Source organism: Gorilla gorilla, chromosome 13 (genome assembly GCF_029281585.2).
Source record: "Gorilla gorilla gorilla isolate KB3781 chromosome 13, NHGRI_mGorGor1-v2.1_pri, whole genome shotgun sequence".
NCBI classification, from domain to species: Eukaryota; Metazoa; Chordata; class Mammalia; order Primates; family Hominidae; genus Gorilla; species Gorilla gorilla.
The window spans coordinates 98514636-98586724 of NC_073237.2; the positions used below are offsets into that span (position 1 = coordinate 98514636).

Genomic DNA, 72089 nt, shown 5'->3' on the forward strand with positions numbered 1-72089 from the left:
GGTATATTTTTCAAAAGGCTTATAATGAACTTTTAAAATGTTTAGAATAGATTTAGATATAGAGATTAGTGGCAAAGCTAGTACGGAGTTTCTCTATATCCGTTACTCTTTCACTTGTTAAATCTTACCTTACTATGGTCTGTTTGTCACAATAAACGAAACAATAGTGATACATTCTTCTGAACTTAAAGTTCATACTGTTTTCATATTTTCTTACCTTTTAACTATGCCCACCTTCTATTTCATGATAACACATTCAATATTCATGTTTACTCAGGCTCCTGTTGACTGTTACAGTTTCTCAGATTTCCGTTGTGTCTGGTGACCTTGACATTTTTGAAGAGTACTACTCTGGCATTTTTACAGTACCCTGTAATTGGAATGTGTCTGATTTTTGTCTCATGTTTAGGCTGAAATTATCCTTTTTCATGAAGAAGACCACAGAGGAAAAGTGGCATTCTTGATACGTCATATCTAGTAAGGTGCACCCTGTCAACATGAATTCTCACTATTGATGTTAACATTAATCACTTGGCTGTGATAGTGCTTGTCATATTTTTCCACTGTAACAGAAACTCCTTTTCCCCCTCTTTCCATACTCCTTGGAAATATTTCACTATGTGCAGCACACACTTAAGGAGCGGAAAGTTAGACTCCACTTCTTTGAGGGCCAAAACATCCTAATAAACCATTTGGCATTTTCTCTGTGTGAAATATTTGTCTACTCTTTCCAGCTATTTATTTATTAAATCATTTGTTTATATTAACATAGACTGATGAACATTTATTTATACTTCGGATTAGGAACCAATACTATATTTATGTGTTGCATAAAATGTTACAGATTTGATCACTGGGAGCTCTTTCATTTGGCTCCTATGTTGCATTCAGATACCCCCATAATTGTGATTTTTGTTTTTTGTTTAAAGCACTTTACCTTCAGGCACTACAAGATGCTCCAGGACCATGTTGTACATTTCCTGCCCCAGTTCTGGAATCAGTCATTCCTCCAAGAATCCCTTTTTCTTTGATTAGAAAATGATATTAGAAAATAAGATCTAAGCGTTAGAAGCTCCCTTTACTACCAGAGCGTCATTGCCTAAGCCCTCTCAGCTGACTGAGCAAGAAAATAGCTGTGTGTATACAAATGCATCTATATGTGAATATCTGTATATTTTTTATAATACATCCATCTGTATCTATATTAAACTAAACATGAGGTTATGTTGATGCCTCCAACTCTAAGCCATTAGCATATGGATAATTCTAATATTCTCCCCTTGCTTATCTGTAACCTCCTACTCCAATAGTTTGAAATCTAGCTTCCACTATCTGCCATCTATTTAATTATTTGATATTAGCATATACATGTATTGTGGTTTTAGAATTGTTCACCTTTACTTTCGTTGAAAGCAATGTTATCAATTAGAAATGAAGTTTTATTATGTGCAGTCCCTTTTGCCTTTAGTCATATAGTCCCCATTCTTTTCCAAAGATACTTAAGGTCACTGTATTTCCCTACCCCCTACCATCCTCTTCAGTGAGGTTGTTTCATAATCTGTAATACAAGTGAACTATTTTCTCACAGTCCCCATTCCATGCTGGGATTCCTGGAAATCCCAAATTCTTTAATTTCTATATGCTAAGGTTCACTCTTTATGTGGAGAAGTTCTACAGTTTTGATAAATGCACAATAGCATGTTATTCTGCATTACAAAATCAAATAGTATAGTCTAACCACTATTAAAAAAAAATCCCCTCTGGATATTCAGGCAACTCTCCTACCACCCTCCCAAATCTCTGGTAAGCATTGACGGACTTACTGTCTCTGTAACTTTGCCTTTACAAAATTGTATATAAATAGAATGATACTATATGTAGCATTGTTTGACTTCTTTCTCTTAGCAAAATATACTTAAGATTCATCTATCTTTTCACAAGACTTGATAGTTCATAGTGTTTTATCACTGAAGGATAGTGTTTCACTTTATAGATGTTCTTCAGCTTGCTTATCCATTCATTTATTGAAGGACATTTGGTTGCTTCCAATGTTTAGTGATTTTGAATAGAACTGCTATAAATCTTTGTGTGCGTATGTTAGTATGAACATAAATTCTCAAATTGATGGGAAATACTTAGGAATGCTATTTCTGCACCACATAGCAAGGCTTTGTTTGGCTTTATAAGAGGCTACCATACTGTATTCCAAAGTGGCTATCTCATTTGACATTTTGACCACTAACAATTGAGATTTTCTTATTGCTTTACATCTCCACCAATAATTTGTATTGTCAATTCCTAGATTTTTAAGCATTAGACTGGGTCAGCACTGGTATCTCATTTTTCAAATTTTCATTTCCTTAACGGATAATGAAGTAGAGTATGTTTTCAGATTTATTTTCCATTTGCATATTTTCTTGGTAAAATGTCTGCTCAGATTTTTTGCTCATTTTTATTTGGGTTCTCTGTTTCTCTTGCTGGGTTTTACGACTTACTTGTGTATGTTGACTAAATTCTTTATCAAATATATGCTTTGAAAACTTTTTCTCCTAGTCTGAGACTTATTTTTGATTATTTTAACAGTGTTTTTGACAAAACAGAACTTTGGCATTTTTTCTCTGCTTTTCTTTTTTTTAATACTTTTTTAATTATACTTTAAGTTTTAGGGTACATGTGCACAACGTGCAGGTTTGTTACCTATGTATACATGTGCCATGTTTGTCTGCTTTTCACATGTGGATGTCCAATTCCTCCAGCATCAATTATTAAAAAGCTTATTCCTTCTCAACTCTATCGCCTTGGTGGTTTTCTTAAAAATCAATTGACAATATTTGTGTAGGTCCACTTTCTGTGATCCATATTTTATTCTAGTTTTCTATATGTCTATTATTTCATCAACATCATACTTAATTATTAACTATAGCTTTATACTAAGTTTTCAAATGAAACAGTGTAAGTCCTCCAACTTTGTTCTCCTTTAGTTTGTGTTGGCTATTCTTATTCTTTTATCTTTCCATATAAACTTTTGAATTAGTTTGTTAATATTTACAAAATTGCTTCCTATGATTTTGATTTACTCGGATTGAATCTATAGATCTACATTTTTCTTGCTTAAGAAAACAATAAGAGTGACAATTTCCAAAGCCTACATTTTGAAGCTGAAACCGAAAGTCAGTATCCTTTGATTAAAGATGATGTGTTATTGGTGTCTACTAGTGAGGGAATAGGACGAGCATGGTATTCCTTTGTCATGGTGGATAGTATTTCAATAATTTGTTTTCAAGTAAGATTCAAAATTAGAATATATTTTGTATGAGCATGATATACATGGCTGTCTTAGTGAAAATAGTAATTATTACCTCAATTTTTCTGTCACAGAACAACTCCCCTCCTTGACAAATTTCAGAGTTACATTTGATATCAGATACCGTAATCCAAATGAGTTTTCTTTGATTTCATCTGATTTACTAGTATTTAAAAGTTACTGACAAAGTTGTCAAAAGCCAAAATTGTAATGTTCCTTTGTTATGTCAATGATTTGGTGATGTAAGTTAGTAGAAAATCAGAGATGGCCAAAACAACCTCCAGCTGTTAAAGGATCCCAGCATAAGTTATCAGAGTAAATGCCACATTCCCCCATAGGTTTGTCTGATGTAATGATATATTCAGTGTTAATTAACAATAGAGAACCCATTTGGGAAAATATAGGCAAGGTTGCATAGGAGTGACACAACAGTTAAGAACCAAAAATTATAAATCTGGAAATCCTAATGCCCAATGAAATCTTAGCTAGACAGTCATTAAAATTATGTAGATATTTTTAAATGTTAACAGCAGTTAGCACAAATAGCATTTTTATTACATGCAGAATTAAATTGTATTATCTTAAATGCTTGAACTGGAAAATATGTATATTTAGTTACTTGGTCAGAAAATTGGAAGAAATTTAGTTATATCCAATATCTTCTCATCATGCATAAAATCAAGACCTAAGCAATCATACGATTCTGGGAAACATTTACTATTTCAAAAGGATTCTCACTGTTATAAATAATTAAGTAGGTGTCATAACTGCTTTTAAATAACTCTCTCTCTCTCACACACACACACACACACACACACACACACACACAAATTCTGAAACTGTGTCTAAGTTACAAAGGCCTGGGCTAACAGTAACCACAAAAATATTTAATAGCATGTTGTATTATGTCATGGTAGATAATTTATTTATGGGCAATGGAGCAAGATATTCTTAAAGATAGTTCTCAACATATGACAGCATTCCAGCAAGGAAGTCCATAAACCATATCTCCTCTACATTTTTCCCACATAGAAGGGAGACACAACTTTCTGCAATAAGGTGCAATAAGAATATTTGCAGAATAGATATCTTTAACTATCCCAAACTGCCTAAAGCCTAACATTTGCATGGATATGTGATTATAAAATATTAGCAAAGCAAAGGACAAGGGCAAATAAATATTGATGATGAAATTTACACAAACTCTGAGTAAATTGCACAGAGAAATGAACTATCTAAACTAAAATTCGTCCTCAATTAGTGTAGCAGTCCTAAATGGAAATGGTGATTATATTCGTGAGTATTAACACACAACACAGACCAGAGTGTTAGCACAATACCGACCAGAGTATTAGCTCACAATACAGACCAGAGTGGATTATGGTAAGGGATCAGAGGATAATATGGAACCAGCAACAGGCCAGAAAGAATGATGAAAAAATATTTTTTCTCTAGAATATTATGACTAAATTAGAAGTTAATATTAGTTTAAAAGTTATGTATGTGAATTCCAGTTTTTCATGTGTGGTTATGAAGGCAGTTCAATGTGGACAAATTGCTCATATTTGATTTCTGTTCCTAATGCTTAACAATGGTATAATATTGGAGAAACATTCATTTTCCTCATCATCTGAGATAATAAATTTAGCAGTACCTCAAAACCATAGGATCATTATGAGGATTAGATAATACAATAAATGCAATGTGCTTAAAAGAGTGTCTTGCATTTAATAATTTCTCAATAAATGTTAGTTTCTTCATTATATGTTATATAAACAGCATATAAAATGCTGATATGTAAAATACATATGTGTATTATAAATTATGTATATAATAGACCAGTAAAATTTTGAATATTATGGAAATATGTTAAGCACATGTATAAACTAAGTTTTGTATATTTTTATTTAACATTTTTGTTAAAATATTTGAGAGTGGGGCATTTTATAAAGTTGATTCTATACAGTAAATTAAATTATTTTCAATTTGTATTTTTATCCTTCTATCCATAAAATCAAAAAGAAAAAACATTCTATATGAAGTAACCTGACATTAGAGTATCACATTAAGGAGAAAAATCTTTATTATTTTTTGAATGAGCAATCTTCAGTAGGCCTCATATTAGTGAATGTAATATGCTCTTGATTGGCATATGAATGTTAATCTACCTTTTGTGAAAGAATATTTATAAATTCCATTAAGGGCATCTTTTATAGTCAAATGACTAAATTTTTCTTGTAATTCAATTATACTTGCAATCTAGATTCACCATAGAATTACATACCTTCTATTTTATGTTTTATTAATTAGATTTCTTGAAAATGAGGAATACAACATCAAATCTGTAAATGACTTGTCATGTTACAATCCCTTACCTGAACTTAGCAGACTACACACTCACAGGCACACATACACAAATGCAGCACACACACACACACACACATATACACATCTACATACTGTTTCAAACTTTGAAGTAGAAATAGCTTGATTCCAGCAATATGGAGTATAATTAAATGACCACATAATTTATCATCTAAAGCAGAACATCTTGAAAGTGAAAGGTGGCTCTATTTATAATTACTCAGGAATGACAGATGTGAAAGAGATTGTCATAGGCAAACCAAAATGCATGGTGACCCTAACTGGAATATGGGAAAGAGAGCATATACAGTGTTCATCAGCTTGCAAGATGGTAAACACTCTTGAATTGATTTGAATCCAGGTGCTCACCTTTTATAGCTGGATAAGTTAATTTATAATCTCCTTAGTTATGAGTTTTCTCATCTCAACAGATGGATTAATATTACCTTTCATAGAATTGCTATGATAATCTGATGTGAAAGTGTATAAAGGAATAGTTCTGTTATGTAAACACAAGATAGGTTAACTGCTGTGTTACTACCTCAGTAGTTTTAATGATAAAACTATTTGTTTCCTGGTGATAAACAACACACATTAGTCTGTTTGTTCTGTTGATAAATATGGTGAATTAAAAATAATTGCATTTAGGATGTGCTTTGAAATGAAACGAGTTAGATCATATATATTTGTGAGCCTTCTGCTTTCATTCTTACCTATATTGATCTCTACATATACTTTCTTCTTAGTTTATAATTTTCCTGAATATAGGGACCATGTCAGTAATTTACTTTAAAATATTTAGAGTTTCTCTAAATATTTCTTATATTTTGGAACAAAAATAGTTCTACCTAACTTTAAGTTCCATTTCTGTAATAAATTAGGTAACTCTTGAAGCTGCTTTAAAACTTTAACATGTAGTATTTTCCTGTGTTCTAATGTAAAATATAATCCATAAATACAAAAAAAATTGGGGATTTTTTTTTTCAGATTCCATGTAACTTTTAATCTGTTCTGGATATATCACTCAATACTGAAATGCATAAAGTGTGTTCCAAAATATGCACAAACTTTTATACACAGAACACAAAACTCTATACTTAATATGGTTAAATGCTAAATTTTATGTTATATCTTTTACCACAATGAAAATTTTTGAAAAAATGAAATACCAGCTAATGCATACTCTTTGGATAGTTAACAAAATTTGTGAAGATACAGGCATCTCAAACATTATATTCGCAATCTTCAATGTGTCAGCAAAAACGAATCCATTTATTAATGAAATGCAATGAGGCTTAGTAAATTTAAATATATTACTGTATGCATACACAGATTTTGCATATAGTAGAATCTCAAATATAAGTGTCTACCACAAAAGCCTAGAGTTATAAGGGATTGCCCTGCAAATAATCTTCCTCCAATTACAGATATCCTTTTAAATGACATTTGCAGCAAAAAAACACCATCCCCATTGTACACTCTCATTCACAAAGAATTTATTATTTTACAAAAAATCTCACTCTGTGGCTAAACAACGTGTAAGAAAATTCAGTGTTGCCATGACAGTAACTTGTACTTATTAGTTCAGCTTCTAGATTTTCCACCCTAATAGGTGAGTCTAATCTCTTTGATATTTCTTCGAATCTGTGGAAAGAGCTACTAAATCCTCCGTTTAGTTGTTACCTTGTTTTGTTTCATTTTAGGATGAAAGAAACTTATCCCACTTCTTTTAATTATCCTGGTAATCAAAAATTTTATTCACAGAAGTGATTATGGTAGATGTAGTCTAATTTACGCAAATTACAATGAGTTTGCTATACCATTTTTTCTGTATATTATATGCCAATTAATACATCCTGAAGGTAATGCTACTTTGTACAGTTAGTTTTAGACTGCAACTGCATTTATTTAAAAGTGTGTGTAAGTATATTTGTATTTGATGTAAAGTGTATTTGTGGAGTGTGTGTTCCAAAGACTGGGATTCGGCATACTTATTTACCAAAATTGTACTGCTTATTTTTGGAAAATAAATGTTTTACTCATTACTTTGTCAGTCTGCCCTGTCCCCATTCATTATACCACTTGTGCTCATGTTCCATTATAGTTAAATTATCAAGCAAAACTCTCAGAGACAAAATACATGGTGATCAGGACATATATAACAACATGAGAAGCTTTTTAGCATCAGTAGCACAAAAAATACACAAATAACCAAAATGCTCATAAAACTCTCAAGTTGAAAACACTGAAAATGATAAAGGAGGGGCTGATTTTTTGTTGCATAGAAGTATAAGGCAATGAGAAAGGGACATGGGAGTACATATTGAAGAGAAGGCGTTGATATAAGAGTAGTCTTAGTCCAGAAGTCATACTTGCTACTTGATTGTCATATTTGTATTTTATTTAAACACACATATATTATGTTAATTAATAGACTAATTTATGTTATACTTTGATATCTATAAAATAAAATATTTGATACATCAAAATCAGATTTCATAACAGAAACATCTCAGTAACTAAAAGGACACATTATTCAAAAGAATGTAAAGAGATCTGTGACTTTGGCTGTCTTTTAACTTCTCTTGGCTGTTTCCTCACTTTAAATTGGGCAATACAAACTAATCTTCAACTTACCTTCAAATTAGAATAATCTATGGTTGAATAATCTGTAAGAGATCTTAAAGAGGAGTTACAAATTCTACCAAACGCCAAGATGTATAAAGTTCTGAGGCTATTACCATTCTGCCAAATTTTCTGAAAATGCAGCCTCTTTAGTTCAGAGAACATTTGTATGGGAATCTCTTTTCAAATGGAACTCTTTAGACTAAGGTCTGTGATTCATATTTATATATCCTTCCTTAAATCTTCTCATTCACAAATTCACATGTAACTCTGATACCCCACAGAAATAATCAGTATCCATATCTCACTCTATTCCCACATCCCATCCCAAATGAAAAGCAAATTCTACAGTTACCTTATAACTACTGTTGCTGCCAGAGTTCTGAGAACAGTTCCAACTTCTGTCTAAACCACTGTACTGCATGACCAAGAGATGGCAGAGGTCTCTTCTGCAAATTTCCAATCTAACCCAAGTAGGTTTGTTAGAGATATTCATTACCAAGTTTAAAATGTTGTCCTCTCTTCCTAGTTTACTGAGCAGCTTTGTCACAAGTTGGTTTTGGATTTTGTCAAATGCTTTTTCTGCATATATTAGTAAGATATTAAAATTTTTCTATTTTAGCTTGTTAATGTGATAGATTAATTGTTCTTTTCTTCAATCAACAAATATTTATTAATATTTTAAAAAATTTTATGTTAACTGACATAATAGATACAGTTATTAGATGCAATATAATGTTTTGGTATATATTTACAATGTAGAGCGATTAAATAAGACTAAAAGAGATAAACTAAAACATATAAAAATATGGAGAGATGCATCTCTATTCTGGGAGTGGCTGGGTCTTTCCTCATTCCTTAGATACCTGGGAATACTCCCACTTCTTTGGGAGATGAAACCCAACATAACACTATAGTTGATTTTTCACATAAGGCCCATATCAGTGTTATGGAAAAAAATACTGATGTTTTGTTTTCATTTCATTTCATTTTCATTCATTGTTTTATTTATGTAAACTTTCTTTTTTAGAACAATATGATTTTTACAAAATTATTGCAAATTAGTACAAAATTTTACCATTCTTTCCTATTATTAACTTTTTACTTAGTACGCTATATTTCTCACAATTAATGAACCAATACTGATACATTATTAGGGAGAACAGTTCTACTATTTTCTTTGTAAGTCAGCTATCAAAGTTATTCTGCCTACCCATCATATTTAAGATTTTTCACGCCATAGTTACATACCAGTTTACTGTGTCTCCCCACAAAATACAAGAGATTGTAAAAACTCTATGACTTGTCCTGTCAGAATCTTTTGCCCAAGTTTGACATGATGTTAGTGTGAGGGGTTAATAATCCCTCTACGGAGAGCTAAGAGCTCTCCAAAAATATTCTCTCATAATACCCACACTCCCTTCCCACTTACTTGTTGATATTGTTGAGGGTGTTAAGTCTCCCATAATCTGTTTTACCCTTCCTCTGAAATTTCCCCATCTTACCCAAGAATATAGCATCTATTATTTGTTTTCTGTAGCTGAGATTCTGCAACACCTTCGTCGTTATATCAGAACAATACAAATCAAAACCACAAAATGATATACTGCACGCTTATCACAATTGTTAAAATAGAAAAGAGAATTGTTATCTAAGCTGCAAATGAACAGATTGTCATACCCTGGTGGTGAGAGAGTATGTACTAGTAGGACAATTTTGTAAACTATTTGACAGAATCTACAAAATAGGCCTCACACCTGTAATCCCAGCACTTGTGAGGCCAAAGTGGGCAGATCACGAGGTCAGGAGTTCTAGACCAGCCTGACCAACATGGTGAAACCCTGTCTCTAATAAAAATACAAAAATTAGCTGGGTGTGGTGGCGCCCACCTGTAATCCCAGCTACTTAGGAGGCTGAGGCAGGAGAATTGCTTGAACCCATGAGGCGGAGGTTGCAGTGAGCCGAGATTGGCTACTGCCCTCCAGCCTGGGTGACAGAGTAAGACTCTGTCTCAAAAAAAAAAAAAAAAAAGAAATCAGTGAACTTCAAAAACAAAATATCTGTTGGAGAATTGCTTAATGGCTGAGCATGTCATGTGGTTGATCTTAGAGTATGTACTGGTGTGCAGGTGAGAAAAATGTATTTTGTGTTGTGTTGGGTGGAGTATTTTGTAGGTATCTGTTAGGTCTAGAGACCATTATCCTAAACAACACAGTAGCAGAAAACCAAATACTGCATATTCTCACTTATAAGTGGGAGGTAAACATTGAGAACACATTAGACACAAACCTGGGAACAATACTGAGGCCTGCTTGGGGGAGTAGAGTGAGAATCGAAAAACTACCTACCAGGTACTATGTTCACTATCTGGGTGATGAAATCATTTACACACCAAACCTCAGTGACTCGGAATTTACTCATGTAACAGACCTGCACAGGTAGCCCTGAATCTAAAATAAAAGTTGAAAAAACAATAAAAATAAAAACATAATGTCGAGTTAGTAAAGTGTGACACAAAATAATACACGTTGTATTATCTCATTTACCTAAAGTGTGTGTTGGGGGAGAAAACAAATCAAAATTGTTGTAAATCAGGCTAGTGGGCCTCTTCTGGGGGAGATAAGGACTAGAAAGGAGTGTGATAGGGTTTCTGTGGCGGTTGTCCTTTTTCTGAATTTGAATGCTGGTTTCACAGATAGGTTTAGTTTGTAGAAATAAGTCCAGCTATTTATTTATGTTATGCCATTTTACTGCATGCCCATTAGGATCTTAAATTAAATTCAATCCTTTGACCTAGAGCTGCAAGGTAGGTAAAACAAGATTTAAAAATTTAAAAACTAAGGAAAAATTATACCATTAAATTAATATGGTATAATCACTCTTTCTTCAGGTTGCTCTTAGGTTAGGCTTTTTCCATGCAAGTGACAGAAACTCCCTTGTTATTAGATTCTTTCTGACGGTAGCAATTTTTATTCTAATGAAAGGTAGCACTACCTCTCATTGACTTCCTATTGAGTCCTTCAAAAAGCAAAAGTTTTGAACCTTAATTCCCTGGTTCCATTATACCTAACTTCTATAATTACACAGGAATAGTCAAAAAGGTATGTGCTAAGACATCTTATCACTTAGACTTTCCATTTTCTCACAACACCAACAATTAACAACTCCATCATTCTTGTGACTACACTTTAAAACTTATCATCTCAGTATATTTCCACATCATGAATTTTATTTTCTCATAATTCATGCCCTTAACTTGATATTATATCCTCACAATAATCTCATTTCTTTATTCTCTACATCTGTTCACGCCAAGAACTCTGGTGTCTTAAAAAGTTCTGGTGGTAGTGGGCCAGGCGCGGTGGCTCACGCCTGTAATCCCAGCACTTTGGGAGGCCAAGGTGGGCGGATCCCGAGGTCAGGAGATCGAGACCATCCTGGCTAACACGGTGAAACCCTGTCTCTACTAAAAATACAAAAAAATTAGCTGGGCGTGTTGGCGGGCGCCTGTAGTCCCAGCTACTCGGGAGGCTGAGGCAGGAGAATGGCGTGAACCCAGGAGTCAGAGCTTGTAGTGAGCCGAGATCGCGCCACTGCACTCCAGCCTGGGCGACAGAGCGAGACTCGGTCTCAAAAAAAAAAAAAAAAAAAAAAAAAAAAGGTTCTGGTGGCAGTGGTGCCGTCAGGACTCTCTTGGATTTATTCCCTTCATATCAATCTTAATTTTGTTCATATGTCACTTCAGTTTCTGCCATTATCTGCAATTGCTTTATCTTTTTATAATTGGACATTTTTGTCAATTCAATAATGCTGAGTTCTGTATCTCTACCTAGAATCTCAAACTCTATTGGAGAAAATGGTATAACTTATATGTTGTCGCTATTAAACCTGTGTGTTCTATAAATGTGACTAGATCTTTGACACATGCATCAGGTCATACTGCTTCAGTAATGTTGTGTAAGAAACCACCTCAAAATTTGGTGACTTTAAACAACAATTTATTCTCACAGATATTTGCTTCAGGTGGGGTGACTCCACTTTATGTTTGATATCTATGGGTCTAGGTTGGTTCCACAAGTTCTCTCATTCTTGGTCAAGTAGGCCAGCTGGAGAATTCCTCTCACAGCTATGGCAGAAGATCAAAGAATGATGTCTAATAATGCAAATGATTTCTACATACCTGCTTGCAGCACATCTAAAATCCTTTGACCAAAGCAACTCACATTGCTGAGCTCAAAGTCAAAAGTGGAGAGTTGTGTGGAAATTTAAATGGCAAAAAGCAGTGCACAATGTAGGTTAACAAACCAATACTACTGTGTGTTTCTGTTTGGCTCCAAATATAATTCCCTCATTGTAACAGACCCTTTGTCTCGTACTTCACAGGGAAAAAGTCTGTTCAGCATGAATTTCTACAATTTTCTATCTTCTCATTGCCATCTTTGGATTTACCTGCATTTCTTTTTATGCTTTCCTATATCTTGCCATTCTCAAAGTGAAAGAAAAATTTGTTCATTTTTAATGTAGTCTCAAGCTACTTCTTAAAAATGTAGATTCCTGTTTCTCAATTGAGCACATTCTTTCTGTCTTTCTATTATCTGTGTGTGTGTGCATGTGTGTGTGTGTGTGTGTGTGTGCAGGTACACATCCTCTAACTTCTCCTGCCTTGTTTATATAAGGTGCTGTAAAAAAGTCTATGTCCTGGAGGCATTTTGTTTAAAACATAATATTCAAAATCAATTATTTGGGGAAGGCAAATGTAAAACAATATATATTTCATCTTTTAAAGCCAATTGCTTTAAGATCCTTCAGGGAGATTACAGGAAAGAAAAAAGTTTGCCTGAATTCTAAGAACCCCTTATAATTAAAGCTGTTACAACAGCAGTGGCAAATTAGCAAGGTCAATGCAAACTTCTCAGGACGTACCTTCTTTGACTCCTCTGGAAGTGGTTCCTTTTGCAGCCATGTTCTTATCCTTTGGGATGAACCTTGTATTCTCTGTCACCTGGGAGAATGGTCTTCTCCAGTATCATATTTCTCTGCTTGCTCCTTGTATGTCCTTTTTAAGGTGATTTTGAATACCTGTGATGTAATCCATTTTGTCAAGGTTTATAATGTAACTACCCAGGAGAAACTATATTTTTTCTCAATTTGATTTCCTTGAGGACACCCATATTGTCAACCCAAGGCATCCTGTTCTTCTCTTTTACCCACTTTTCTTAGTTCCCATCTTGCTTTTTTGAATTATTTCCTTCCTCATGAATGCCTCTGATATTTTACCTGGATAGAATTGTTCCTATGGTGAGGTGAGTAATGCTACAAAATGTGATTTATTTGGCTCCTATGTTCTCCAGGGGATTGTCCTACTACTGTGTTTTGGATTATTTTGAATTCCACTGTGAGTTATAATAACAATTTATCTATGAAATAAGCCATCTCTCACCACAAAAGATTGACAGAATTGAAAAATGTTTGCCTACAAAAGAAGAAAAAACATACAGAACTGTTGAAAAATGCATGACGAATTCCTACTGACTTATTTAGAAATTCTAGCTACTGTGGGGACAGACAACTCAAATTTCAGTTACTTTTTTTTTTAAAGTAAACCTTTCCCCCAAGTGGATTGATTTGGATCATGATTTCAGGATGCTTATAAATTCACATGTATCCTCTTGAGAAACTTCAAACTCTTAAAATAGTTTTAAGAATGTCTGTTTGTTGACAATGCTAAGAACTTTGTATTTTTAATAATAAATTCAGTACTATAAAATCCAGGTGAAGGAAAAAAAAAGAAAAAGGACTGAGATGATTCAATAGATAGCTAAAAAAGCATGTCTTCAGGGGATAGATGTTTCTGGTTTGGCTAACTCTCCTCCCACTTTTCTTGTAAAAAATGGTCATTTATTTAAAAGACAACACAACAGGAAAGTAAAATAGTATAAAACAAAACTAAACTAAAATGACAAATATAAAAATATTGAAAAGAAAGAACTTGGGGCTATCATCAGAGAAGGAAGGACTGGGTCTATGAGTTAGCCCTGTTCTTGGTCTGGCCTGAACCTACTCATAAGAACCCAGAGTCCTCAGATTTTGATTCTTCCTCTTTCCAGTGGCTTTTCTCATGGTCAAGCAAGGCTTGATTTTTCTCTTTTTCTACAAACCTGTGACTCTCATAATGCATGCATAAGCAAAGTATTCAGTAAGCAGTTTAGCAGTGATATTCTCAACAAGTGGAGTGTTAACCTGTACTCTTTTTCTTTGCTTCTGTTTAAAATTCTGTCTTAGACAAAAAGAGCCCAGGAACATGAAGACATGATGTGAGTAGAAAAGGCTCACCTGTGAGTTTGAAAGCATGAGTGTCAGAATAACCTGAAAGCAATGTTGAATCCAAATGAGCTCTGAACCCAACTGTGAGCCATGCTTCCTGCAGTTTTCACATTAATCTTAATCACTTTTAAAATCATTTTCTTTTTATCAGTGTTTTATCAGTTCATTCCCTTTATCTTCCTAAAGGGGGTTTTCACTCATAGAAAAATAAAGAAACCTTAGACATGATTCTTTCTACCTGAATTTTCCAGGGGACTTCCTGGATCATGGATGCCAGTAATCACCAAGGATGTTGTATTATCCACCAAAAGTTGTCTGCTCTCTTATCCAGTTTCTTTGCAAGGCCCTGAAGGGAAAATAGGATAGAACACACCTGTCCATCCGTTTACTACTCTGAACTCAATTCTCCATTACATGGAGACAATCTGTTTCTCTACATAGATAACCCGACAGGTTGGACATGTACAGAAGAATAAAGATTGGCATTTTAGTGAATTTATGCATCTCCGTCTTTGCCTCCCCTTACTCCATAGAGCCAGAGGATGTAAATAACTCCAACAGGGGAACTATCTAACAATTGGATAGTGTGTTTCTCTTAAAAAAAATCAGCATGCTGTTATCAGAGAAGTGGGAATAGAGGCTGGGAAAACAAATACATAAAATCTCAAAGGAAAGAACTTCCAGACTCAGCTGTAACAAATAGGATCCTCTGTACAGACTCTTTCTACTTCTGATCTGAGTTTTCTTCCTTGAGTGCCCGTCTCCTTTTCCATTATACCACTTTCTCAGGTATCAACCCAATTCCCTCTCTTAGAAAAAAAAAACACTATATCTTCTATGGGAATAGGCTTCTTTTTGTTTGTTTGTGTCCTCCTATTTTCTGGAAAGGAAATATGTTCTTTGGGTTTCATTTGGGTGAAGATTGACATTCCCTTCTTTCACTATTCACAGTTCCTGAAAACAGATGACTCTAATCTTCCTGGATCCTACAATTCTAGATCAATAGTGCTGCCACTTAGTTACCTACAGGGAGACATATTTTCATATTATATCAAATATGTGGTAAGCATATCATATGGAAACTACTGACAATTATCATTGGAAACCATACAGTTTAATTGTACATTTGGGAAAGAATATTTCCCCTACTAATTCCTATCCCCCAGCCCTCAATTACTGACTTTAAGAGCATCTGGTTGTTTCTTTTCACACTTAAGAACTCGGCATCACTGAAACTGTCACTAAGCTGCTCCTCAGCAGCTGCTCCTCTCTTTTCATTCTGGTCCTACTGTTCTAGAACGAGAAGGAGTTAGCTAATCCATCTTAACAATTAACTATTTCTGTCCTCTGCTTGTCTGTTGCTATGAACTGAATTATGTCACTCCCCACCCCAAAAATCATATGCTGGTGCCCTAATCCCCAGTGAGGTAGTATTTAGAGACGGGGCCTTTGGGAGACCATTAGGTTTAGATGATGTCATAAGGGTAAGGTCCTCATGATGAGATTAGTGCACTTAAAAGAAGAGATAAAAGAGTCTTTATTTGTTCTCTCATCTTCTCTCCACCATCAGCAAATCAGAAACAGAGCATTCATCAAAAATCAGCCATGCTGGCACCCTCATCTCGAACTTCCAACCTACAGAAATATGAGAAAATAAATTTCTGTTGTTTAAACTACTCAGTCTACAGTATATTGTTATGACTGTCCAAGCCAACTAAGACATCCGTGAACTTAATGAAGTCAGGGATTGTGTATGTTTTCTTTATAAGCACTCACAAGTACTTTACATGTACTTTATAACTACAGATGTTCTTCTACTTATGTTCCAATAAATCCATGGTAAGTTAAAAATATTATAAGTCAAAAATTCATTTAATACGTCTAACCTATCAAACATCATAGCTTAGCCTAACCTATGTTAAACTTGCTCGGAACACTTACATTAGCCTGCAGTTGGGTAAAATCGCCCAACACAAAGCCTATTTTATACTAAAGTGTTGAATATCTGATGTAATTCATTGAGTACTGAAGTATGGCTTCTACTGAACACATAGATTTTATACCATCATAAAGTTGAAAAATAATAAGTTGAACCATCATAAGTAGGGTACTTTCTGTACCTTATAAATACTTTATAAGTACTCGATAAATATTTGTTGACTTAATAAACATAGGTCATAGGCCAGAGAGACAAAATCTGTTTCATAACTCAAATAGTCCAATCCAACTTATCATGGTTAGAAAATCTACACAAGGGATGGTACCTAATACCTGTAGTAATAAACTTTATTGATTTGGGAGGAGAATATTCTTGCATTATGGGTGAGCCTTGCAGTGGCAGCAGAAAGCTGACTCAGGAGTAGGACTCTGACCGTCTCTCAATCTCTCTTTATATCAGAAAGAACACTTACATAATTGAAAGCCTGACATATCTGAGCCATCTTCAAGAATTCAAAATGTAAAAGAAAGGAAGCAATTAAGTTGGTTACTTTCAAGTAAATCAAACAATCTCTATTTTCCTGTAAGAGTGAAGTCATAAGACCCCATTAAAAATCACCTGTGCTTAGGTCCAGCACCACAGAAAATATCACCAGGCTCCTTCCATTGCCTTATTTCCAGCACCTTTTAACATTGGCTTCATGCGTGTGATTTTCTCACTGTTTCTTTACTGCTAATTTCTGCCTCACTGCACAGAACTTTCAAATTCTTCAGCAGCAATTTATTTTCTTTAATCCAGTTTTTTCCACTAGATGATAGTGGGTTCTACGCTATATTGCCCATGGACCAATCTCATTCCTTTTCCACATATCAGTTCCCTAATCACCCTGGAGGGTGTTCAGAATTCATTACTATTGTTCAGAATCCATTACTTGAATTTATAGTTTTTAGGGATACTCACTTGTATCCCTACCCCATGCCTTGGGGCCGTAAGTTCAAACAAGGGTGGAATAAAAACCAAAACCAAAACAAAACAAAACCTCTTTAGATCTGAGCCTGTTTTACACATGTGGCACTTGTCATACTGGAGTTGAGGCTTTCATCTCTGCAGTTCTGGTATAAAATCTTGGGAGGTCATGTACATTTTCAGGAAATGCTAAGATCTCTGTTACAGAGAAAAGGGAGTTATAGGTAGGGAAAGGATGATAGGGCCTCTTGACACTATGTTTCCTTCTGGTTTGTTTTGTTTTGTAGTGGCAGCACAATGGTGAATTATTTCTCGCCTCCCACAGGACTTCACAGGACAACCCAACTCTTCTAGCAGTAGCATATTCTAAGTATGAATGTCCAAATCCAGAAAGACATGCTGCCATTGGTATTCACAGGCCTGGAAAAAGTAATGAAATGAGGGAAAATATTCAAAGATACGGTGCTGCAAATAGTTTTGTTGGCAAGAAAATAGGACATTGCACAGAATGTACTCAAATATTAGTTTAACAAGCAGCCAGGACATTCTGAGCATGTAAGGAACTAGAGAAGCAGTTTGAAGAAAGTATGGGAAGTTTGACGATACCACTGAGGAAAATGGTGGTTGGAAATTACTAGGTGCAGTCAAGAAAAAAGGAAAATTTTCAAGAAGTATCAAAGGATTTAGCTGAAGTGTCATGGATTTAATACCATAAATGTAAAGAAACACCTATCCAAACAATTGTGTGAATTTCTATGACAGTGACCAGAATTGTAAAGTCAAGTCGAAGAGTGGCTGAGGTGTTCATTGGTTATGTATACAGGGTATGTGACAAGAGAGTTAAGGGTGCTGACAAGACTGCTTTGAAGTGATATCTCATGGGATATGGGATGGATGAAGAGGAAAGGAAAACTGATAGTTTATAATCTCTTCCATTTTCTGACTGTAACTTTTATTCCCAAACTTAATGTTTATTTTGGTTTTTATTTCTGATTATTTTCTGAAATGTATTATTAATGGTCCCAGAACATTTAAAGTTTATGCACTCACCAACACATATTTGGTGAGCATTAAAATAATTTTCCCAAAGTATAACTTTTTTACTTTTTATTAGTGTTGCAGATACATTGTAAACTATGCATCTAGTCTTTATGCACAATAAGCAAACAAAGTATAAGAATGACAATCTGTGAAAGAAGCAAATGGCAGAAGGAAAATTCACTTTAAAAAATTCTAAATTCTGCTACTGGAGAGAAATAATCAATAGCCATCTCTATATGATTTTGTCAAAGGAAATGTTTACATTAGGCTCTGTGACAAGAAAAATGTATTTCTACCGCCTGGTTTCATTGGTTCAGTATGAGTTGGTGGGGTTTAGTTTTTTTTTTAATCTCCCAGGTATGTATCATCTTCCTATTCTTAGGACCTTCTATACATTTTTATGGTTTTAAAACCTTAATTTTTTTTATTGTTGTGAGAAGTATTGAATCTGTATCAAAAAGAATAAGCTATGTTGAGGAAGCAACTTTCTTATGTTTATTAATACAAAAGAACTATTTTGATTCTAAAAGCAAGTCAGAATAAGCAATTAATCCATCTCTTCATTGAAGGCATTCTTTAATTTGTAATTAAAATTGCTTTGAATAAAAAAATTATGGAACGTTAATTGTATATAGATAAATCTCTGTAGATACTTCATCATGTAAAGCAATGTGACCAAAGGCAATCATGTTCCAGGGAAACAAACAGTAGCTGTAAGAATTTCTTTATTTTCCTTTGCTGGAATTAGTGTCAACTCACTGAGAACTAACAAATGGAAATACCAATGTAGGCACCATAAAAATTAACCTGTGGAATTTTGATCACTTCAGGTTATCAAGTCAAACACTCTGTCCTGATAATTTTACGTTTGTTAATAACAGCCCACAGTTAGGCATACCATGACAAATCTAATAAATTTTCATGTTGCAGAGTAAAAATTGATTTGTTAAGGGGGAAAAAGAAATTATTTCCCATGAAAAAAATTCACTGCTAGCTTTTTATTTTTCCCAACTTAGTAAATCACTTTATTTTAGAAAACCTGAAATAGGTCACCACAGAAATAAAGTGAGCTGATCCCAAGTTTTTCCTTATCTTAGCCTCTGAAAACAGAGACTTGAGTTGAAATCATAGCTCTAACTCTTAGCTAAGATACTTTGGAGAGCTATCCAGACCTTCTAAGTCTCAGATTTTTTCCCTTTAAAACATAGACAGTGATAGTGTCTATCTTACATGGTTATTGTGAGAATGAGATGAGATGAGAAATACATGCTTAGTATTAGGCCTAGCAACAGGAACCATTTAATAAACGTTAGCAATAATTAGTAGTATTTTTATGATTATTGAAGGATGTCATACATATTGTTCTTTTTGTTAGGGAATAGCTACAAATCTCAGATAATCAGCATAATTATAATAATATATTCAAATATAACTTGCTTGAAGGATTTTATTGATGATTTGGCTCATGGAAATTCAATTGCTTTTATTAGCATTTTCCCATTTGTAGTACATAAAATTATTATTGTTTTCCATCTGGAATGGTTTGATAACATGTCTTGCAATGTTAAATATTTTTAAATGTTGCCATCATTTTGATGAATAAATTTAAGATATTGAACTGCATAACATAGATTAATTTAAAAACTAAACATTAGATTTGTCAAATTATAGAGATATTTTAGAATTTGTCCTATTTGAATATGATTGAACTGAGATTATCCCAATTGTTTCATTTAATCATGTTATGAAGAAGGTATTTTTATTATAGAATGTAATACTATTGAATATAATTTTAAATATATGTATAATGGTAAAGAATCTATAAAGTTTAAAGGTTTAATATTAATGGCATACAGGATTTTTCATGGTTCACTTTCCTGCCTCTGTTTCCAGTTTTATAGCATGTCACTCTATAGGTGTACTTATGCTCCAGTGCTTACAGGCTACATCCTGGCCCCAGCCTTCAGTTTTTTCAAATGTTAATTCTGACTAAGAAATTCACTACCCGCTGCTTTCCCACTTTCCATGTTTGACACTTGTTATGTCATCCTTCAGAATTCAATTAATCCTTTATTTTCAAAGTGAATTCTTCCATGAACAGCATCTGTTCTCCATCATGTCTTTCTAGGCCAACTAGAGATATCATCTGCGTGTTAATAATATATGAAGCAAATCTCTACTAAAGTTTGTGTTTGTTTCTCTTTGTAAGTCTGCCTGTTCCAGTATTCTATGATCTTGAGGGGAGGGAATATGTTTTACTCATTCCGATACACATCTCAGTACTTGGCACAAACTAAAAACATAGTGAGTGGTTGTTCCATAAGCAAATAGATGAATAAAGAGATAAATAACGAATGCTATTTTTGGTTCTTGGATTACTTCAGGTTGCATTTGGCAGGTCTCTACAGCAATACTGAATTCTTCAAATAAAGTAGATATCATCAGTTTTGAAAATGAAGTTTCTGCTACGACTATAATTCTCAGTTAAATTCGAGGTTTGAATATAACAGTCTAGAGCTTAATAGATTTTATTTCGCTAAAATGGTTTTATTTTTAAACAAAAACCAAAAGTAGGTTAAAATAGATGTTTTGATTATACAATCAACGTTATAATATTTATAGAACCCTAAAAAAGGGACACAATTTTAGCCACAGTCTGTATTCCCAACAAATAAAAAAAATTATTTCAATTTTTCTTCCAGGTTGTATTCATCTTGAGACTTAAATTTACATATTTGTAACCATTCTGTAGAAGCAAGTTTACATCCTGCTTTTTCAGCTTTTTGTTGCATATTTTATACAAATTGTTCATGTGTCTTTATATTCATATTACCTTTTTGAAAATGTTGGTATAATATTATTTTGCATGAGTATATCTATTTAGATATTTAGCTTGGATTCTTTCTTTTACAGTATAAAGATACAGTGGGTATTTTTGTCATTTATTTTTTTCACTTTCTTGTACCTTATCACAACATTATTTTACATACATTTTATATGTATTTACTAAATAACCCAATGTATCTCATTCTAAAAAATGTAATTCGTGTATCAGAAGGTTGTAAATGCTTTTCTCCTAACTTTCCTCTTCCCTACAAGCTGTTTTGTTAACTTTAAATGAAAGCAATCCAGTCTACCTGAAGATAGAACATACTTTTTATGTTATACTTCACAATTCAATTAATCTTTTATTTTCAAAGCGAACTCTCCCATGAACAGTATCTGTTGTCCATCACTTCTATCAGAAGTTTGAACATACACTTCTCCTAACCATCCTCTTCCCTTAAAAGCTACTTTTGTTAACTTTAAATAAAAGTGATCTAAATTATTTTATTTAATAAACAATAGTAAAATCAGAAATATATCCAAATTCTCCTATTAGCCATGCATTCAAATTTTTTTAAAGTAGGTAATTTACTTCTTATCTAGTATGCCAACATTTTTAATATTTTAACAATAAAATTTATGGCAATAATTTTGGCAAAGCAATCAAAAGAGCTTAATAGGAAGAAAAAAAGTCCTCATAATGAATAAAAGAGTAAGAAATCTCAGCAAAGTGATGGAATATATAAATATATAAAAATAAAACATACACATTTCAAAACTGAAAAATTCAATATGTGTGATAAAAAAAAAATTGTTGGGCAGTCTTAACAGCAGAATGGCAATAATGGCAATAAGTCAGCAAACTTAAAAAATAAACCAGCAGACATTCTCCAATCTGAGAGAGAGGAAAAATACACTATAGACATTGAATAAAGCCTCATAACCTCTGAGACAATTTCTGGGGTGCTAATTCGTGCTTATTAGAGTTATTAGTCTATTAAAATGTAAACACTGGGTTTTTAACGGTGTGATATGGCTCATAACTGTGATAGTATAATTATAGTATTTGTTATACATTTAATTTTTTACAATTTTGCATTGTACTTGAGATGACTGGTTGCTATCATCCATTTTCTTTTTCCTTCATGATCTACTCAGTCCTCTGCCTTGGAAGAATAGGTTTGTAGTGACTACATCAACTTTTGCTTTAGCTTCTAGTTGGGTCTGGCTAGCAAGGAGAGTGGGAGGTTGAAGGGAAAAAGGAATGTGAAGTCTGGGTATTTTTTTCCTGATCTTGTCTCTGTTAGTCTTAGGCTGTTGGTCTTGCCTCCCTCTGCAGTCCTTTCTCTGAGACTATTCTAAGAGCCTCCTTTCCGTATCTCTTAGACCTAGGAGTGGTAACAACCACACTGTCCCTAATTGCATTAGAGGCTTCAGTATACCTTGAGCTTACCCTTCATCTTCCTTACAGCTTTTTAATTAATCCCTTTATTAAATCCTCCTGAATTATCATGATTTAAGTATGTACCAATTGTTTTCTGATTACACTGATACAATGACAAATTGAACAAGTTCTCTGCTCTGTTTTTGAATCTTATCCATATTGAACTTAATGTGGTTTGCATACATTATCAACCAAATACTTGGTTACATTGTCACACTTCAACTATCTATCTATTAATAGTATTTTGTGAACATTTGTTTTAAGCTAACTTGAGCCTTGCCTTTTTTTCCTTAAATACATTTCTACGTTTAGATATAGAGTTTTAGAATAATAAGATTCTTTTTCTCAGAAATTTTCCTTCCAAATCCTACTAGTGTTTAGAATACATTAGGAACACTGTAAATATTTGTTGAGTGTGTGCAGAAATAAATGTGAATGAGTGAGCATGTAAATAAATAAATAGCATGAATAAAAGCTTCAATTAGTTTTAAGTAGTTATTTGTTGCCTTATATGTTTACGATATGTATTTATCTCCAGCTCTCTCATTTGCTATTGGCAATAAATAAGAAGGAAGAAACTTTAAATGAAAGAATCCAAAAACACTATTGCCTTGTCTGTGGAAGTATGCTAAGGTAATTAATCCTTTGTGTAGAAGCTTGGGGGCCATTAAACGGAGAGTCAATTAGACTGACGATCACTGAGATACAAATTACTCACTAGAGACCTGAATTGGGAACATTTGAGTGAAAAGTGGTTGAATCTCATTGTTCTATTCTAACTGCTTTATTAGGCAAATTTTTGGGAAGAAATTACTAGAACAAAGCCTTTGGTAAACCTCCTCATAGAAGAAAGGGGTAAGAGGGATATGACTTATCCTCTCTTTGACCCTCTTATGTAATTATCATATTAGAGATTTTATAAATTGTAAATCACATTTTTGAATTAGACGCTAATCATTGTACATTATTATTTTAAGTTTCTTTGGAGTCTAATTTGCTAGTATAAATTTAGACTTTTTCAGGTAACTCTACGTTAAATTTATAGCCTAAGTTTTTTTTTTTTTTTCCATTTTGGTCTTTCTTAAATTTTGTTATCAGCATTATAATATCTTTGTAAAATATGTTTGGCCCTGGTTACTGTAAACGGCGTAGGTATGGTATATTCCTTAATGCTTTCGAAGACATATGTAGTTGCATCTTCTCCTGGCACATTTTCTGTGGGAATTGTGGAAAGCATTTCATTTCATAGTGAAATGGGAAAGTGAATTATATTTCCTGGACCCTGTGTTTTCTTGGGTTAATGTTGATCATAGTTGGTGAAGTAATAATTTAGGAGTCATCTTTGAATTAACCCTTTCCTTGATCCTCCATGTCTAATGCATCAACAAGTCATGTTGATTTTACCACCAAAACATTTCGCAAAATGCATTAAATTCTCTCCACCTCCAACTGCCCTACAGAAGGTAAGGTCATATCTTGCACTGACTTCTGAAATAATTTCCTAACTAATTTCTATTCTTGTCTTTCTGCAATCCATTCCCTGATATAAATAAGATGATGCCATTCTCCTCTTTAAAGTACTATGTCTATATCATCGTTCTCCAATATTTGTTGCTTGTCCTTGGTGAAAGTGTATTTTATGCAACAAATTAAGGCTACACGTGTGACTTGCTCTGGTCAATAAAATATAGGTAAATAAAATATAAGTGTGAGGAATGTGTGCCTTTCTGTACAAAAGCTTTAAGAATCACCTCAGGGACACTTCTCAGTGATCCCTTACCCCTACATAATATCACATATGGTCCTTCATTTGGTAGAAGCTGGCTGCATGTGGAACATGAGCCATAGGAAAGAGTAGAAAAGGTAGATTTAGTTTCTATCTTCTAATATGCAGAAGGGAACATGGCAAGAGGGTTGGAAATGAGATGGATAAGCCATCCTTGAGTGTCTTCCACAGTCACTCAAGAAAAGAGGAAAGATACAGCAGAATGATTTGTGGAGCTGTACAAGATTAGGCTGAGGTGAAGTAAAATGAGGAAAATAATGTTTTTTCACACCTTAAATTCTACCTAAGTATTTCCAGAATAATTTGTTCATCTTATTTTCTCAAACTCATCAGTTATCTCCCAGTATAAGAAAAAAGACAAACTTCACTTAAAGCACCTTTTTCATTCTCATTATTTCTAAATGACATGATTGATATATTTCTTCTTGGCTTTACTTATGTCTTCTTTAAGAATCAGATAAACACTTGAGATTGAAAATTCATTAAAAATTACTTGCCAGAGGAGAGTAATTGCCAATGCTAGGCAGAATAGGACAAATAAGACACTCTATATAATTTGTGTGGTCCGAACTGTTTTTGATTGTGCTTTAAGCTGGAAGAAAATTCATAAAGAAGAAACTATGCTACTCTAAGTAACTGAGTGGAAATGGTATTTGATTTTGTTTTATTTTCAGTGCTGCAATAAAACAGTAAAATTGTATTTGATAATACTTTACTTTTTCCACTGAAACATTACTATACAAAACTGTATTATAGTGGCATTTTATTTTTCTTTTAGTTTTTATTTTAAATTATTAAGTGTAATAGTTGTACATATTTATGGGGTACATATAAATAATAAATGCTTGATGTGATGGAGTTACCCTTATTTGTTCAGTACACACTGTATACCTGTATAGTATAGTGACTTTTAAATACAAGAAACCTATGCTGATATTCTTTTTTAGAACCAGAAAAGAAATAAATATGGTCAGGCCTATATGACAAATAAGATCACAGGGGGAAAAACAAACCACAAAAATCAAGATGTTACTAACATTTCCCAGTTTAAAGGAATCCTGCCCCTAGAGAAAATTTTACATATATTATAAGTAGAAGATATGGTACAACTGCAAAATCTCATCTGCAATTGCCTCTATGATATGTACAATATATTTTGTACATGGTTTTGTGACACTCAGCTGAGTTGTGGAATGAATGCTAAAGATGGCTATAGCTTTGGATATCCCAAGAAATAACATTTTAAGTGATAAAAGATGTATACCAGTTGGAAGTTTTATGTTAGTGAAAGTGACAGTGATTTCAGAGATTATTTAAGCCATCTAAAGTCGACCTGAGTCTTATATGTAAAACCTAGGCTCTACTTTTCCTTCAATTTATGTTATTTAAATCATGCATGGGTGATGCATTTTTAATTTTTGTTATCAATATAAAGTAATAGTTTTACATTTCTTCTTTTGTGGTTTCTATTTGGAGCAGTGGTATCCAAATATTAATTGTTTCTGACTCTTAGGGTTAGAAAATTTGAAAGAAGATGAAAGGTGGCATCCAGAGTTGCTCTTCCAAAGCTGGATAATTGGATGAGGTTTCCTGCAGTTGCTGGCCCATCACTTTGATACACATATATACACATTTACACATGCATACTTGGCTTGAGGTCAGAGGATAGAGTTTGTGCCTAAAAGAGGAGACAAAAAGCTCAGAGAGAAATTCTGGAAGGATGAAGTCACAGAAATGACAGGCCCCCAAATCAACATTTGAAATGTACTCAACTATGTGGTTATCTGTCAATGTATAAATGCTTGGGAGAACACAGGAGATTTAGGTAAATGTAGCAACTAGAAACTGAAATAAAAAATGGAGTATGTTTCAGCTGCTGCCTAACAAAAAGGAGGTATAGATTGGAGTTTGGGTTCAGCCAAGTTAATTGTCTGATAGAACAAAATTCACTTTTCATAGGAACATAATAGAATGCAGAGTCTTCACAAATATCATTTGTAATATTCACTATCTTTAAACATTTTGTACTTTCTACATTTTCTGGGATGAAAACAAAAATAACATATTTGTTGTGAAATCATTATTTGTGAAATTAATATATTTATACTATTTGTGTAAAATAGTATGTATGTGAATTACATTGTTTAATTTTATAGTGTTCATCATGTTTTTTATTCTGTTCTGTGTCTGAAACACTTTCTAAAGGTTGATAGTCACAGACATATTAATTTAAATAATACTGGTTTTAAAATGTCAGTATTGTTCAATTGCATTAATCATTAATTTAAGATAAACATATTATTGGAATTATGGTGCTTGGTAAAATCCTGAAATCTACTTTCAAAGCATCAAAACAATTCAATTTTGTGAAATATATCTTTTTGGCTCTCATAACTTTGTTTCAGTATGAAGGAATTGACCTCTAGCAAACAAATGCGATCCATTTATAATTCAGCAAATTAAAGCTTAATTACTAGCTTTAACGAAAGAACTATACAAAGCTTAATCATTAGCTTTACTGAGAGATCTATATTGTCATAGCTATATAAAATTAATAAAAAGTATTTTGCCTGAAAAGTGGCTGTGGCAATTCTAAGATCTGTTCTAGGAAAAGGACTGTACGACTGACCAGAATGTGTACATTTTACTATATGTGAATGGTGCCCTATGGAGTCGTGCACATATTCAGTGGTTTTGGTTCTATGCTAAAGTCAGTGAATCTTTAACACAAAACAGAATCAAATTTAATGACTATTATTGGCTAAATTTTGCCCCCCACCATTTCATTTGTTGAAGTCCTAACCCCTGCTACCTCAGAAGGTGACTTAATTTGAAGATAATCTTTATTTTATTTTATTTTTTTTTGAGACAGAGTCTCAGTGCATTGCCCAGGCTGGAGTGCAGTGCATGATCTCTGCTCACCACAACCTCTGCCTCCTGGGTTAAAGCGATTCTCGTGCCTCAGCCTCCTGAGTAACTGGGATTACAGGTGAGCACCATCATGCCCAGCTAACTTTTGTATTTTTAGTACAGATGGGGTTTCACCATGTTGGCCAGGCTGGTCTTGAACTCCTCTGGCCTCAAGTGATCTGCCCATCTTGGTCTCCCAAAGTGCTGGGACTGTAGGCATGAGCCACCTCACTTGGCCAGAAGATAGAGTCTTTAAGGAGGTGATTAAGGTTAAATATAGTCATTGGGTTTGGTCCTAGTCCAATACGGCTGGTGTCCTTAAAAGAAGGGATTAAGACACAGACATTCACAGAAAACACATGAATAAGAGGAAAGATGGCAGCCACCTACACACCAAGGAAAGAAGCCTCATAAGAAATCAACTCTGCTGGCACCTTGGTGTTGGACTTCTAGCCTCCAGAATTGTGAGATAATGAACTTCCCGTATTCAGTTTGTAACCTCCCAATGGGTTACCCATTGCCTAGACAGAGCCGATTTAACAAGAAAGGGAAATTGCAGTAGAGAAATAATAATTCACACAGAGCGGACTGTGCAGGAGACTGAGGTTTTATTATTACTCAAATCAGTCTCTCCAAGTATTTGGGGATCAGACCTTTTAAGGACAACTTCGTGGGTGGGAGGAAGCCAGTGAGCCAGGTGTTCTCATTGGTGAGGTAGCAGATGAAGTCATAAGGAATTGAAGCTGTCCTCTTACACTGAGTCAGTTCCTGGGTGGGGGCTACAAGATCAGATGAGCCAGTTAATACATGTGGGTGGTGCTAGCTGATCCATCAAGTGCAGGGTCTGCAAAATATCTCAGGTACTGATTTTAGAAGCAGTTTAGGGAGGGTGAGAATCTTGTAGCCTCCAGCTGCATGACTCCTAAATCTTAATTTCTAATCTTGTGGCTGATGTTAGTCCTACAAAGGCAGTCTAGTCTCTGGGCAAGAAGGAGGGTTGCTTTGGGAAAGGGTTGTTATCGTCTTTGTTTTAAACTATAAACTAAGTTCCTCCCAAAGTTAGTTCAGTCTATGCCCAGGAATGAACAAGGACAGCTTAAAGGTTAGAAGCAAGATGGAGTTGGTTAGATTAGATCTCTTTCACTGTTTCAGTCATAAATTTGCAAAGGTGGTTTTAAGGCTACCCAGTTTGTGGTATTTTGTTACAGCAGCTCTCACAAACTAATGCAGTGAGTGACTGTTTAAGTAAAGATGCTATTGTGTTTCTGTATTCTCATACTTGTACCTACTAAGAAGCTAGAGATTAGAAAAATTAAAAAATTTGGCCAGGTGCAGTGGCTCATGCCTGTAATCCCAGTACATTGGGAGGCCAAGGCAGGTGGATCACCTGAGGTCAGGAATTCGAGACCAGCCTGGGCAACATGAAGAAACCTCATCTGTACTAAATATACAAAAATTAGCTGAATTTGCTGGGCGTGGTGGTGGGTGCCTGTAATCCCAGGTACTCTGGAGGCTGAGGCAGGAGAATTGATTGAACCCGGAAGGCGGAGGTTGAAGTGAGCCGAGATTCTGCCATTGCAATCCAGCCTGGGTGAGAAGCAAAACTTCGTCTCAAAAAAAAAAAAGAAAAAGAAGAATTAAAAAATTGAAAGTCCTTGCAAACTAGACATCTATCAAAAGCATAAAAATGAAATTTTAATATACAACATGAAAAATAACAGTATATAAATGTTTACTTAGGGATAAAGTTAAGAGTTAGCATAACCTATATAATATATTTTTTTCTTTTTTTTTATTATTATACTTTAAGTTTTAGGGTACATGTGCACATTGTGCAGGTTAGTTACATATGTATACGTGTGCCATGCTGGTGCGCTGCACCCACTAACTCGTCATTTAGCATTAGGGATATCTCCCAATGCTATCCCTCCCGCCTCCCCCCACCCCACAACAGTCCCCAGAGTGTGATGTTCCCCTTCCTGTGTCCATGTGTTCTCATTGCTCAATTCCCACCTATGAGTGAGAATATGCAGTATTTGGTTTTTTGTTCTTGCGATAGTTTACTGAGAATGATGATTTCCAATTTCATCCATGTCCCTACAAAGGACATGAACTCATCATTTTTTATGGCTGCATAGTATTCCATGGTGTATATGTGCCACATTTTCTTAATCCAGTCTATCATTGTTGGACATTTGGGTTGGTTCCAAGTCTTTGCTATTGTGAATAATGCCGCAATAAACATACATGTGCATGTGTCTTTATAGCAGCATGATTTATAGTCCTTTGGGTATATACCCAGTAATGGGATGGCTGGGTCAAATGATATTTCCAGTTCTAGATCCCTGAGGAATCGCCACACTGACTTCCACAATGGTTGAACTAGTTTACAGTCCCACCAACAGTGTAAAAGTGTTCCTATTTCTCCACATCCTCTCCAGCACCTGTTGTTTCCTGACTTTTTAATGATTGCCATTCTAACTGGTGTGAGATGGTATCTCATTGTGGTTTTGATTTGCATTTCTCTGATGGCCAATGATGATGAGCATTTTTTCATGTTTTTTGGCTGCATAAATGTCTTCTTTTGAGAAGTGTCTGTTCATGTCCTTCGCCCACTTTTTGATGGGGTTGTTTGTTTTTTTCTTGTAAATTTGTTTGAGTTCATTGTAGATTCTGGATATTAGCCCTTTGTCAGATGAGTAGATTGCAAAAATTTTCTCCCATTCTGTAGGTTGCCTGTTCACTCTGATGGTAGTTTCTTTTGCTGTGCAGAAGCTCTTTAGTTTAATTAGATCCCATTTGTCAATTTTGGCTTTTGTTGCCATTGCTTTTGGTGTTTTAGACATGAAGTCCTTGCCCACGCCTATGTCCTGAATGGTAATGCCTAGGTTTTCTTCTAGGGTTTTTATGGTTTTAGGTCTAACGTTTAAGTCTTTAATCCATCTTGAATTGATTTTTGTATAAGGTGTAAGGAAGGGATCCAGTTTCAGCTTTCTACATATGGCTAGCCAGTTTTGCCAGCACCATTGATTAAATAGGGAATCCTTTCCCCATTGCTTGTTTTTCTCAGGTTTGTCAAAGATCAGATAGTTGTAGATATACGGCGTTATTTCTGAGGGCTCTGTTCTGTTCCGTCGATTTATATCTCTGTTTTGGTACCAGTACCATGCTGTTTTGGTTACTGTAGCCTTGTAGTATAGTTTGAAGTCAGGTAGTGTGATGCCTCCAGCTTTGTTCTTTTGGCTTAGGATTGACTTGGCAATGCGGGCTCTTTTTTGGTTCCATATGAACTTTAAAGTAGTTTTTTCCAATTCTGTGAAGAAAGGCATTGGTAGCTTGATGGGGATGGCATTGAATCTGTAAATTACCTTGGGCAGTATGGCCATTTTCACTATATTGATTCTTCCTACCAATGAGCATGGAATGTTCTTCCATTTGTTTGTATCCTCTTTTATTTCCTTGAGCAGTGGTTTGTAGCTCTCCTTGAAGAGGTCCTTCACATCCCTTGTAAGTTGGATTCCTAGGTATTTTATTCTCTTTGAAGCAATTGTGAATGGGAGTTCACTCATGATTTGGCTCTCTGTTTGTCTGTTGTTGGTGTATAAGAATGCTTGTGATTTTTGTATATTGATTTTGTATCCTGAGACGTTGCTGAAGTTGCTTATCAGCTTAAGGAGATTTTGGGCTGAGACAATGGGGTTTTCTAGATATACAATCATGTCGTCTGCAAACAGGGACAATTTGACTTCCTCTTTTCCTAACTGAATACCCTTTATTTCCTTCTCCTGCCTAATTGCCCTGGCCAGAAGTTCCAACATTATGTTGAATAGGAGTGGTGAGAAAGGGCATCCCTGTCTTGTGCCAGTTTTCAAAGGGAATGCTTCCAGTTTTTGCCCATTCAGTATGATATTGGCTGCGGGTTTGTCATAGATAGCTCTTATTATTTTGAAATATGTCCCATCAATACCTAATTTATTGAGAGTTTTTAGCATGAAGGGTTTTTGAATTTTGTCAAAGGCTTTTTCTGCATCTATTGAGATAATCATGTGGTTTTTGTCTTTGGCTCTGTTTATATGCTGGATTACATTTATTGATTTGCGTATATTGAACCAGCCTTGCATCCCAGGGATGAAGCCCACTTGATCATGGTGGATAAGCTTTTTGATATGCTGCTGGATTCGTTTTGCCAGTATTTTATTGAGGATTTTTGCATCAATGTTCATCAAGGATATTGGTCTAAAATTCTCTTTTTTGGTTGTGTCTCTGCCCGGCTTTGGTATCAGAATGATGCTGGCCTCATAAAATGAGTTAGGGAGGATTCCCTCTTTTTCTATTGATTGGAATAGTTTCAGAAGGAATGGTAGCAGTTCCTCCTTGTACCTCTGGTAGAATTCGGCTGTGAATCCATCTGGTCCTGGACTCTTTTTGGTTGGTAAGCTATTGATTATTGCCACAATTTCAGCTCCTGTTATTGGTCTATTCAGAGATTCAACTTCTTCCTGGTTTAGTCTTGGGAGAGTGTATGTGTCCAGGAATTTATCCATTTCTTCTAGATTTTCTAGTTTATTTGCGTAGAGGTATTTGTAGTATTCTGTGATGGTAGTTTGTATTTCTGTGGGATCGGTGGTGATATCCCCTTTATCATTTTTTATTGCATCTATTTGATTCATCTCTCTTTTTTTCTTTATTAGTCTTGCTAGTAGTCTATCAATTTTCTTGATCCTTTCAAAAAACCAGTTCCTGGATTCATTAATTTTTGAAGGGTTTTTTGTGTCTCTATTTCCTTCAGTTCTGCTCTGATGTTAGTTATTTCTTGCCTTCTGCTAGGTTTTGAATGTGTTTGCTCTTGCTTTTCTAGTTCTTTTAATTGTGATGTTAGGGTGTCAATTTTGGATCTTTCCTGCTTTCTCTTGTGGGCATTTAGTGCTATAAATTTCCCTCTACACACTGCTTTGAATGCGTCCCAGAGATTCTGGTATGTTGTGTCTTTGTTCTCGTTGGTTTCAAAGAACATCTTTATTTCTGCTTTCATTTCGTTATGTACCCAGTAGTCATTCAGGAGCAGGTTGTTCAGTTTCCATGTAGTTGAGCGGTTTTGAGTGAGATTCTTAATCCTGAGTTCTAGTTTGATTGCACTGTGGTCTGAGAAATAGTTTGTTATAATTTCTGTTCTTTTACATTTGCTGAGGAGAGCTTTACTTGCAAGTATGTGGTCAATTTTGGAATAGGTGTGGTGTGGTGCTGAGAAAATGTATATTCTGTTGATTTGGGGTGGAGAGTTCTGTAGATGTCTATTAGGTCCGCTTGGTGCAGAGCTGAGTTCAATTCCTGGGTATCCTTGTTGACTTTCTGTCTCGTTGATCTGTCTATTGTTGACAGTGGGGTGTTAAAGTCTCCCATTATTAATGTGTTGGAGTCTAAGTCTCTTTGTAGGTCACTCAGGACTTGCTTTATGAATCTGGGTGCTCCTGTATTGGGTGCATATATATTTAGTATAGTTAGCTCTTCTTGTTGAATTGATCCCTTTACCATTATATAATGTCCTTCTTTGTCTCTTTTGATCTTTGTTAGTTTAAAGTCTGTTTTATCAGAGACTAGGATTGCAACCCCTGCCTTTTTTTGTTTTCCATTTGCTTGGTAGATCTTCCTTTATCCTTTTATTTTGAGCCTATGTGTGTCTCTGCATGTGAGATGGGTTTCCTGAATACAGCACACTGATGGGTCTTGACTCTTTATCCAATTTGCCACTCTGTGTCTTTTAATTGGAGCATTTAGTCCATTTACATTTAAAGTTAATAGTGTTATGTGTGAATTTGATCCTGTCATTATGATGTTAGCTGGTTATTTTGCTCGTTAGTTGATGCAGTTTCTTCCTAGTCTCGATCGTCTTTACAATTTGGCATGATTGTGCAGCGGCTGGTACCGGTTGTTCCTTTCCATGTTTAGCACTTCCTTCAGGAGCTCTTTTAGGGCAGGCCTGGTGGTGACAAAATCTCTCAGCATTTGCTTGTCTGTAAAGTATTTTATTTCTCCTTCACTTATGAAGCTTAGTTTGGCTGGATATGAAATTCTGGGTTGAAAATTCTTTAAGAATGTTGAATATTGGCCCCCACTCTCTTCTGGCTTGTAGGGTTTCTGCTGACAGATCAGCTGTTAGTCTGATGGGCTTCCCTTTGAGGGTAACCTGACCTTTCTCTCTGGCTGCCCTTAATATTTTTTCCTTCATTTCAACTTTGGTGAATCTGACAATTATGTGTCTTGAAGTTGCTCTTCTTGAGGAGTATCTTTGTGGTGTTCTCTGTATTTCCTGAATCTGAATGTTGGCCTGCCTTGCTAGATTGGAGAAGTTCTCCTGGATAATATCCTGCAGAGTGTTTTCCAACTTGGTTCCATTCTCCCCATCACTTTCAGGTACACCAATCAGACGTAGATTTGGTCTTTTCACATAGTCCCATATTTCTTGGAGGCTTTGCTCATTTCTTTTTATTCTTTTTTCTCTAAACTTGCCTTCTCGCTTCATTTCATTCATTTCATCTTCCATTGCTGATACCCTTTCTTCCAGTTGATTGCATCGGCTCCTGAGGCTTCTGCATTCTTCACGTAGTTCTTGAGCCTTGGTTTTCAGCTCCATCAGCTCCTTTAAGCATTTCTCTGTATTGGTTATTCTAGTTATACATTCTTCTAAATTTTTTTCAAAGTTTTCAACTTCTTTGCCTTTGGTTTGAATGTCCTCCCATAGCTCAGAGTAATTTGATCATCTGAAGCCTTCTTCTCTCAGCTAGTCAAAGTCATTCTCCATCCAGCTTTGTTCCGTTGCTGGTGAGGAACTGCGATCCTTTGGAGGAGGAGAGGCCCTCTGCTTTTTAGAGTTTCCAGTTTTTCTGTTCTGTTATTTCCCCATCTTTGTGGTTTTATCTACTTTTGGTCTTTGATGATGGTGATGTACAGTTGGGTTTTTGGTGTGGATGTCCTTTCTGTTTGTTAGTTTTCCTTCTAACAGACAGGACCCTCAGCTGCAGGTCTGTTGGAATACCCTGCCTTGTGAGCTGTCAGTGTGCTCCTGCTGGGGGGTGCCTCCCAGTTAGGCTGCTCGGGGGTCAGGGGTCAGGGACCCACTTGAGGAGGCAGTCTGCCCGTTCTCAGATCTCCAGCTGCGTGCTGGGAGAACCACTGCTCTCTTCAAAGCTGTCAGACAGGGACATTTAAGTCTGCAGAGGTTACTGCTGTCTTTTTGGTTGTCTGTGCCCTGCCCCCAGAGGTGGAGCCTACAGAGGCAGGCAGGCCTCCTTGAGCTGTGGTGGGCTCCACCCAGTTCGAGCTTCCCGGCTGCTTTGTTTACCTAATCAAGCCTGGGCAATGGCAGGCGCCCCTCCCCCAGCCTCGCTGCTGCCTTGCAGTTTGATCTCAGACTGCTGTGCTAGCAATCAGCGAGACTCCCTGGGCGTAGGACCCTCCAAGCCAGGTGCGGGATATACTCTCGTGGCGCGCCGTTTTTTAAGCCGGTCTGAAAAGCGCAATATTCGGGTGGGAGTGACCCGATTTTCCAGGTGCTGTCCGTCACCCCTTTCTTTGACTCGGAAAGGGAACTCCCTGACCCCTTGCGCTTCCCAAGTGAGGCAATGCCTCGCCCTGCTTTGGCTCATGCACGGTGTGTGCACCCACTAACCTGCGCCCACTGTCTGGCACTCCCTAGTGAGATGAACCCGGTACCTCAGTTGGAAATGCAGAAATCACCCGTCTTCTGCGTCGCTCACGCTGGGAGCTGTAGACTGGAGCTGTTTCTATTCGGCCATCTTGGGAAATTTTTCAGTCCTATATAACATATTAAGAAAGCAATATAGCCTGTTATTTATGAGTACTTAACTTTGCCACTTGTTATATTCATGTCCAAAGGCAAGTGAATTAATTTTCTGTGTCACGAATTTCCAGGGATATTGCTGAGAACTTACCTTATTCCTTTATTATAGAACTAAAAAGACAACATATGTAAAGCAACACAGTGCCTGTTGTATATTATTGCTTAAAAAGTGTTAGTTATTTTTGTCGTTTATTCATTTATAAAAGGAAGTATATTAACAGTTATCAGATTGCTTACTTATAAGATTTGACCAAAGATATACATGAAAAGCCATTATCACTTTTCCAAAATGAATTCTGTTAGCTTTTCATTAAACAGATAAAAACATGTCACTATTGTGTTCCTCTTCAAAGATACCGTACTAGGTTTCTTTGTTGTTGTTGTTGTTTTGCTTTTGTTTTGTTTTTGCAATGTGAAGGTGATTAGATTACTTCCAGATCTACTGTATGTGTTAATTATTATAATTCTACAAATAATGGGTTTGATTTAAAATATTGTGCTAACCACATAATTTTTACTTTCTTCAAGTTCAATTTATTTTTCTAAAAGTTTAAAAAGATGATTTAAAAAAATCCAAAGGCTCCAGTAGCCTACCGTTTTACCAGTCTAGTTAGTATGATATTTTAAGCATAATTTAGGACATTATTGGAAGATATGCAAAAACATGGGGCAATTATATCAAAAGAAAATAAATATTCAGTAGTAACAAAATTGAGGTTCACTGTTGTGGAACTTGATGAGACCCTTATGTGTAACCAGTTCCAGGAGGGCTATTTTGTTTTGTTTTGTCTTTATTAACAAAAATAACAGAAAGAATAACAGTTATAGTACAGTAAAAGTTTTATGAGTTTTATAGAGAAGAAGGGGTAATTAGGTTCTGAGCTCTTTGGAGCCAATAAGCCACTATCTGGGTTTTGCCTTCAAAAGCAAATTTAGAAAATTTATACAGCAGCAAGTTTAGACTAAAATACATATTTTTTTTTTAAAGCTACAAAGAGACCTCTTTTTTTTGAAGCTTTGATAGGGTAAAATAAACCTAGAAGCTGTTTACTATAAAGTTAGTTACTCTAAAGTTTGATAGAGATGGTGGAATACAAATGTAGGCGAGGATATTTTTGCACCTGGAAGTCTGCAAAAAGTGCAAAAGATACAACAGAGTATTATTTTAGACAGTAATTGATGCTGATATAATAGCAGTATGTCATTAAATTGTCCTTGGGTAATCTAATTCCTGAAATTTTACTCCTTATACAATGTCTCTTGCTTATTCATAATAAGACGTCCTAATATGAAATGTATCAAGTACTTTAATTTCTGAAACTTAATTTTAACCTATTACTTGTCTTTCTAGTTTCAGTTCAGCCATCATCTCCTTTAAGACATCCTACTTTATTCCTTTAGTCTGTGTGAAGGACAATTCTTATTTGGTAAAAATTACCATGTGTGTACCACTATTGTAGCATTTATCATATTCTAATTTGTGTTGCTTATTAGGCTGTATGACTTGCATGTTTTAATTATCAGTCCCTTCTTCTAGCACTGTGAGGAAAATGTCTGCTTATTTTTCTTCTTCATTAATCTTTATTTGTAATCTTAGCACCTGGAATAGTATTTGCAAGAGAAGGTGCTCAAAATAACTTTAATTAATAAATGAACAATTGTGTATGAACTAGTCCCATTTAAAAAGTACATTTACACATTTCAGAGTTCCACTTCCATGTGATGGAAAATATTAGAATTCAAAGAATAAAAATATAAAGGAAAATAACCTCCTCTTTCTTAGCAAATCCAAGTATATTATAACACCACAGGGAAGGTCAGAAAGTTCTTCTGTTCTATGTTACTCTACTATTATAGAGTTTACTTTTCAAGTTAATATCAGGCCCTATGATATATCAGAGCAATTTCTGGACTTTGCTACTTTGTATCTTCTTGCAGAGCTTATTATGAAAAGAATGCAGTGTTAGCACAAAGTTCCCCCACAGTGCTAGGCTGGGAACCATAGGTTTTATCTTTCAGTGTCCCCATGTGAGCAATTCCCCTATGCTGGGAGGTCCCTCTGGACATACACCCTGAAGACTCCAAGAAAATAGCTAAGAATATGACTGAATATTTCACAGTTTTTCTTTCCAAAACAAAACTATGGGAATTTTATGGAACCTAAAGGGGTTACTAGAGATAAAAATGGCTTTTCCTGTGAGTCAGAAAGAGTCACAAAAATAGCTGACACAAGCAAATGTGGCAGTTGCAAACTGCATGCAAAAGATATTTGATAACACTAAGCATTCTCCACAAGGTAGAAAACTCTGCACACTAGACCATAAGGTAGTTAGATTTGAAAATGAAAACAAAACACAAAAATAGAAAGTGTTGACAAGACCTATGTTATAAAATGCATAACACAACACAATAATACAACATTATACCCTAGACTTCAGTTAACTCCTGTGTAAATGCTGCTTTTAAAGCCTGATCTGGCTGCCTTAGAAGTTTCCCATGAGGACTAAATAAAATGACAAATGTGCGAACGTGATTTTGAAATGCAAATGACTGTACAAATACGACTTGCCCATGGTGTGGTTAATCATAAACAATAGGTGGAGAAATTATGGAGGTAATGATAGCTTCATCTAAGCCTAAGAGGAAGAAACTACTCATGCCCATGTGAGTTCTCTACCTCTTTGGGTGATTATCTCTCCCCTGCTTACTACTCTTCAAATGCACTGGACATCAGTAGGTTGTCAAATATGCCCGAGACTTTCCCTCCTCAAGCCTGTAACTCGAGCCCTTCCCACTGCTCATGTCACCCTTCACCCAGTTCTTCACAGGGCTCAATTGTTCTTAGCCTCACATAAAAGCACCTTGTCAGGGAGAAGTCCTCTCTGACCAATCTGTAGAAAGCAAGCCTTCCTTCCCAGTTGCTCCTAATTTTCAATGTCAATATCCATTAACTGATTTTTCTTCACTTACCGATATTGATTATAAATACAGAAATTTTAAGAGACGTTTAGCTTGAGTCTCCCTCAGTCCACTGTAAGCTTTATAGTTAGCCTGTTTTGTTGGTCTTAAATATCCAGAAAAATTCATAGTGCCTGTCACATAGTAAGTGCAGTTAAATAAGTGAATAATGTGGTTTCTGGGTAAATTTTTATGATTTCAATTTACCTATAAATTTGGATGATATAAACTACCTCCATGTTTCTTTTTAAAATCAACACTCTTAAATACATTGACTACGGGAAGAAATCCTTGTATTCTGTATCCCATTTGTCTCTTAAGATACTTATTTTTGCTCCACATTTCACTGTGTAAACAGTAAAGAGGAAATAAAGGAGGCTGGAAAGAATGGAGCATGTGCAGAAAAAGAAAGACTGAAAGATCACTAGGTATTGTAAGATGGAATTGGTCAGTATGTAATATTGGATAAATCATTTAACTTTTGAATTATGGTTTATTCAACTATAAAATATAATTGTTGGAATAGATAATTTTAACTTTCTTCATATCAAAGCTATCCTAGGGGAGTGTTTTATTTTTATTTTTTTTTTGAGACAAAGTTTCACTTTTGTCACCCAGGCTGGAGTGCAGTAGTACGATCTCGGTTCACTGCAACCTTTGCCTCCCAGGTTCAAGCTGTTCTCCTGCCTCAGCCTGCCAAGTAGCTGGGATTACAGGCACCCGCCACAACACCTGGCTAATTTTTGTATTTTTAGTAGAGATGGTTTCCCCATATTGGCCAGGCTGATCTTGAACTCCTGACCTCAGGTGATCCACCAGCCTCAGCCTCCCAAAGAGCTCCATTATAGGCGTGAGCCACAACACCCAGCTGGGAGGGAGATAAAAACTAAGCAAAAAATATTCATTTTGAATTATAGATTTAGGTGTATGTTTGAAAGTAATATGATTTATATCTATAATGCATCTTATAATTTCTATGTTATAAAATATATACTTATATATCTAATATATAATTACATATGTATGTAAAAACATATGTTTAAGAAAAATACACTTAAGAAGTACTTATTCTGCAAGTATTCTATAAGCTTGGAGTGGTGCTATAAAATTGCAATAAATACATAACATTAAAATAGATGGTGATACGCTAGAAAAAATGTGTTAATAAAAGTCACGTGGTAAAGCACACAAGTTAATGCTACAAAAATTGATATTTCAAAAGAATAACAGTTGTTTCGAGATGTTTTCCTTCCTTGTTCTGTTTCGTTGTCTTCTACTGGTTGGTTTGCCAATTCCAACCAAGGAAACACACTTAACAGACTGATTTGAAATTGATTTTATTAGTTCAGCCCTCTGTAAACATTCTCATGCATCATTAATATTATACATTGCAAAGAACTGCTTTCCTTAAATTGTAGATTTTTGGATATAAATTCAAGACTGTAGTAAATAATTGTCTGACTGTGAAATGAACACTTGTAGTATATGCACTGATGAGTTAGCTGAATTGTATAATTAAGATACACATTTTAGTGTGGCTTATTAAAACACAAAAAGGCCATTGGAATTTGAATGATTGTAAGGAGTAATAAGATTTGATAGAGGTTACAATGACAGATAGCATTTTGTTTGATATTTCAAGTTTGGTAAAATTACACCTGAATTGAGAATTCTGAATGCTTTATGTATGTATCAGGTGCTATCTAAAATAAGGCAAATAAAAGTTTAATTAACTAAGAAGTTCTAAACTATTGCAATACCTTTTAGAGTAGCAAAGTATGTGATTGACCAAGTTGAATGAGCATTTCCATTTCCATATAAAGTGCAAGAGATTTAAAAATATGCTTTTTTGCTTCTATTTGTAAATCTTAAATTTCTGAAAATGATCTTCTCCCCGCCAAAATTTATGTTCTTTGACTGTTTTACTCACCTCCCAATTCTGATTTATCACCAGATCAGATTGATGCCATGTTTCACAAGAGGCAACTGATCTGTCCACTTTTTTTTTTAACTGCACCGCGACCTCCCTATTCCAAGTCATAAGCATCTCATACTCAGATTATTGTACCCTGATCACTGGTCTCAAAGGTTTTATATCTCCACTTCTTCATTCTATTATTTAATCAGCTGTCAGAGTGATCTTAAAATGTAACTTGGAAATGGCTCTTTCTAGCTGTTCTTGTGTGGGACTTAAGTTCAGATCACATTATTGCACTCTTGTGAGCAACTTATACCGCATTTGCAGTACTCCTCTAGCTCCATAGTAAATGACCTCTAAGCACCATGCAGAATAACAATTCTTTAATTGTTCTTCCTTATTTAATTTGCAGAGAAACCCTGTGAGATAGATGTTATTAGATCCACTATGTATATGAGGAAATTGAGGTTTGTAAGTCACATGACATGTCTCATCTAAGCAGTGACAAAAGCTGGAATCCATGTACAGAGAGAGTTGTGACCCAAAACCCATGAACTTTCTATTGTATCATTAGAAACATAAGGATCCCAGTAAATCAGGTGAGTCTCCCTTTTAATTTGTTTCTCCTTCCCCAACCATCAACACTGATCCAATATTTACTCATATCAGCCTGTCTGAGAATGTTATGCTCGATAGTAGGTAGAAAATCACAAGTGAAGTGCCAGCCCAAAAAAGCAGTCAAATGGATCTTTCTCTTCTCTTTTCACCCCTGATTACTATCCTGTGATGACTGGTTATTGCGTGATAAGCCTCCAAGTTTCTCATGCCATTAAATCACTATATTGCTGCCAGGTTTTGCTCAAAGGAATGAACATCCATTTCTCTTTGTCATTTGGTGCCATATGTCATTGTCTCAGATTTGACTGGAAGAGAGTTGGACTCGTGCACTTTTAATACTTCTGCCCCGCTGCGGAATCTTGAGAGCTCATATCAAGTTTCCAATAACTACATTAAGTCTTGAAAATAATAGTTGGCTTAATAAAAATCCTCTCTCCTCACTAAGTTTTTAAGCTACAAAGGCTGTAAGGATATTATATTAGTAATGTTGTTCTTGGACAGTTATGACTATTGAGGGGAAGATAGCCAAAATATACCCAGCCTCTCCCATGTATCTGGCAAGAATAGTGCATAAAAAGCAAGACTGAATCTGCTCTCAAATAGCTACGACTTTGAGATTATCAAGAACATGAGATATTTGTAGTTTGTTACTTGGCTTGTGTCCCAAGTCTATCTCTTTGTGGCCTCTATGGCCAGTAAGTGCTGGATCACACTATCTTCTGTAGTCTTGCCCATACTGTGGATAGGAACATGGTCACTCTACACACTGTGTCTTTCCCAGTTTGTTTTCCAGGTCCATCCTCTGGGGCTTTTGTGTATGCTACAGCCAGTCATATCATAGACCAAAGATCACCTAGTTTACCCTGTGGAGTGAATTGGGGGAAAATTTGCTGATAGGACACATGATAGTAAAAGCTCTAGAAAGGCACAAAGGCCTAAGTGTATAGTGGCAACTCTGTTTTTCCAAAGGAATCTTAGTTTAAATAAGATTCTAAAGTCTGGGGCATAACTTCTACAAAACCTATGATGGTAATGGACTCCACAGTTCATGTCTCGATCATGAAATAGCTTCTGAGGAACCATCCCATGGGTGTTACCATTCAGCTCTGCCAAATCACATTCTCCCAGAAGGAATGTTTGGATTCTGAGGCTACCTGTCAAGTTTTTCTAAACTTAAAGTTTTCCCATTACCCTTCATCATGTTCAAACTTTCCACCTTCCTTCCAGTTGCTGTCCTCTACTCCAAATTAAGTCTTCTAATCTTCACTCAGGGATGGAATTTGGGGAGATGCTAAACCTTTGTTACCCTTGGGAAGGGTGTACTATGATGTCATAGGCAATAGGCTTAGCTCCCTTATCTCGTGTAAATTATTAAAGAAATGATCCCCACCACACTTACTAAAAGCAGTAAGAGACATTCTAATATAGCTAGGGTATTTCATTCTAGTTTAAATCTATTTACTCTTCTTTTTCCCAGTGTAATTATTAGTAATGCTTCCTTTCAGTATCAAAAAAATTTGACAAAGTATGATCACATTTTCTACAATCTACAATCTCTACTTCAAGGTACTAGACCATTACTTACAACTCTCTGAACCTGATGAATTCTGTAACAACATATATCACTAACCCACAATTCTCCTTGTATATAACTTTCTCCTCTCCTCCAGCTGTATTGGCACCTTTCATACACCATCAGCATATAAATTATAGTTGTTGATTTGTTTCCTTCTAAGAACAACAAAAAAAACCCCAAACATATTTGTGTGTGTTTGAAATGTTTTATATATTTATATGAAATATGTGTGTATATAAAATGTTACATGTAATGATATATATGCATACATAAATTTTGGTTTTAAAATATCTATATAGAGAGAAAAAAGAAAAGGAGAGAAATTTGACTGTATTGTATTGTGATATAGACTTCATCAATAGACTGGTCCTCCCTCCCTCCCTCCTGTTTGCTTTATTTTTAAAAATGGTGAACTTTGAATTTAAGTTTTATAGTGGTAAAAAGTAACTTGGATCAAATCAGTTCCTTTGCTCAAAGACCTTCACCACTGATCATCCCAATGCACTTACCCTTAACACAGTCCACGAGGTCCTGTGCAATCTGACTCATTACATAAATTATCTTTTATGTTTGATTACATGGAATTCATGTCCTTTCTATGCTCCAGCAGAGGGAGGTTCTTTCAGTTCCTTGGTGCACCAAGCTACTTTGTGCCTCAGAACTGATTATTTCTCTCATGTTCTAGACTCTACTTTTCTAAATCTTACACCTGGAAGGCCATTTAGGTAAGCCTCATCACCCTCCTTTATCATCAATGATTCTTGCTTTCACTAGTTAATTTCCCCCGATACTTAATTGGATTCCATGGAGATAAACACAGAAATGTTTATTCAACATCTTTGTCACACTTTGAATCCTGAGCACTTTGGTATGGTAGAGATTTGTGTCCAAAGTCTCAAAAGGTGGAACTTTTAAGTAGTTTTAATAATTTTTGTCCCTCAACTAGGAAGGCTCAAACTCAGTCCATACTGAAACGGGAGAGTTCCCTGATTCCCCTCGCAGGTGTGTGACAGGGGTGTGGCTTGCGTGCTCCATCACCCGACAGCTCAAACCCATGGGGGAACATGCAGGTGGGCAGGTGCAGAGGCCAGCTAATGCTTCTGGGCTCCAGCCTTTTGGTAATGTCTAGGGAAGGGCACCTGCAATCCCAGTGTTACAAAGCTCTTTCAGCTCTGCCATCTGCAGATGGGATGAGTGTTAATCAGCTCAATGGACCCTCTTCCTTCTCGCAAGGGCAGAGGGACAGTGTGACTGCTTCCTGTATCCTGGAGCTCTTGCCCAGCATACTGAAAGAATCAGATCACACATGGGCTCCAAGGAGGAGTGCAAGGTTTTATTGAGTGGTGGAGGTGGCTCTCAGTAAAATGGATGGGGAGCTGGAAGGTTGGAATGGAGTGGGAAGGTGATCTTCCCCTGGATTCTGACTATTCTCAGCCTATGTTCAGGTGCCTCTTCCCTCCTCTGCCACGACACCCCGCCACTCTCTGCTGCTCTTGATGTTCAGCTGCTTGTGTGTGTGCCCACTAAGGTTTCGTGTTTTCCCCCTTTTTGATCTTGAAATTACATATGTTTTTATTTCTCCTCGATAGGAGTTGATGTCTTTTGATATCTCACCACCGACCTCAATTTTACCTCATTTGCTAGATCTTACCACTTTGCTAATACTCTATAAAAGAAGTAATTCAACTGACTCATTTCAGTGCTAATATCTTGTTATAGACACAGTCTAAATATGTGGTAACTATACTAAAATCTGACATATAATTTTACCTGGCTTTAAATAATAAACTATTAGGTTATTTTTGGTAATGCTGTCTTATTATTAGCTGCTAAGTGTCTTATGTGACCAGAGATCAATAAATTATTTATTTCTCTTCTCTGCTTGAAGTTTCAAATTAGAAACACATTTGAGTGATGAAGCTAGAGCCATTTTAGAAGGTTGACTGCTATTATTGGATTGATGAATTTTAAGATGTGGATATATGTGAGAGGCTCACCCAACAGACTTCACTGGTTTCTAGGTAAGAAATTGATGTCAAATAAGGAAAGGAGGTAGGAGTAGTAGTAATTGTATATTATAAGGAATTTTCTATGTCTCCCATTTTGTGTTTCAAGATCCTTTATCTTTTAAATTAATTAAACTCATGTATAAAATCATATATTAGCTCCAGAATTACTGAAATATACACTCATAATTTCCATGAGTTGTCAAAATTTTTGTGATTTCTAAGCCTTAGCCTTTTCAGTTTGTATTTTAAATTCTAGGATAATTGTTGGTCAATATATTTGTATCTTGTTAAAAAAAACAGATACTCTACAAAGAACAACTGTTAGGTATATTGACGAAAACTATTATGTCTTTGGAAGGCATTGGTTAAATATGAAAAACAAGCTGGAAAGAAAAGACATCTTTCATTTTAGAAATCAGTTTTTATTAAAATGAAACAAAATATTGTATTTTAACATCACTTCTATTGACCTCACACATTGGGATAAAAAACCAAACATGGCATGTGTTTCCATTTACTTCATTTATTCACATAATCTTTCATATTCCACAAAAATATACAGTATATTTCTTCAAAAAGATTCTATGTTACTCAGGTAGAATTGACTCCTAGAATTTTGATTTTTTTTCTGTTATGATTGATTGTCTATTAAATATCCTAACAGATTTTCATTGGTATATAAGAAAGTTGTTTTATATTTGTGTTAAAATTTACCTTGAATAAAATGTGCCTTTTGTGAGTGAAATCCCTGTTTATCCACAAAGGGACCACTTGCAGATCTCTGAACCTCCTCTCTTCAGTTTTCCCCTCTCTGAATCCTCAGCAACTCCCCACAAACTCAACTGTCTGTCGCTTTCTCTGTCTTCAATGTATCGGTATCTGAAAAGGGCTTCCAGCAGGGCGTGGTGTCTCACGCCTGTAATTCCAGCACTTTGGGAGGCCTAGGCAGGTGGATCGCTGGAGGTCAGGAGTTTGAGACCAGCCTGGCCAACAGGTTGAAACTCAGTCTCTACTAAAAATACAAAAATTAGCTAAGAACAGTGGTACACCACTGGGGAGGCTGAGGTACGAGAGAAACGCTTAAACCTGGGAGGCGGAGGTTACAGTGAGCAGAGATCATGCCACTGCTCTCCAGCCTGGGCGACAAAGTGAGACTCAGTTTCAATGAAACAAACAAAACAAAGACCCCAATAAACCAAAAAAGGGCTTCCAGATACAAAGCCTCCAATATCATAAAGGCTAATTTTGTTTGTTTTGTTTCTTAGGAACCACAGTTATACTGCTATCCAGTATCTGAAAATAAATGTTTCCTATATTTTATTCAGTTTTCTAGTTGTTTGTTTATGGTGGGAGGGCTAGTCTGATATTAGTTTTTCTCATGACAAGATGTAAAAGACCATGAATATTAATATTGGCACATTTAATTTGTATAAAACTATATTATAAAACAACTGTTTTATTACTTCAAAAAAATCCAAATGATTTTTAATTGGATTAATTTCCTTTTAGGTAAATAATTCACCATAAAGAGTGTTACTTTTTTCCTTAAAAGTTAAACATAATAAAACTTAAATATTGTAGTGCTAATAAATTACAGAATCATGTGAACTAACAATGTATTTTTATCTTGTTCTGGAATTTAAAGTGAATGGTTTTAATGAGTGTTTGTTAGTTTATGATTGGAATTTATTTTATTTTCTTTAACAAAATATTTTAAGAATATTAAGAGAAATTTCATTTTTTCTAATGTCTTCTCAGCATCATTTTTCTCTATTACACTATTGCTTTACTAAACCATTCTGGTATTCCTGAAATAAATTCTACTTGATAAAAAGGCATTTATTATTTTTTAATAACTAAATGCTAGTATTTTGTTTGTTTTGGAATATTTGCAATTATATTCGCAACTGAAATGAGCTCATATTTTTATAATGATACATGGTTGTGGAATAGAGTTACATTGTTTTGCTAAATGAGTAGTGGAATTGACCATTTTACTTCTTTTACAAAATTTATATGGAAATAATAGAATAATTTTAAAGAGCAAATTCTTTTTATTGTTTCAATGAGGTATAATTGACATACAATAAGCTCGACATACATAGAGTGCACAATTTAAGAGTTTTGGCTGGGTGCGGTAACTCATGCTTGTAATCCCGAGGCCGAGGAAGGCAGATTGCTTGAGCCCAGGAGTTTGAAAGGAACCTGGGAAACATAGCAAAACCCCATCTTACAAAAAGTACAAAAATTATACTGGCACAGTGGAGTATGACTGTAGTTCCAACTACTTGGCAGGCTGAGGTAGGGGTATCGCTTGAGCTGGGAAGGCTGAGGTTGAGGTTGCAGTGAGCCGAGATTGTGCCACTGCATTCCATCCTGGGTGACAGAACAAGACCCGTCTCAAAAACAAAATGCATTTTGACATACATATACACTTGTGAAACCATCACCACAATTAAGATAGCATCCACACATCATCTTGTTCATTTGCAATCCCTTACTCTCCTTCTCCTCTGCAGACAACCACTGGTCTCCTTTCTGTCACTATAGATTAGCTTGTACTTACTAAAGTTTTACAGAAATAGTATCATGCATTTTAAATTACTTTTAACACAACAGTTATTTTGAGATTTATCCATGTTGTCCACATTTTATTGTTTGTTTTCATTGCTGATTACTAGTATTTCATTCCATAGATATATTACAATTTGTACTACTGATAGAATTTTGTTTTGTTTAGTTTTTGGCTATTATAAATAAAGCTTCTACGAATATATGTATGCAAGTTGGTGTGTGGACATATGCTGTCATTTCTCTCAGGTGAATACTTAGGAGTAGAATGCTGGGTCATAGCATATGTGTATGTTTAACTTTTACATAAACTTCTAACCTGTTTTTACAAAGTGGTTGTATTGATTTAGATTCCCATCAGCAGTGTATAAGAATTCCAGTTGTTCCAGGTCCTTGCTAACACTTGCAAGGTGTGTGTAGGATGTTTATAGTAGTATCTGATTGTGGTTTTCATTTGCATTTACTGCATACTGACAGACAAAGTTGTGCATTTTTTATAGGCTTGTTGGCCACTCCTATTCCTCTTTTGTTGAAGCATTTGTTAGATCTTTTGAAAAATTTTATTTTATTTTTTTACTAATAATTGAGTTGAAGAGGGTTTTTTTTATATTTTTTAAATGAAAGTCCTTTGTTGGATATATGTTTAGCAAATATTGTTTCCCAGTCTGTGACTTGCCTTATCATTTCTGTAATAGTATCTTTGAAAATTGTTCTTAAAAATTTTGATGAAGTTTAATGTGTTGTTTTTTTACGGTTTGTTTTAGTTTTTTTTTTTTTTTTTTAGACGGAGTTTCACTCTTGTTGCCCAGGCTGGTGTACAATGGCACGATCTTGGCTCACTGCAACCTCCGCCTCCCAGGTTCAAGTGATTCTCCTGCCTCAGCATCCGGAGTAGCTGTGATTACAAACATGTGCCACTACACCCGGGTAATTTTGTATTTTTTAGTAGAAATGACGTTTCTCCATGTTGGTCAGGCTGGTCTCGAACTCCCGACCTCAGGTGTCCTCCCGCCTTAGCCTCCTAACTAGGATTACAGGTGTGAGTTTTAGTTTTTTTAATACTTTTTTATAGCTGCCTCCTGGGCTCAAACGATTCTCCTGACTCAGCCTCCAGAGTAGCTGAGACTACAGGTGCACACCACCACGCTCAGCCAATTTTTTGTATTTTAGTAAAGACAGGGTTTCACCATGTTGCCCAGGCTGGTCTCAAACTCCTGAGCTCAGGCAATCTGAATTCCTTGGCCTCCCAAAGTTCTAGGATTACAGGCATGAGCCACTGTGCCCAGCCTATTTATTTTGTTTTTTACATATAGTTGTTAAAATGATTATCTTTACCCATTAAAATAGCCTTTTAGAGTTTATTTTCTCCTGGATTTTGGCAAGTTTCCTTAAGTACTTAAGCTCAGTACTTAGCTTGAGACTAATGGGGAACTATCCTGGGTGCTCTCTCTCTCTTCATTCCAGCTAGATCTATAGATTTGTCATTTCTGGTACTCTGCTCAGCAAACTGAGACCATTTTGGCCATCCCAAATTCTTAACACTTTTTTTCTTAGGCTCTGCTTGGGTTTCCTTTGCCTGCACTGCATCCTGGAAATGCTCCAGGAAGTGAGCTGAAACCACGATGGGTATTACCACATTTGTTTTCTTCTCATACAAGTTACACTTCTGCATTTCCTCCTGTCCAATATGTGCAAATTATTGCTTCACATATTTTGTTTAGTTTGCTTTTAGTAGTTTACTTGGGAAGGGTCAGTGTTACTCCATCATGGCAGAAAACAGAAGTGACCTAAAAAACAAAATTTATTATCAAACTGGTTTTATCCCTAATGTTAAGATAATATGACACACTTTAAAATTCTTCCATGATTACGTATGTCCTCAGCCAAAAGACAAAATGGACGACCTATGGCTAACTGAGGTGCTGAAAGTTAAAACAGAAGTAGGCAGCCACAGTGAGGTGAGGGGCTTCTCATGTACTCTGTTCTCAGAAAGGTGTTAAAGTGTAACAGGACCTCCCTTTCCACAGTCAGGCCAAACCACTGCCTCCTGTCTGTGGCAAGATAAACTACAGCCAGAAACGCCTCCTCCCCTCACTCCCACACACAGGACCTTTGACAGAAACATCTTACAGTGACTTATGATTTGGGGCTTAGAAACCAGGTTATCAGAGCCTATTTAGAGAAATTAGAGCAGAACAAGTTTAAATTCTTCATTTGCCTGGATGCACCTAATTGAGAATGAAGGCAAGAACTTTCCTTATTTAAGCCAGACCTTCCCTTTGTTCTTTGGTGAATACAATTTCACTTGTAGTGAAGACTGTTTCTTCCCAATCTGCAGGTTAGTTTTCATAGAAAATAAAGCTCTACTTTTTTCCTCCACAGAGCTTATGGTCTTTTCTTAACATTTCTTGGTGACGAGGATGGGATTTGAAGTGGCACCCTTGCTTCTTCCCAACACTATCTGGACAAATGCATTTGCACCTGCAAGACCCCTTGAGCTCACTTACCTTCCTGGCTGCACCAGGGAGAAATGAGGTAAGGCCCCTTGGACCCAATATCTTTTGTTCTTAGGATGAGGTTTTTGGCGCTTAATTTTTTTAGTGATTCTTCCCACCCAGTTCCACAGATTACCCACTGATGGAGTATACCCACACTTTGTTGGGTACATTCACACTCTGGGCTACACTCATGCTTTGTAGGGTATGCTCACACTTCAGTTTTGTGAGGACACTTGCTCTTCAGTTGCACTCAAAGGGACTGCCTTCATAATATGAGTCTATTCCTGGGAGTACTTTTTTTTTTTTCAGGGGATTTTGGGATTGCCCCTTCCAGCCCTCTTCAGGAAACATCATCTGTAAAAATTTATTCTAAACCTAGAAAATTATACCCTTCACCTTCCATGAAGAGACAGCTGGATCAACTTGCAATTAAAATAAATCTCAAATTGTCTGCCTTGAGTGCCCTGAAAGATTGACGAAATAGCAATCCATCCTGCGGTCTATAGGCTAAAATTCTGTGCTTTCCTGGCTGTGGCACAGGTTTGATTTCTGATCAAGGAACCAAACCCATTTTTTTGAAATTGTTTGTATGACTCTTGACCTTTTGGCATACTCTTTTGTTATTGATCCTATCCCTTTCCAATGGAAACTTTTGACTTCCAGTCTTTTCCATCTGAGGTGCATGTGAGGCTTTTGGGTCTTTAAGTATAGGTGCTCTGTTAGAAGCAGCTGGGCCCTAAACAACATGGCTGGACAGATGTAAGTTATATCCCATTTGAAACTACTAAGACTTTTCTCTCTTTTAACTCCCTTTGGGTGGTTCTAGATCTTGCATGGACTACCTTATAAATCTGTGGAGATGCCTAGTTCATCTTAGTTTTGTCATGACCTTTTTTGTCATGACCTTTAGTTTGTCATGACGTTGGTTAAGATAATTCACTTGAAAAGATACTTTTGGTGTTTTTAAAAAAGCTACATAAAGTATTTATAAAATATAGGGCTGGGCACGATGGCTCGTGCCTGTAGTCCCAGCTACTTGGGAGGCAGGAGAATTGCTTGAACCCAGAAGGTGGAGGTTACAGTGAGTTGAGACTGTGACACTGCACTCCAGCCTAGGCGGCAGAGTGAGACTCCATCTCAAAAATATATACATATATATGTGTATATTTATATATATACATATGTATGTATATACGTATATATGCAGACTAGTTTAGCTGTGGGCCTGTGTGTGTATATATACATATATACATGTATATATGTATTTATATATACATATATACATATATGTATGTGTCTACGTAGACACATACATGTCTACATGTGTCTATGCATGTAGACATGTATGTGTCTACGTAGACATATATACATGTAGACATATACACGTGTATATACACGTATACATGTATATATACATATCCACATACATGTATACATATACATACGTATACATATATATACATGTATACTACATATACATGTATACTACATATACATGTATACTACATATATACTATACATGTATATACATGTATACTATACATATATACATGTATACTATACATATATACATGTATACTATACATATATACATGTATACTATACATATATATGTATACACGTATATATACGTGTATACACACACGTATATATACGTGTATACACATACGTGTATATACGTGTATATACATATACACGTATATATACGTATACATATGTACATAAACATGTATATATGTATATATACATATACGTATAACATGTATATATGTGTATATACACGTATACATGTGTATACATGTATATATGTATATGTGTGCATATATATGTACATGTATATACATGTACATATGTATATATACGGATGTATATACATATATGTATATATAAATATGTATATACATATATGTGTATATATAAATACATATATACATGTATACATATGTGTATATATACACACACACACATATATATATAGGTCCGCAGCTAAAATAGGCTTACTTCTTTTGCAGAGCTATCCATGCAAAGTCCAGACATAAAAAGTGCTTTCTCCGCCCTGTTAAAGGGCTGCACCCTGAAATCTGTAATATAATCAAGAAATAAGCCAAGTTTAAAAGACGAGCTATCTAACTAAATTGGTCTCCAGTACTTTCTGGAATTTAGCTGGCTGTTTGGAAAGTCTTGGTAAGAAACAAACATTTTCATCTATAAAAGTAATCTCCATTTGCAAGGACATCTCCCTCCCTGCACCTAAAGCACTAGAAACTTTTAACATGGAGAATATATTGTTTTCATGGCAATCTAGTCTTGATTGGACCTTGTCCTTGATTGTCTCAGCAAATAATGTGTTTGGATCTAACGTCTGTGTCTTTGAAATGTAAAATTTCACCTAAGAAATCATGTTTTGGGAAATACAGATTTTGAGTTACCTTGCTAATAATCATTTAGCGCTGGATAGTCAGTCTACAAGGAGGAAAAAAAGCTACATGAAAACTGGCAAATGAAAAATCTTGTAAGGCTATATGATCTGCTTCTTTGTACCTGCATGTCTATGCATTTATATGTGATTTGTGTATGTGATATTTCACTATTGAAATATATGAAAGAACTCTAATTGGCTTAAAGAAAACGTAAACACTTAAATATTTCATCAGAAAAATAGAAACTAACTCAAATACCTTTAAGCTCAAATGACTTTAATGATGTTTGGTAAATAAAACTACTTTAAAATTGTTGGCAAAATAAAATTAGAATGTCCTCAAAATTGTCAGTATTAAGTATAATTCAAGCATTTTGCCTAGACTTACTCATTATACAAGTTAGGCTGTTTTTGATAGATGTTTTAAGGTCATAAAACTGTTGTTCCTGTACTATTTTTGATACTTGCTTTATTTATCTGTGAATTAAAGCTGTAAAGTTTCGCTGCTGGGCTCCCTCAAAGTCTTGCACACATCTTACTCAGTTTGTCTTTGAACAAGCCCATGAACTCTGGGGCCTAGGCAAGTGGCCATGGTGGGACCCGGAGACATGTCTGAAGTACCTGGACCACCAGCTGCAAGGTAGAGTCAAGCCAGTCATCCCTGACCCAGCTTTGCCTCCTGAGCATGCTGAGTGAGGTTGGATCCTAAAGGTATCATCTTCATAGCTCTGTCCTCTATCCTAAGCTCTAAGCCTGGTATGTAAATTCAGGACCCTGACTGGACCTGCCCTTCATGATCATCTGTGGGTGCCATGTGGGTACATGAGACCCAGGACAATTGGAAATGGAATTAGAAAAGTTACCCATGTTATAGTTACAAAAATATTTTTAGTAATTTAAACTCTTAAAGTATGTTATGTCAAATTAACTAATAGATACTCATGAAATGTCAGAGTCATTTTTAAGTAAGTTGAAATATTGGAACACTAATTATTAAAGATAAGATGAATGAAGTTTATATATTTTGACATCTTATTTTTATATGGTATAGAAAAGCTAAATATATTTGGAACTGTTTGTTAATAAAAAGTTGAAACTAAAATAAAAAGTTGAAACTAAAATTCATGAAATGGTTTTAACCTACAAATACTGGTTAAAAAACAATTCAAAATTACTTACTTTCTAAGCTCTTTACTGGAAATAAGTGTAGCTAAGAGTTAAAATTGCAGTTCATATAAGTAACTAAAACTACTAGATACTAGAGAAACAGTTCACTTTACAGAACATATGAAGGAAAGTAGGAGCCATTTTTGGTAAACCAAGTTAAAAAGAGTAATATTTTTTCTTTTACATGAGGGAGAACTTTGTATGGTCAAAATGATGAGGGGAAAGTAGAGTACATTTTTGTCCTAAGGTAGAATGCCACACACACAAAAACTCAGAAGTATAAGACAAAAATAAGACAAAACTAAAGGTTTAAGTAAGTTGTAGAAGGTATGTGAAAAATTAATCTAATGAAATGAATTTTGTGTGTGGTCAAGTTGGCTAAAATGGAAAGAAAATTATAAAATTACAAGTTTTCCTAAAAACTGAAGATTAATATCAAAAGCACACTGATGCAGGGCTAGGGTGTGTGCCCCTGTGTTGAAACAAAAGGGTTTTCTTGAAGCATTAATTTGCCCTCTAATAGAAAATTGTGAAAAGTTTTTCTTTACTTTTGAGGTAACTGGCCTCAAAAACAGATTCCATTTTGTGCTTCATCATAATTTCTTATGCTTTATACCTTTAGCAACTTTGGTTTTATTTCATAGTGATCTGTGATCCTATTGCCAACCAACACTTTAAACTTTTGATGTTTGACAAGCTTCCCAAAATTAAATTTCAAATTCCAAAATCAAGTCTTTTGGACATTAACTTAGTCATAACAGAAATACCCCAAAATCCAGGAGAGACATACTAAGCTTATTCATTGTGTTTAAATCATACAGGAAACGCTGTCAAATAGCAAAAAAGATATGTACCTTTCTTCAAGTTATATTCAAAGACAGAATCTTGCTCTGTCGCCAGGATGGAGTACAGTAACAGTAGTGCGATCTTGGCTCACCGCAACCTCCACCTCCCGGGTTCAAGCGATTCTCCTGCCTCAGCCTCCCGAGTAGCTGGGACTACAGGCACCCTCCCGAGTAGCTGGGACTACAGGCACCCACCACCATACCCAGCTGATTTTTGTATTTTTAGTAGAGGCGGGGTTTCACCATGTTGGCCAGGAATGGTCTCGATCTCTGGACCTCATGACCCGCCAGCCTTGGCCTCCCAAAGTGCTGGGATTACAGGGGTGAGCCACTGTGCCCGGCCCTAAATGTATTGTTAATGTGAGTTCCAAAATTGTATGCTATATCTAAATTCATATTTATCTTGATATATATTTGCCATAATCATAGTTATTAATGTCATATGCCACAGAAATAACCAAATATTTTTTTGCTAATTGCATCTTTAACCATTGCTACTTTAAATTTTTCTCAACCACAGTTATTTTCTTAAATCCTTTTCATACTAAGCCTAAGCACCTAGCTCCTCTTTAAAATTGTTTTATCTGCTTGAATAAATGTTTTACTAGTTTGCCAACATCAATTTGACTGCATACTTCCAGGTCTTATCCATAGACTTACCAGATGCCACTGAATAGCAGTAAGATACACTGAATTAAATCTAGCAGGTGCCTGCCCATCTTCTCACCTTACACTTGACCAAGTTGTTCAAACTGACCACATATCTCTCAGCCACATGAGTCCCACCAAGGGAATAGGTGGACCCAGTGCAGGTAGCCACATCATTCTGGCAACAGTATGGAACAAAAACATAAGTTGATCATCAACACTGCCTATGACAGGTTTCCACTAAAAAGGAGGAAAACTTACCTTGGCCAGTGGACAAAATGGACTCCCCATGGCTGACTGAAATGCTCAAAGTTAAAACAGAACCTGGTTGCCATAGCCGGGTAAAGGAGTAGTCATATCCTCTTGTGTTCCTGGAAAGGTGTAATAAAAGTGTAACAGGACCTCTGTTTCTACAATCTAGCCAAGCCATTTCTGTTGTCAGTGCTAAGACAAACTGTACTGCACCTGGAACCCCTCTCCCCTCAATCAGCTGACAGAAGGAAAAGAAACATCTAACAAAGAACATTTGTCAGAGATTTCTAGTTTTTCAGTTGGAAACCACGCAATCAAGGATTGACTATTTCTACCAGTCAAAATGACATAAGGTTGAATTCTTTATTTGCATAAACTGCCTGATTGAGGACTACCTATTTAAGCCAAACCTTCCCTTTGTTCTCCAGAGAGTACACTTTCTGTGCCTCTGAAGGCTGTCCCTCTCCAATCTGCAGATTTTTTAAAATAGAAAATAAAGCTTTACCTTTTTTCCTTATGTATCTCATGGTCTTTCATTATCAGTTTTGTTTTTTAACTTATGAGTCTGGTTTGGTAATCAATTTCTTTTCCTAAAAAAGTAGTTAAATATGTTAATGTTGATTCACATGAAATTGTTTATATTATGTTGCTTTTAAGTAGCTAGCAAATCTGTAGTTATACCACCGCTCTCACTAAGTTCTGAGATTTTGTGTTTGTTTCTTATTATTATCTTTGGTAGATTAAACAGGTTAGAGGCTTGCTTATTCTATTGCTTGTCTCAAAGATATAGATTTTAGCTAATTTTATCTAATTGACTGTTCTTTTTTTAATCAATTTCTGCCTTTATCTTTATTGAGTGTTCCTCCAAAGTAGTTTTTGCTTGTTTTATTGTCCCCTTCTTTATTCCTTAAACGGTATGCTGAAATTAAGTTATTGCTTTTCTTTGTTATAGTGCCACCTATAGCTATAACCTTTCTGATTTGATATTATTGTCATTCATTATTACTGCTTTCTAATAATCTGTATGGGTACTTTTGATCTGCTGTCTAATGAGAAAGTAATTTGCAAGTGGTATACTTTTGTTATTTTTTTACAACTTTTATCAATGTTTTCTAAATTCTCAAATGTCAATAATTTTAAGATGAACCATCAATTTAATAATGGTTGTTTTGGAGGGAAATAATTGTGATTCATACTCCAGTTTGAATGTAATTTTTCTTTACATTCTCTGATTAAAGAATCTTTTGAATCCTTTGGCCATCAAAGTTATGTACATTATCACATAAGACTTCCTTAAATCATGGCATTTAACAGGCAACCTTTTTTATAAAAAAGATACTTTATTTTAATTTCAGTGCTGTATTACTAGAATATTTCAAAAGGCATTTTAAAGTAAAAATTAGGTGTCCAACTTTGGGTTTAAATTCACATCATGTATTGTTAGTTTACTATCACAAATACAATTACATTGGAAAAGTCAGACTTAAAAAGTACAAGCAAATACTCTGAAAAGTACAATCAACTTTATTCTTATGCCTCTCCTTTCACCTATTCAAATAATTTTCTGGAAGCTATTTCTATTCTTCCTTTTATGTGAAATGTAGAGCAAGTCTCATGTCTTTTTTTTACCTCCTTTTAGGCAATAAAAACCACTTCTGTTAAGAAAAATAAGCATTCTAATGTCATAGTCTACATTTAAAATTCATTCCATGTTTCTCTTCTCCCCTTCCTTAGATCTACTTAAAACAAGTCTCTTGGAGTGAAAATATATAGTGTTCAAATTCCCCAGGCTCTAGTATCTTGGTTTCTCTCGTAAGGTTAAAACTGGAAAAGAGGAGGCTGTATCAGTGGGTAGGATCTTACCTCGTGGTTTTGTTGGGGTGTTCAAGCATTGACTTTTTTGGGTTTGGCAGATGTTGAAAGTTTACTCTATGTTGGCTGATGGTTTCTTTATCAACCTCTTTCTCTTCCTCTCACTATGAAGTAAATGTATCTCCTCCAATTGGTCGCTCAAGCAGTTTTCTTGCCGTCTACGCATTGGCAGTTCACCTCTAGCTTCTTTCTGATGATGGCAGCTTCATCCCTCCAAGAAATTATAATGGGCACCATCTAAGTCAATTCCAGGACTATTCTTTCTCAGACTCAAATGAGAAATCAATTCCTTAAGATCTTACCTCTATCCGAAGCTCCAGGGTAAACATGTGAAATTCTGAGTGTGATTTTTTAACATCAGTTTTCCCCTCCTAAGGTAGAAGAAAAGCATTCCTCATCTTAGACCATGGGAATTCTATGCACTCCGAAAGTCCTTTAAAATTTCCATATCACCTTCTCCATCTACTTCATAAGCTAGATCTCTGTGGTTAGTTAAGATCTCCAAATTAGTGTTCAGAACCTCCACGATCATGTCCTGCTTTATTGACCATCAACTTCCCTTTGAAATTCTGAGAGAAGCTGGTACCTTTTTCTTGGAGGCATAGCTGAAACAGAGATAGAGTTACATTTTAGCATTATTATTAATATATTACTATTAGAGATATTTAAATTGAATAGATGACTATGTTAAGAGTTATTTTAAAACCATGTATAGTTCACAGATGTACAGGAATTGATCATTATCTCATGACTTGTACTTGTGTGGCAGCTACGAGTTTAAGACTCACCTTAATTTAGAAAATCTAAAATATAAAAATTTGTACAATTCAGGATTGAAAAAATATGGCCATTTTAATTTCTATAATACTACAGTTAGACAATACAGCCTGAACAATTACTCTTTTGAAATTTATTGAGGTTGTCTATGTATTGCTTCCCAACAATTTTTACATTGTGGCATAAGAGTAAATTGCAATGATTATATGCTACACCAAGATGAACAGAGATGCGACTGTTCACCTACCTGCCTAGAGAGCTCAGGGAATCAATATTTGAACACATCTGTAACTCCTAAGTATTAGTAACTCCTAAGTATTAGTTAGCAAGCTCTATTTTAATGTGTGATCAATTTCTGGACTACATCATATTGGAAATGTTCATAATTTAATATATATGTCTTAACATTCTAAACATTCTCCAGCAGTGTTTCTTTTGCCTATTTGACCCTTCAAAGAAGGAAATGTGGGAAAGATTCCCATAGCTATTGAATGTAGGCCAATTTATTTATGTGTGCTAAAGGTATTTTGCTTTCTGCTTTTCAAAGCTATGGTATTTCTTAATACTGATTCCTGATTCCTAGAATTTCCCTCTAAATTTTAACATTCAGCTATAAGCTATTGCATTCTAAGGGATAGCCCTTGAAACCAATTAGGAGAAATATCCATCAAATAGAGTTCCTTAACTTGGAAGTGCTGCAGTAAGTGGATGATATGTGAGTTGCCTACTTTGAAGAAGGCAGTGTGTTTTGGGCAGTATTTTGAGAACTAATAGAGATTTTGGTATTTTTATGTATTAGTGTATTAGTTTCTTAGGGCTGCCATAATTAAATATCATGGCTTAAATAACATAATTTTATTTTCTCACAGTTCTGGAGGCTGAAAATCCAAGATCAAGGTGTCACTGGGTTTGGTTTCTCCTTAATTCTCTTTTCTTTGCTTGCAGGTGGCTGCCTTTTCACTGTGTCTTCACATGACTTTTCATCTGTGTAAGAAAACCGCTGCATGTCTTTGTGTATTCAAATTTTCTTTTAAGGACAGCTGTCCTTAGATTGGATTAGGGCCCACTCTAATCAGCCTCATTTTAACTTAATTACCCCTTATATGCCCTATTTCCAAATATAGTCACATTCTGAGGTACTGGGGATTAGAGATTTAATATGAATTTTGGGGGAATACAATTCATCCCGTAACAGTGAGGAAAACATTTTAGGGGACATAAAGTAGTCATTTACTATTATTATCAACCATTACTAATTTTTCATCTAATAACAAGACCTTTCTCTCCTCGGAGGACCGCACTTCAGGCTTTATTAAGAGATTACTTCTATCTTCCCAAGAGTGGGCACATATCAAATATCTGGCCTATCAGAATACCAAATCTCTCTCGCTACAATGATTTCTTCTAGGTTAACACATTATTCAAGCTAAAATAGTGTGTGTCTTCATTGTCCCTTGTTAACTAGAACCATCAGGAAAGACAGTTCATTTAGAGAGATAAGTTTAGATTGTACATTGGCAATCAATAAGCACACGTCTATAATGCTTTCATTATAGATGTAACATGACAAAATTTTACATTTTGCTCAAGTTACAGGTTCAAAAAAGTGAGATATTCTCTAGAGAATATTTTTTTATGTGATCACTCAGCAATCTATGTAGCTTTCCTTCATCAACAGGAAGCTACCATGCTTCCCACAACAAGGAAAATGAAGGCTAGAGGGATGTGTACTGAATTCTCCATGCTTTAAACTGGAATTATTATTTCTCCTCACAGTCCATTGGCCAGAAATAGTCATATGGCCCCACTGCTACTAGAGGGCTGAGGAAGTTGGGGGAGCACATGGCTTTTGGATGAGAAATAAACATCTTTTCCACAAAGTTGATGAATAACATAAGGTGTAACTGCTGTATTTCATGGTTAAATGAATAAAGCAATTTTCATTAGGACACAATGAGGTCAATATGCAAAGAGAAGCAAAAATATGTAGAAAGGAAAGACTGAGGTTAAAGACAGTGGACCTTAGTTACTTTCTTTTAGTGTCTTAATTAGTGTTACCTTCTGAATAGAGCAGTTCTGTGAGCCAATAAAAAATAATTCTTATTATCAATATTATTTTATTGTTAGTTTGCATCCAAAAGCAACTGGTAGAGGTCTACCTCATGCGATATACTGATATTATTATTATTATTGTACATTATAATTATGTTTTATGTTTTTCTATTAAACTTAATTTGTGACACTTGCTTTGAATGTTTTATTCATATATTACAATGTTTTAAATTTAATATTTACCTTGTTTCAGGGCTTATCTCCCTTTTTTTGGAACATTCTCAATTTGTTATATATCTTTTGATTTGGTGAAACCTTCCTCATTCTCCATTTTGTGCTTCTGGTTTGGAAACAATGCATTTATTTTTATTAATGTAGTGAACACTATAAAGTCTTTTTTTAATTAAATGACTACAGAGTAGAAAATCAATTTCTTGATTTTTATATCTGAAAATGAAATGGCTCTAGAGTGTTTTAATCATTTTTCAGTTTCTACATTAATTTTGTAAAGTATTTTACTCATTTGAAGTTTTATCATTAATTTACCTTATGCTTAGCATTTATTCAGAATGACCATGTTTGCAAATAACTCTACCCAGTTGTTTTTATGTTTATTCTTTTTTATATCACTCCTTTTCTTGATTCATGTTCCTAAATTCAGCTGTAGTGTTGTAAACTACTTAAGTCTGAAAAATCTTATTTCACCTATACTCATTTCAGAAGTTTAGGCTGGGTGCGGTGGCTCACGCCTGTAATCCCAGCACTTTGAGAGGCCGAGGCGGGCGGATCACGAGGTCAGGAGATGGAGACCATCCTGGCTAACATGGTGAAACCCTGTCTCTACTGAAAAATAACAAAAAAATTAGTCAAGCATGGTGGCTGGCGCCTGTAGTCCCAGCTACTCCGGAGGCTGAGGCAGGAGAATGGCGTGAACCCGGGAGGCAGAGCTTGCAGTGAGCCAAGATGGTGCCACTGCACTCCAGCCTGGGCGACAGAGAGACTCCATCTCAGGGAAAAAAAAAAAAAAAAAAAAAGTTTAACTAAGCTTAAGATTTTGGGTTGGGCCAGGCGCGGTGGCTCACGCCTGTAATCCCAGCACTTTGGTAGGCGGAGGCAGGCAGTTCACGAGGTCAAGACATTGAGACTATCCTGGCCAACATGGTGAAACCCCATCTCTACTGCAAATAGAAAAATCAGCTGGGCGTGGTGGCGCATGCCCGTAGTCCCAGCTACTCGGGAGGCTGAGGCAGGAGAATCACTTGAAACCGGGAGGCAGAGGTTGCCGTGAGCCGAGATCACGCCACTGCACTCCAGCCAAGTGACAGAGTGAGACTGTCTCAAACTAAAAAAAAAAAAAAAAAAAAAAAAAAAAAAAAAAAAAAAAAAAAAAAAAAAAAAAAGATTTTAGGTTGATGGGTGTTTTTACATTATTACTTTCTGATATTAATAGTTCTCTGCTTTTTTTAACCGTTCTCAGGTGCCAATGGGAGATTGTTATATACTATATAGCCAGTCAAAGTGGTAGGATTGGAAGCCATGTGTGTAATGTCACAATACCATACTGTACATGTTAAGCACATGTGCCATTCAGAGAATCGTAAGGATTCTTGGCCAAAAAGATCTAGATAGAAACTGAAGTCTATGCAGAAAAGTTAATAAAGCAAACCTAAGGCTGCTATGTTTAGAAATGCCAGCTTGCAAGGTTAACCCTTGGCTGGCATCTGGAAACTTGGCTGGTAAACAGTTTCATACATTGATATAAAACTTACCCTAACTAATAAGAGTGGCTTGCTGTGCCTAAACTATTTGTACAATGTGGTTGATGGTAAAAACATGCTTTCTTTCTGGGAGTCTAGAACTTTGATACATGCTAGGCAGGTAATACCTACATAAGCAGACCCCAATAAAAGCCTTGGTTACCGAGTCTCTAATGGGCTTCCTTGGGCAGAAAATTCCCACAGCTGTTGCTGCATTTTTATTGCTGGTTGAAGTGTGTGCTGTCTGTGACTGCTCATGGGAGGAAGAAAACATGAGACCTTTAAATGGACTCTTCCACATGTCTTTTTCTCTTATGATTCAGCTGTATATCTTTACTATAGCACATTGCTGTAATAAATCTTAGCCAAGAGTGTAACTATATGGAAGAGTATAACATTGTAATTCAGTATAATAGCAAAAATTATTTCTTATATAAGTATTGTGCTATATAAGCAAACATGAATTTTCTAATTTTAATGAGGATAATATCTTTTATCTAATAAGTTTATCATGAAGTCTACATAACATATGAACATGTTCTGTCATTTAGTAGCTATAAATGAATTTTCCTTTTATTTCTCTCAAGCAAGTCTATAAGACTAAAATTAATAAAAAAGTAAATAAAAATGAATTGTAGGGAAAAGTTCACTTGAAATACATGGAATTCCAATCAAGTGTTACAGGTTTGAAAGTGACTTTGGTGAAAAAGAAAAAGTGTGTTATACATTGAGTAAGGAGGAATTCTATTTAAACAAAATATTCTTCAAAATATAAGGTTATAGTGATACAATGGAAATAGAAAAGGAGATCATAGTTACTGAATCTAAGGATACAAAGGAGATAGAAATGTAATAAAGTGGTGCTTATTCTAATCCCCAATGGTCTCTTTCTACAGGGGAAAGGCACATAAAATCACCAAAAACCAAATCAACCTCTCTCTCTAATTTCAAGGGAATTTATTGGTATTAATAGGGCACATCGTACCCTCAGTAAAACAAAAATAAATTGTACACTGTGAGAATTAGGATCGCCTTAAAGATAAGTCAGTATACTTTCTCATTTATCATGTAAATGATGCTATATTTCTTCAAAGATGTACAACCTGTATAAACAAACTACTGACGCTATCATATTTGTCTTCCTTATTTATACCTGCACTGAACTAGCAAGCATTTTTTTTAGGCATCTGTGGGGCTGAGTATTAACATTTGCTTAAATCAGTAAATGGATTAATTATGTAGTTTTTCTTGCCTAATGGTTGGCTGGTGTCAATAAATTCTTCTGTCTCTATTGCTCGATTATTGAAGATAAAGTTATTTTTGATTCCTGACTTAATGTGGAGAGGTCTCACATTAGTTTCTCCAATTTGCTAAGTTGAAATCCCACTCCGTAGTGGGATTGGTATCCAGGGAACTGCTAGGATTAAGGATTCAGAGCACTTCCAGAGCAGCTCTGGCTTTGGTGTGCCCTTTTGCATTCTAGTTCAAGGTGTTAGGTTTATAGTACTGTTTTTGTTTTCCTTTAGGTTTGTTGAAGATTTTTGTTGTGGTGGTTGCTGTTGTTCATTGAAGACTTGCTTTATTTTCGTGAGAGCTCAATAATAGTTTTAAAAATGCATTCCTTCTAACTAAAATAATATTTGCATGTTTTACGGGATCATATCAGAATATCTACCCTTTGTAAATTGGATTTGAATAGTCAGTAGAATTTTTAAAAACTTATGTAGTAGTCAAACTTAAATTATTTTTTAAAAATTTTAAAATAAAATCTCCATTAAACACTGATGAAGCCCACATTACTTTTAAATTTAATTTTCAGATTTTCAGAATAATATATGAACAGCTTAAGAATCAAATATTTCTATTAAACTGATAAAAATAAAAAGTAAAGCATTAAAAACAGTGTCTCATCACCACTTATTTCTCAAGTCATGCTTCTCAGAGGTAACCAAACTCTTTAAACTTTTAGCTTTTCCATTCATTATTAACCTCCACACCTTAAAATACTATTTGTATCATTATTTCATGATTTATTAATTGTATAAATTAAACTTGACCTCTTACTATGGATGGTAAGGAATAGGCTTTCACAATAAGCTCCATTTTCAACAATCATGTTAAAGTTTTAATTTTGATGAAAACTATGTTCTGTATTTTCATTCTAATTTTGTAACTATTGTTTTGAGTACCTTAGATTTTATAAGTGTGTTTGCTGCCCTGGCACTTTAAATAAATATTTTTAATCACTGGTGTTCTGAATTGTTATATTGAAGCACCAGAGATGATCAGGTTTGTGGATGGATTTTTAAAACAGATAATTCTGCGAAAGTCAAAGGAGAACAAAAAGAAGGATGTGGCTTGACATGTAAATTCTGTAGGGAAGGAAGATGATGAAGCAGCTCTTGATGCAGGAGAAAGCAAGAAAAGAAAGGAGGTGTCAGTTTGATAAAGGTTCACCATTTGGATAGGAGAGAATTAGATCTCATGAGCCATTAGAATGAGCACTAGAATGGGTGAAAATAAAAAAATGATAGAATGCTTAATTTCAACATTTTATATTCTTTATAAAGAACCTACTAGAATAACTGTTGTATGCCTACCTAATATGGTGATATAATACACACAAATACATGTGTATGTATGTGTGTATAAATATATGCTATCAACAATATAATCTTCCTGTTTTTAAAATTGATGAGAGGCCAATAGAATTTTAATAACAAGTTCAAAAATAGATGAAGAAAATCAGGATACTCTTCGTTAATGGAAATAACTTTGGAGTGACTGAAAGAATTTTTTTGTTGTTGTTTTTATTATTGGTTTTGTTTTCTCCAGTTTCATTGGGTGTTTTGTGTGTTTTTGTTTGTATTTTTGTTTTGTGATATATAACTCCAAACACTGCCCAAACAGGTTCAATTATGTTGAACAGAGCTTATTTTCACCTCCCAATAATGGAATTGCGTGCACATCAAGATGGGAAATGGGGAAAGCCAAATTGCTTTGTATGATAAAGTGAGAAGAGTCTAAACCATTGAATAAGGACAGGGATCTGGGAGGGAGAGGAGGTGGGGAGCCAGAGGGGTGAGGTACTGTGTGGGAGGAGGGCAGATAATAGCCCTCAGAGATACAGTAGTGCTAAACAAGTCAAGAGATAACAGTCACAAAGATATGATCTGTAAAACGTTTGTGTGGAGATACACTATTCACTACTCACTTTCATTGTCACTCCTAAGGTATTTTTAGAAAAGCAACAATTTTTGTTTAATACAAATTAGATCTTCTAGACAAACTATAGGGAAGCAGGTGTCTGTATCTGAGTGGTTCTAAAACACTTCAATATTTTTACATTTCAGCCACACACATATTTGCCCTTATATTTTTGTCATAAATATACATGTAGCATAAAATTTCCCATTTTCACAATTTTTCAGTGGCATTAATTATATTCAGAATGTTGTGCAACCATCACCACTATCTATTTCTAAAGATTTTTATCGCCCCAGAAGGAAACTCTGCACACATTAAGCAATAATTCCTCAATCCCTTCCTCCACCATCTCCTGGTAACTTCTAATCTACTGCCAAAACAGTGTGATTTTGCTCCCCAGAAAATATTTGACAATGTCTTGAGACTCTGTTGGTTGTCACAGTGAGGGAATAGGGAGGTGCTACTGTCATCTTATTCCTGCAGGTAGCAGTATGCTCCATCTAATAGGATGCTGCTGCTTGAGGTCAAACCTTGAACTGTAACATTCAATCAGAGCCTTCCAAAGATCCGTCATTGTTCTCCATATCAGTCCTAACAGAAAGAACATGGCCCAGAGCCACCTCATACAAGAAGGGGATCAGTGAACAAATTGTGGACACACTTTCTTATCCTATAGGCGTACTGAATTTCCTAAATATTATCATCCCTAACCAGTAGGTCACTGTGTTTGAGATTTTACTCTGGATCCTTCTGCCACACCCACATAGATAGACTGTGAGATGAAGAAGATTCTGTGCCCTGTTGAAAAAAGGGCTGATGACCAAAAATCAGTAGATAATCCCTTCCAGCAAACCATTAAAAATATTTTTGCATTATTCAAAGATTAAAACAGTAGAAATTATATTATCCTTTTAAAAATAAGTAGGCATTTATTTATAGTTGTTATATATCCATTTATCGATTTCACTGTAATCTATTTCAGTTCCACTGAGGTCCACTAAAAATAATCTCTCCTGGCTGGCCTCCTCTTTGTCAACCATCTCACTGAGTGCTTTGGCTTGCCCATTTCAGCCTCATCAAAGAAGGGAGACATCTTCAAGTGCAGCTTGCCTATCAAGAAGTTGATAGAAATGGCTTTAGGTGTTCCTACTATAGTCAAAGTATCCTTGGAAAAATTTAAGGACAAACACTCAACTTCTCCTTAATACTTAGTTATCTGGAAAATCACAATAAGGTCTTGTGTGTGGTCTAGGGACTTCACTGAGCAGAGAATGCAATGCCACACACCACTCACGTGCTGACTGAGCAGGATACAGGACACTCATGCTTTAAAAAACAGCCTCTTGATGGCATAATTCTTCATTTGGATACAGAGCCCCAGCCCAAGTCCCAGCTGCAGGCCTACCCATTACATTGCTTCTAGCCTCAAAATGCTTGGCTGTTAGTCTCTGAATCTCATCCCCAGAGTGAGTTTACTTGGGCCGTGGAAGCTTCCCAGGTGTTGGGTGCTGATAGGAAAGCCAGAAAGAGTAGGCTGTGCCAGTAGGAGCATCCTAAGCTTCAGGCTACAAGGAAAAGCTAGAAAAGGCTTGTAGTTTTAATAGCTGAGAAAGAGGATGCTAGGTATCTCAAGGTAGGAAAGCATATCTGTGGACAGAAAGGACTGTAGAATAGCCAAATCAGAGGGAAGGGGCACTCTGCCTAGTTCAGTGAATGGCCTGAGACAACTGGAAGCAAGACCCCGCTAGTCCTGCCACAGTACACACAGGCTCCTTTTCAAAAGGAAAAAGGGAAGCAAAGATAAGGAGGTGTTTTCCGTGGCTTTGTCCTGAGAACAAAGGCAAGAGGCAGGAAGGTTCATTACAAATAGATGAATCAGTACCAGCCCCTGTGCTAAGTCCAGGCCCAGATGAAATTGGGGCTGATATTGTAGACTCGATCCTGCAGCTCAGGGGCACATGCAAGGCTTTGACCTGATTTTAGAAGAATAACATGGGCTTAGGCAGAGATATCTACCATGCCTGAAAAGACACGAGGAAAAATTCCACCTCCAGGCAGAGATTTTAAGTGAGAATTCCTGATTTGGCACGGCTCCCTTCTATCCAGATGAAAGAAAAGTTCGGAAAAGTACAGCATCACAATACCATTAAAGATCAGAATGCAGGTTCTGAAGGCTAGAGTAATCTTAGCAGGCACAAGGGCTTCTGAAACCATAAGAGATGTTCCTTATGTAAATCCACCAGATTCACTGATCAGTCCGTCTGTCAGATTTACTCCCCTCCCACAGTCTCCTAGTTTGCTTCTGCAGGAGCCAAGATCTCCAACATTGGACTGGAGAAACTGGGTTACTCAGTCTACTTTCCTACTTGGCCAGGTTTTGTTTTGGGAGATATTTTGCAAGTAAGTCAGAAATCCAATAAGGAAAATCTCTAGCATCAAGATTTTTTTTTTCTAGAAAATGTAGAGATGACTCTGGAAGCTAACTGGTTGAGTAATTTTTTATAGTTTAAAGTCACTGAGATTTGTGCTAATTTGTTATATAGCAAACAACTATTACACCAAACACCCAAACAATTAAAACAAATCAAAACAAAACAACAGCTCATCCTTCTTCATTCCGCAACTCCTCTACATTTTGTATTTGTTAATATAATGGGAGATGCTTACTCAATTTATAATTCTTAAATGTTACTTTTTGAGTGGGCTATGAGTCAACCTTCAGTCATTCTGTTAAATTGTGTCCAGTGTAAACCATATTTGGCAGCTGATTTGGTTTGACTGTGTCCTCACCCAAATCTCATCTTAACTTGTAGTTCCTGTAATCCCCTCATATCCTAGGAGGGACCTGGTGGGAGGTAATTGAATCATGGGGGTGGTTACCCTCATGCTGTTCTCGTGATAGTGAGTTCTTACAAGATGTGATGGTTTTATAAGGGGCTTTTCCCTCTTTGCTTTGCACTTCTCCTTGCTGCCACCATGTGAAGAAGAACGTGTTTACTTTCCCTTCCACCATGATAGTAAGTTTCCTGAGGCCTCCCCATCCGTGATGAATTGTGAGTCAATTAAATCTCTTTCCTTTATAAATTACCCAGTCTCAGGTATGTCTTTATTTGCAGCATGAGAACAGACTAATAAAGCAGCAATGCCTCAACGTATTGACAGATTATTAATAATTTTATATAGTAACTGTGAAATCCTTAGTTCTTCTCCTTTTGCTTAAATTTGTTTGAATAGATTATTGAAGTTTTTTGGCTTTTGTTTTGTTTAAGATGAACAGATTGTTGGACAATATGCTGGAAAATACTTGTCCCTGAGTAAAGGAAGAGTCATTCTTAAAGAACCTCAATCCTGATACAACATTCATTTTGTGTGTGTCTGTGTGTGGTTAGTGACAACACTTGAAGCCTACTCTCAGCAAATTTCACATACCCGATACGTTATTATTAACTACAGTCACCATGCTGTTCATTAAGTCTCTAGTACTTATTCGTCTTATAATTAAAGGATTGCAATATTTTACCAATATCTTCCCTTTTCCTCAAGACTAGCCCCTGGTAACTATCACTCTACTCTCTGTTACTCTGAGCTTAGCTTTTTGGTTTTTAGATTCTACATAAAAGTGAGATCTTGCAGTATGTGTCTTCCTGTTTCTGGCATATTTTCACTTAGCATAATGTCTTCAAGGTTCATGCTAAGTTTGCAAATAGTGAAACTTCTTTTTAAGGCTGAATAATTATGTACTTTCATTGTATGTGTATACACACACATGCACACACACATATGTAGTGCTTGCTTCAGCAGCACATACACTAAAATTGGAACAATACAGAGAAGATTAGCATGGCTCCTGAGCAAGAATGACACTCTAATTCGTGAAGCATTCCATATTTCTTTTTTAAAGATCTATTTAAAAATTTTTAAAGTATATGCAAAGCACATTTTCTTTATCCATCCATCTGTCGACAGATAAGCACTTAGATTGTTCTCCTATCTTGGCCATTGCGAATAATGTTGTAATAAACATGGGAGTGCTGATATTTCCTCTAGATCCTGACTTTAATTTTTTTGGAATGTATACCCAGAAGTGAGATTGCTGGATCATATGGTACTTCTATTTGAATTTTTTGAAAAACTTCCATACTGGTATTTTTTTTAATTTTTATTTTTAATTTCAATAGGTTTTTGGGGAACAAAATAGTTTATTTTTTCTCTTCCTGGCACTGGCTGCCAGAATGATCACTTATAGAGAGGCAATGTGATGATTGTGAAACTATCACCCAATCGCCTGACATTCCTGGTAGGTGATGGGGTGGGGAGCCCCCTTTTGCCCTGCTCATGCCTGACTACCTATAACAGTTACATGGATAAGCTTTTCAGTGGTGATTTCTGAGACTTTGGTGCACCCATCACCTGAGCAGTGTATGCTGTACCCAGTGTATAGTCTTTTAGCCCTCATATCCCTTCCCACTGTTTCCCCCGAGTCCCCAAAGTCCATTGTATCATTCTTATGCCTTTGTGTCCTTATAGCTTAGCTCCCACTTATGAGTGAGAACATAGGATGTTTGGTTTTGCATTCCTGAGTTACTTCATTTAGAATAATGGTCTCCAATTCAGTCCAGGTTGCTGTGAATGTCATAATTTTATTCCTTTTCATGGGTGAGTAGTATTCCATGGTGTGTGTGTGTGTGTGTGTGTGTGTGTGGCATTTTCTTTATCTACTCATTGATGGGCATTTGGGCTGGTTCCATATTTTTGCAATTGCAAGTTGTGCAGCTATAAACATGCATGTGCAAGTACCTTTTTGTATAATGACTTCTTTTCCACCTAGTAATGGAATGGCTGGATCAAATGTTAAGTCTATGTTTAGTTCCTTAAGGAATCTCCACACCACTGTTTTCCAGAGTGGTCGTACTAGTTTACATCCCCACCAGCAATGTAAAAGTGTTCCCTTTTCACCACATCCATGCCAACATCTATTATTTTTTTATTATGGCCACTCTTGCAGTAGTAACATGGTATCACATTGTAGTTTCCATTTGCATTACCCTGATAATTATTATACTTTTTTAAATAATGGCTATACCAATTTACATTCCCACCAACAGTATATTAATACAAATGTTTCCTTTTTTCCATATCCTTACCAACATGGATCTTTTATCTGTTTGATGATAGACTTCCTAATAAGTGTGAGGTGATAGCTCATTGTGTATTTCTGCATTTGCATTCTCATGATGATTAATGCTATTGAACATCTTTACATATACCTGCTGGCCATTTGTATGTCTTCTTTTTTTTTTTTTTCTTTTTCCTGAGACAGAATCTCATGTTGCCACCCAGGCTAGAGTGCAGTGACATGATCTCAGCTAACTGCAACCTCTTCCTCGTAGTAGAGGTTCTCCTGTCTCAGCCTTCCAAGTAGCTGGGATTACAGGCGTGCACCACCATACCTGGCTAAATTTTGTATTTTTAGTAGAGATGGGGTTTTACCACGTTGGCAAGGCTGGTGTCAAACTCCTGGCCTCAAGTGATCTGCCTGCCTCAGCCTCCCAAAGTGCTGGGATTACAGGCATGAGCCATCACTCCCGGCCTGTATGTCTTCTTTTGAGAAAGGTCTATTTAGGTCCTTTGTCCATTTATAATCAGTTTGTTTTCTTGCTATTGAGTTGTGTAAGTTCCTTATTAACTCCTTATTGAAATCATGGCTTACAAATATTTTCTTTTGTTCTGTAGGTAACTTTTTCATTTTGTTAATTGCTACTTTTTTATGCAGAAACATTTTAGTTTGATGTTTTCCCACTTGTTTATTTTTTTTGTGTTGTCTGATATTTTACTTTGGTATTCAAAATATTGCCAAAGACAATGTCAAGGAGATTTTCTCCTATGTTTTCTTCTAGGAGTTTTAAGGTTTCAGGCCTTATGTTTAATTCTTTAATCCATTTTGGGTTGATATTTGTGTACAGTGTAAGTGAAGCATCCAATTTTATTTTATTTTTGCATGTGGATTTCTAGTTTCCTCAACAATCATTTATTAAAAATTTTATCCTTTCCCTATTGTATATTCTTGATGCCTTTGTAAAAAGCTACTTGACTATATTTGCATGATTTTATTTCTGGGCTATCTATTCTGTTTCGTTGGCCAAGGTGCCTGATTTCATGCCAGTACCATACTATTTTGATTACTACAACTTTGTAGCAGATTTTAAAAATAAGGTAGTGTGATGCCTCATGCTTTGTTCTTTTTGCTGAAGATTGATTTGGCTATTTGGAGTCTTTTGTGGTTATAGGAATTCTAGGACTGTATTTTCTATTTCTGTGTATTTTCATCTGGTAAAAAAAGCTTTTAATGGTTTACTGACTGAGGACAATCCACCCCTTCTCAATCTAGAACCTGCAATGTTATATCATTGCAGACACAAATGATATAACAAACACAGTGAAAACTAATAAAAAACATACACTTTAACTTTGTTCTTCCACTTATTAACTTTTTCTTGTTTCTATTTATATCTTTTTTTATATACTTTAATTTCTAGGGTACATGTGCACAATGTACAGGTTTGTTACGTGTGTATACATGCGCCATATTGGCTGCACTATATCATAAAATGTTGCTGTTATTATTTTTGATCAGTTCAGCTTTTAGTCTTTCTACTCAATATATGAGTAGTTTACACACCACAATCACAGTGCTATAGTATTCTATTTTTCTGTGTACTTACTATTACTAGCAAGTTTTGTACCTTCAGATGATTTCTTACTGCTCATTGACATCCTTTTCTTTCAGACTGAAAAACTCCCTTTAGTATTTCATGTAGAACAGATAAGGAGTTGACAAAATCTCTCAGATTTTGTTTTTCTGGTCTTTATTTCTCCTTCATGTTTGAAGGACATTTCTGCTAGATATATTATGTTAAGATAAATTTTTTTTTCCTGTGGCACTTAAATATGTCATGTCACTCTCTCAGCCTGTAAAGTTTCCACTGAAAAGTCTGCTGTCAGACTTATTAGAGCTTCATCATGTATTACTTGTTTCTTTTCTCTTGCTGCTTTTAGGATTCTTTCTTTATCCTTGACCCTTGGGAGTTTGATATTTCTTGAGGTAGTCTTATTTGGGTTAAATCTTTTTGGTGTTCTATAACCTTCTTGTATTTGAGTATTGATATCTTTCTGTACGTTTAGGAACTTCTCTGTTATCACTTTGAATAAACTTTCTACCCTTATCTTTCTGTCTACCTCCTCTTTAAGGCTAATAATGTCTAGATTTGCCTGTTTGAGGGTATTTTCTAGGCCTTGTAGGCAGACTTCGTTATTTTTTATGCCTCTTGCTTTTGCCTTCACTGACTATTTTCAAAAGACCTGTCTTTAAGCTCACTGATTTTTTTCCTCTGCCGGATCAATTCTGCTGCTAAGAGATTGATCCATTTTTCAGTATGTCAATTGCACTTTTCAACTTCAGAATTTTTGCTTGATTTCTTAAAATTATTTCAATCTCTTTGTTAAATTTTTCTGATAGGATTCTGAATTCCTTTTCTTGTTATTTTGAATTTCTTCATAG

General features: G+C 35.5%; 1 long non-coding RNA gene and 1 other non-coding gene across 2 annotated transcripts; one reads left to right on the top strand and one right to left on the bottom strand.

The window, feature by feature from the left end:
• Window positions 1–10690: 10690 nt before the first annotated feature.
• Window positions 10691–42177, bottom strand: LOC134756838 (uncharacterized). Its single transcript, XR_010130133.1, has 5 exons — window positions 42073–42177; window positions 35196–35341; window positions 14856–14963; window positions 13217–13372; window positions 10691–10743 (listed from the first exon to the last, which is right to left on the bottom strand). It is a non-coding gene; the product is annotated as an uncharacterized lncRNA (long non-coding RNA).
• Window positions 42178–68316: 26139 nt separating this feature from the next.
• LOC115935949 (U6 spliceosomal RNA) lies at window positions 68317–68423 on the top strand. The gene has a single exon (XR_004071532.1). It is a non-coding gene; the product is annotated as a U6 spliceosomal RNA (small nuclear RNA).
• The last annotated feature ends 3666 nt before the right edge of the window (window positions 68424–72089 follow it).